The sequence below is a fragment of the Rhyacophila brunnea genome, unplaced genomic scaffold, assembly GCF_057557595.1.
Source record: "Rhyacophila brunnea isolate RB1 unplaced genomic scaffold, BYU_Rbru_1.0 scaffold_18, whole genome shotgun sequence".
Lineage (NCBI taxonomy): Eukaryota > Metazoa > Arthropoda > Insecta > Trichoptera > Rhyacophilidae > Rhyacophila > Rhyacophila brunnea.
Window position 1 is genome coordinate 7,782,576 of NW_028232837.1, and position 57,320 is coordinate 7,839,895.

A 57,320-nucleotide genomic window follows, 5' to 3' on the forward strand; every position below is an offset into this window, starting at 1 on the left:
CTTCTGTAAAAATCGTTTCCGAGTTTATAAATGGAAATTTCTCGGTGTACATAGTAAACAAACCTACGAATAAAAAAAGACAAAAAGGAACATACTGATTCATCGCAGTAAAATCTGGTAATCAAATTCGCCATTTTGAAAAGCGACGATTTTGCGTAAACAAATATCACGTGGTCTGTACGTGTGCGGCAAACTTCGAATGTGTTTGTAATTTTGTGCAAAGTGCGAATGTAATGTTTTCAAATAATTGATATGGATTAATTATACCATCGTATTATTTTCTCGAAATCATAAACATACTATAATAGTATTTGAGTATCAACCTATGTTCAATTTGAATTGGGTTATAATAATAATATACCCGTATATATATCAATAGTATGTTTGCTACAAAATCCTCCCAAGTTATCAGTACGTACTTGCACAGGTTTGATTAAAAACCATGATGAAATTAACATTTAAAAAATATGAATGCTTAATATTATTTTGACAGCCCTGTTTTCTGATCGGCTTCATCTCGCAGGTGTTCATAAAATAATAATAATTCTCCGCGCGGCAGAAATTATCAGTAATAATAATAATATTTCTTGAAATAAAATCTCCGATGATTAGTGATTTTTGCGAAAAGATCGATTTAAATTGACGTAGTTACGACGCCGAGGTCCTTTTTATACTGAATTATATTTGAACGGCGGGCTCTTCAGCGGGCCCTTAATATCGACAACTCTGCATTACGCTCTTACACTCCTAATTATGGTTATAAACTAAGTGTAACATAAGAGCCACTCGCGCGAGTTATAAACATAAACATACCACGGCGTAAAGCTCGATAGTTTTGTAGTGGTCAATGACTTTGGGCCTTGTCAGCATTATTTTGACATTGTAAGAATTAGCAAGTCATTTAAACTCTCGTAAATCGTCGCATCTACAGTCAGCATATTCTACACATGTGACATTATTCGATGGGATCGAAAACGTTCGAAGTGCAATTAATAATGCAGAAGCCAGCAAATTTGTCAATTGCAAACTTCATCAACAATGACTCGCAATTTATTGAATATTCATGCATATAATTAGCGGGTCATAGTTGTTGGGTTAGTCAATCTAAATACCTATTAGTATCAATCATAATCTCCGTCCGATCAGTAAAAGTTGAAACATACACAATGACGATCTGGCACATATATGCTAAGAGCGATTTAGTGTCTATGATCATATCTATGCCATTCCGACATATTATACATACATATTGTATGACAGCTATGACATCGTATTTACACTCTGTGACACCTTGTGACACAGGACGCCAACATAAGAAACGGGTTTTTCGGTATATATGTGCCAGATCATCATTGTGTATATTTCAACCATAAGCTTCGTATCAGTCGCCTCGCTTAGCATTCTATTCCATCATGTTCGGACCTCGGAACATTATCATAAGTATTGTAACGTAACGCTCTTGTAACATACTCTTGTACCAACTGTTTACGCTGCAAATAAAACTCGCTCCTCCAGCCATCGGAGCAACTACCACCAAATCTCGACTTCTCATCTTTCCTCCTGACAACTCTCCATCTACATCGTCATTCCCAATCCAAGCGGTCTCACCCCTTCAACAACGAGACTCCCAAAAGTTTTGACAGAACATAATATAACCATGATATAGTCTTCATATTGTAAGATCAGTCGGAAATAAAAACGGTAACAATAATTTAATTTACCCCATGTTATTCGTGCGCAGTAGAAGAAATCGTAATTTGCCCAATTTCGAAGATCAGTTGTTCAACTATAGGCGTGTGTGTAACCGGCTAAACAGGTAGCCAGTTTACATTTCGATTTTGTCAAAATGACACCTGCTGACAGACACCTGAGCTCATTGCATTTATAATAATCACATGTTACAATGAAAATAACAACTTTATCTGTCTTCCGTCAATTAGAAGCAATAAAACAACGTCAGTCAGAGCATACAATATTTATAATTGGGATAGTTTTATTGCCCTGAAAGTATACGACAGAGATAAACAACTAGCATTTTTATTAAATCATAATACCATGTAAAATATAACCATAAGTTTAAATAAATCATATTCAGTCTACACAGATGCAACTGATTGTTATGTCCCTCAGGGAGGAAGATAAAGGAAACGGGTAGTTTGGGTTGACAGGAACCTGACGTGGTTTGATGGTGTTACCTTTTCTTCGTCTCCTTACCAAAGACTGAACTTCTGAGTAGTATTCACAGGTGTTACGTTTAAAGACCGTCGTTCAAGGATGTATTTAGACTAGATGACAAGAAGATGGCCGGGAAACAATAAACTTTCAGGAAAGTTAAAACATTAAAGTTTATTCAACGGAAATGCGAGTACATAATACAGCGGAGAAGATATACGCGTTACAAAGATTTAAAAATAATGGACGAAGTGCGTGTCCCTTTTATACAGTTTTAGTGAATCATTTTAGACGTCTTGTGTGTGATATCCGGCGTAGGTCCACAGTGCTGTGACCGCCTGACGCCCCACACTTATATTTATCAAGTTGGATAGTTCTGCAGGTATTGAATCACATAAAATTTTTGGTGTTATAAATTTAATTAGTTTATTAACGTCTTGTGTGTGATATACTGTGTAGGTCCATAGTGCTGTGACTGCTTGATACCCCACACTTATGTCTATCAAGTTAGAGTCATTATGTAGGTACCTATTGCATCATATTACATAGCTATTGTTTATCAACCCTTCTTAACTTGCAAACTTTGATAAGTACAACTTACTCTGAAACTTGGGAGGTTGTATAACAGGATGAAGATAAATCTTCTTTGTCTTTCACGATAAACTATTTACGATAGGATTATAGTTATTGTTTTAAATTTATCGACACTATAAGCATGTCTATTTAGTTTAGAAACTTTCAACTTTCTGATTTCTTGATCCTCATATGGTTAGTTTTTAAAAAACTAGTTTATATTTATTTAATTTTTATTCTTATATTATATATAACACCTCTGATGTCAACGTCTTCGAAATCTTTATTTTTCTTCGATAACAAAACGTTCACATTAAAATTATTTACATATTTATATGTGAAATTAGATAAAAGAGTATTATACTATTATAGGAAACATAAATCTGATAATAATATTATTATGTTCAACGTAAATAAGCGTTATTTATATTTATGTAGATCGAACTTTCGCTGTGAACAGGTTTATTAAATTAATATAATAATATATTATAATATAAATAAGGATATTAAAAATATCATATTATTAAAATGAATACAAATTTTTATTGTTTTAAAATACTTTTATGTTACTATTTTTATTTGTTTCGGCTACCTATGTCAACACTAGGACGTTGGGATTGTTGCCAAGTTTGTCATTTTTTTTTAATCTTATCGAAATAATGTTTAAATGTATGTAGTTTTGGGTATTTTCAACATTGCATCAGGCTTTTGGGTCAGTTAATCAGTTCATAATATTCCCAGGTCAGGATGTTTTTCGGCCTCCCTATCTATCGCAAAAGTTAAGGGAGTGTGATGTTTTATGCAGTGTTCACCAAATAATGGTACGCGAGGTAAAATTCTATGTATTTTTAGCGATTTTTTGTATTTTACCATGTTTTTATTAGCTCGTATTCTTGTTTGTCCCGTACAGATTTTTCTTGTTTATCCAAGATTGATTGACACATTAGAAACTTTTAGAACATATCACAACACGACGGGAATGCATTTTTATTACTTTTGGCCATCTTTAGGCAGAATTGAATTCATTTTCAGTTAATTCTGTTTTGGAAAAAAATCGTTAAAAGTAATATTTACCACCCACTATTATTGGTTGCTAAGTGGGTCCTAGCAACTAAATTATTAATATATACGTGCGTTACTATGGAAATCAATATGACATGTCAAAATGACATTTCAGTATTCTATATTTATTAATACATAGAATTGTCAAGTTTATATGATTCAACAGAAAATTTAAAAACGTGGTATCTACAAAGTTCTTTTTATCTTGTAATTATTTAAATATTGAGTTGTCGGCACTTGTCATCATATTATGAAGCACTGATCGCGACTCCCTTTTATGATACCCAAGTAACATGCGACCCTTCGCCATATTGGATAAATAGCAATTTTTATAGTGGGTATATATTATATTATATAATATTACATGTCAGCTTCAATCATGTGGTATTATAATTTATACTTGTAGATTATATTCTCTCAGATTCATTTAGATACATAAAAACGCTTTGATGTTTGGCTGAACTATACACATTTCAAGATTAAGTAATAATTGATAATTCTTAAATTTTCTAGTAGCCTTCGTCTAACCATCTCTCTTCTTGGTCGCGCACTCATGGCTGAAGATCGTGACCACATTTAAATTTTGCCATCCTCTGAGCGACCAAGACTTTCCATCCTTCTTGATCTTCGGCTTCTCTCAGGGCAGAATGGATGGTGCCCCCAGTCAGCTCTTTCACTTGGTCGCTCCATCGCGCAGACGCTCTTCCTCTGCTTTGCCTTCCCTGGAGGCTACCCAAAACTACCAGTATCTCCAGGTTGTCCGGTCCGCGACTGACAATATGTCCAAAAAACTGCAGAATTCTTCTCAGACATATCGTCGAGAGTCGTTCCTTTATCTTCAGTCTCTGGATGATTGACTGTTTCGTCCTGTGCTCCGTCCAAGAAATGCAAAGCATTCGGAACCACATCTCAAAAGCATCAATTGCCTTCCGTTCTCTCGCCTTCAGGGTACACGACTCGACTACGTATAGAAATATCGAGAACACTAATGTTTGCATAAGCATCATTTTTGTGGCATCATTTTTGTGGCAAAGCCTTACCATCATAAAGCGGATATTGCCAACCAATGTGATTAATATCTTCATTGTCATTACCGCATTGACATTAATTATCTACATAAATAATAATAACATAAATAAATTATTTTGAATCCGTTAATAATTTTCTTCTATTTGAAATATTTGAGGCGTTGGACTGGAAAGGAATGTCTACCTCTCTGATCCGTAGCATAATACTGGTTTAAAAAGCGCTTTATAATATATAGGCAAATCGCGAGCCTAATACTACAAGGTTCTAAATATTCGTCCTTGAGAAAACAAACCCAACAATGAAGTAGTATTCTAAGCTGCCTCATTGTTACTTTTGTTTCTTCAAGGACAAACACTTAGAACCTTGTAGTTCTCCACTCGCGAAATTTTAATGTTTTTTGATATTCTGGGAGACATGGTGCCTATGCATCTTAGTACTTATGATAATCCTTTTATTTTTCGTAGTTATTTTTTATAATGGTTGGCAATATCTGCAAAATGTATTGATCGCATTAGATATCGTAACAAGCTACATCTCAATTCAAATAACTTTTATTCAATTGACAGTGAAAGTAACTCAGCCAAAAAAATGGCAATAGTTAAAATTCAATAAAGATAACACTTCCGAAGAACTTGATCTTGCTGTTTTTTTTTATTTAAAAAAATCAGTTGTTTTAAATAATAATATATAAAGAATTAATATAAATTAGTCATACGCTACTCTCACTTTTCACCTATTTATAAACCTTAAAAACAGATTACTAGAGCCACATTTACAAAATAATAAACCTTGAGTTAAAATGTATTGGAGGACCTACAACCCAGCGTTATATTTTTTTTTACATATCACAAGGTATTCATCAAGCTACAATCTTCTCGACTTACGAAATTTCACACTTAGCCGGCACTCACATCAAAACTCGTCTCGCCTACAACGTGTCGAATACGTCGATGTGACGTCATCGTTATTCACCAAACTTACGTTGCCAAATGGTGGTCCGTAGATTGGTCGAATGCGATTGTTTCGTTTGAAAAAAAACATCTGCTGTTGCAATCGACAAGTTGCATGCTGCAAGACGCCAGGTCGCAGACAAACACCTACGAATTGGTCAATCCTATACCGGCTCGCCGATCGCCGCATTCAAATATCTATACGTTTCGAAGGCTACGCGCGACTGTCGCTGGGTAGATGTGCGCGGTCTTCACAAGCAACACTGGATCACCGTTCTCGGAAGGGTTGATTTATGGCTGTGCGGCACACGGGCGAGTTTAGATATGAGAGCCGATATAGACAGCTGCTGCCGTATTTTTTACTGTTTACAACGCACACAGGCCTAAAACCAGAGCGTTGGAGCCATTGATATACTACTGGATGAATCATATGCTTCTTAAAATGACGCCCGATTTTCAGCGACTCGGCCAGTGTTGAAACTTACTGTTTTAATATCAGCGGACTTAACCCGATATAAGCTCACTTAATATTTGTCTCGAAAACGACCTGGCAATAATTATGAGTAAGCCCGATCTAGCTTGCATCTTACTCTAACTAATAGTCAGCGCATGACGACTTGCTCTGTCCACTCAGACATGAATTTTTGGTAGCTTGCAAGCTTTGGGTTGCAGACACCCTTAGGGTCACTATTCCAAGAACGCAAATTTAATTTTAGAGCCAGGGCAATACGGGTGAAATTCGGGAATCCATGTAAACGGTCTTAACGCATTATACCTACAAGGAAATATTAATAGACGATATTCGTAATATCTTCTTTTGTGGTACATTTTTAAAATGACACTTGTATGAGAACTCCTCATCTAGTAGTATATCAATAGTTGGAGCAGACCCTTTTTTGAGTTGCTCCGCTCCGGGACCTAATACTTGCTCCGGCTCCGCTCCTGGGTCTGGTCCGCTCCGGGTCAAAAGTATACAAATTTTAAAAAATTAAAAAAAATAAGCATGTAATTTTAAAATAACTAACTAAATTCTTTATTAATTCTATTAAAGAAACCGACAGCAAATCGTCTCTCATTATTTGCCTCTTCTGTCAAAAAGTGAGGTTATTTAACACTCGGCAGTGTTGCCATATTTCAAATAAATTAATAATTCCAGTGTTGCAACGTGTCAAAATATACTATTTTCATTGGATTTTTGGACGAAAAATTAATAATAAAAAACAACAGGAGCAGTGGTGCACTATACATTTTCGATGCTCCGGCTTCGCTCCTGCTCCGGGTAAAATCTCATTGCTCCGGTGCTCCGTGCTCCTGCTCCGAGCTCCGCTCCAACGCTCTGCCTAAAACAATACATTTTTGCACGCACTTTGACAATAATTGAGATGACGCAATCGGAAACAGTATTTAAAACCGTATAGCATATGTACATTGTAACTGAAAATAAATGCTGATTTGTTTAAATAATTGAGTAATTTATTTTAATGCTTCGATAGTACTAATATCTTCTATGTCTGTGGTCGGCAAACTCATTAGTTAACAGAGCCAAATATCAACAGTACAACGATTGAGATTTTTTTGAGAGCCAAATTAATTAAACTTACTATGTAGGTAGGTACACTGTTAACGTGATATCATTCTCAATACATAATGATCTTATTTATTGATAAAAATTAAATTGTAGGTAAGGTATCTATAAAATTAAATCATGAAAATGACTAACAAAAACTTAATGGGAACAATGGCCTTGCATCTCCTTGTAAAGTTTGGATAAGTCAGGTTTGTATGTTGTTGTCTTTAATTTTAGGTACGATTCCAGGTTCTCATCAATAAAACGACTTTTCAATGTACTTTTGATAAGGTTCATGCATGAAAAAGATTGTTCGCATGAGTATGTAGAACCGGAAAGGGAAAGAACAGCAAACGCTATTTTTTTCAACTGATAATATGAGTCAGGAATACTATTCCAGGTATTAAAAATCATCATGTCTTCCTTCTCCAGGTCTTTCAAAGCGGACCACTCAACTTGTGCTGTGAAACATGTTTACGTTTGTTTTTCTCCAACATGTCCATATCAGCACAGCGATGTTCAAATGTATAATTCTTTATCCATAAGCTTTATCTATAATAGAGTTGATAATCTTAATCACCAATTCCATAACTTTGCAAATTTCTGCACACAAAGCTCTTCTTGATAAATGGTGAAATGGTAAGCAAGCATCTTGTGATTTTTTTTCTTTCAAAATAGCAACAACCCCTTTTCTTACGCCGGCCATACTGTTGAAATTTACACAGTTTTATCGAGTGGAATATGATGTTTTTCCATACACAAAATTACAGCATTTGCAATATCCTCTCCACGTGTTTGAGTGGCAATAATCATACAAGTTTTTCTTTAGGACCTGTGGATGAAATAAATCGTACAAAACGTGAAACTTGTGCTGTATCATTTATGTCACAAGATTCGTTAACTGCTATTGATAAAGCTGAAACCAATTTAAGATCTCCGACTTGCTGGTTGGTTATATTCGAAGACATTTTGACTGTTATATCTTTCACTGCTTTAGCCCGTACGTCGTCCTTTGTGGCAGAGCCATATCCAAGGGGGCAAAGAGCCACATGAGGCTCGCGAGCCGTGGTTTGCCGACCACTGTTCTATGTGAAAATCTTTTGCACTCGAATTTGCTCCAGAATGACAGATCGTATAACATATTGCCAAGTTGGCAAGACGTTGTATCTATTACTATGATTATAACCTACATAGATTGTAAGATATATATTTTTGGAGGGTCATTGACCATTTGACCTAAAGAGCCAGCCACCATTGTTGCTAACGCATTTATTATTTGAAGGTTATAAAGATGTCGATAAATTTGTTTTTCCCAATGTTATGAGTGATAATTATTACACCACAAACTCAATACAGTATGCCAATTACGGAGTTTCCGCATAGTCCGGATAGAATGAGTTCCTATGCTGAAAATTTACCAAAAAAAGGTCAGTTGCAATGATAATGTCGGAAATCTGTGACTGGATACAAATTTAAAAATTAATTCATTAAAGCTACCGACCCGTCTCGTGGAAAAAATGCGTTCCGGTTCGTGAATTATCAAGAACATAAATATTTAAATTATTTTACTTTGCATAGATATATATAAAAAATATGAATAAATAAAAACTTGATATACACATAATAATTCCTAATAATGCGATTTTGTATTATATTGATGAAATGATTGTTTTCGGGGATTAAAATTACCAATTGACAGGCTTTGTTTTATTGGCCGGAATCAAATGGATGCGGGTTCGAGTTCCGTCTAGTACAATATATTTTTTTTACAGATTTTTCTTTTAGGTATGTTATTCATGTTTTTATACAGTGGAAGAAGAATGTTACATTCACAAATCATGGGATTTTTTCGTTAAAATAGTTTATTATTATCTATTTGGCTAGTATACATATTATATCATTTTGTTCTAAGATGTGTCACACTGACAGATAACCTAATATATTATTATATATGTTACGCCGAATGTGCGAAATTGACTTTTACATGAAATGGGCAAAATTTTGTCTAAGTCATGTAATAGTCAAGCCCGTTGCCTTATTCATGAATTAGGTAAATTTTCTGCCGAGTGTGTGAATTCGCCAGGGTATGGAATTCTTAAACTGTCAACATGACAGTAGAAAAAGTAAATTTATTACCGATGGTTTTATTAGTTATAATTGGACATAATATAATATTATTATTATTAGGTTAGGTTAGGTTTTGTAATTCTGAATTCAACTGAATGTCCATTTTGAGGCTAGCTAACAAGTATCAACAAACTATCAAATCATACTATCACAAACAAACAATCGACCATTGCACGATTGATACCCAAGCACGAATCAAATCGCGAAAATACTTTTTAATAAAATTCTTCCGTTATCATATTATAGTTCTAGATTTTTTTGAGCATAGTACATGGATATGAACGTCATTGTAGTTATTGATTGGTATATTTTTATATAGGTAATCAATGACATTCGACACATTTGGTTAGTTTGATTAGTTGCAAAAAACACCACCGGAGCGCGACCATCTATTTTGACCAATGCATGAGCATTATTTGACACATTTGGTTTAGTTGCAAAAAACACCACCGTAGCGCTACTACCTAATTTGGCCAATGCATGAACTAGGCAGAAAAATTACCGCCGATTTCACGCACTTGGCAGATATTTTGCCTAATTCATGAATAAGGCAACGGGCTTGCATTTTTCATGATTTAGGAAAAATTTTGCCCATTTAATGTAATAATCAATTTCGCACATTCGGCGTAACATATACATAAAAATTGTTATGAAACAGTAAGATTACTACGGTGTGTTGAGTATATGGTTCATAGCTTTGCATTTGTTTACACTTTTTACTACACTGGTACGCCTCTTTGCCTGATTCACTCGCATAAAATTAGATCAAATAATTATATTCACTTGTATTAATATAATATGTAGTATATTTTTCTATAATCTAAGATGTAGTAATAAGAAAACAAATCTATATACCATAAGTTAAAAATATGTTCATCCTAGAGCTGGAGTGCAAAGTTATGATGCAGCAACTCTATGTATACAACCTTCTCAAGGACGTATCTGTTTACTTACGGTATAAATGTTTCATATTGTCTTTGAAAGTGAAAATCGTTCGAATTTCAAATAAATATAAAACCGGTGTAACAATATAACAATTCCGTACACTCTGTGACCACAATTATTTGAGGTATTTTTTGTTGTTTTTATAATATTGTTTAAATCTGATAGAAAACTTGAAATTGACCGTGAAAGTATTCCGAACGGCATTGAAAATGAAAGCCGATTTTTTATAGCGATTATTGTCATAAAATGTTATTCAACTTTGGTTCAGATTGTCGCTGGAATGTGCGTTTTGTGAAATGTGTTTATATAAAATTTTATTATTGTTTTATTTCAAGTACATACCTATGTATATCCGCGTGTCGGCGTGTATAAGGCGATAGCAGGTAACCGGCTCGAGTAAGGAAGAATCCGGGTTAAACTTACACACGTGTCTAGAATACGTTTTACGTCGAATACTGAAAACTGCTCTCGGTTTATGCATTTACGCTCATTTAATGTTGGTGTATTACAAACACTATTGCACGTGCATAATGCGTGCTTCATTTTCGTAGGACACTCACACATTCAAAACCCTGCATCAAGATGCGTATTGAATATAGCCTAACGGTATTCTATTTATTATCTGTTCTGTGGTTTGTACGTATGGAGTACGCTGCATGACACTTCACCATGAAATGTTGTATCGGAAATATGAGGGGCGTATTTTCTTCCGCGGGCGTGCTGCACGTCTATAGTTATTCTACGTCTATTTTTCTTAACGCTTTTGCGTCGGAGATCATGAGTAAAATATGTCCCATGCAGTGACGTCCCTAGATAAAATGCCGCCCCTAGGCAGCGCCAGAATGCCGCCTCATTTTTTATGTAGTATTTTTATCATCCTTACATGAGTCCAATATCTAATAAAAGTGTTGTATGGATACATTACTAACAAAATATCAGACTAATTATTCGCAAATCTGCACGTGTCGTTTCTGGTCACCAAGAACGTCGAAAGGCAACGGAAGTAACTTAGATATCGCGAACCCGACAAAACCAGAGAGCTGAATTTTTAATGGAAATATATTTTCGTTATTACTAAGTTTATGTAGCTATTTCTATGCATTCCAAACGATTCTCCTCGATTTGTCGCCCTTCGAGTAACTGCCGCCACCAAGCGACGCTCAATCTGCCTACACCTTCCACCCGGAAGTTCTGGCTTCAATTTCCGGTCAGGACACAATATTTATGTGTATTTATCAAACCCTGGGTGTTTGTGATTGTTCAAAATTACTGACAACCACTTTGTACGAAAAAGCAAGGACATGGTTATTAATAATTCTAAAAAAAAATCTCCCTACACCCACGGGACGTCACTGGTCCCATGTTAAAAAGTGGTAACGTTTTTTAAATTTGCTTATTGCAATAATATGATATTTTAATTACAGAATGTGGGATTCCCATCCGCCGCCATTACAGACACCCGAGAGACGTCATGGCAGCGACTGTTCGTATTATAAAAGGACGAGAATCAAGACGTGGAGCCTGGCCCTGGCAGGTAATTTATTCAAAAATCAAGCTGATGCTTGATGAGTGAATTCAATATTATGATGCAGGATCAGTTTTAACACTAGTAGGATCAATGACATTAATATGGACGAAACATCTGGAAAAAAATGACACTCACTTTTTTGTCGGGTCTGCCGAATGGCATTATCTGTTCTAACACCATTACAATAAAGGTGATATTGCTATAAATTCCCGATGCTGTTTGTCGGGTCTGCCGAATGGTTCGGTTCGAACGGGTTCGCTCAAATGAACATTAACACTAGAAACACTGTTCTAACGCCATTAGAATAAAGGTGATATTGCTATAAATTCCCGATGCGTGATATCGCATAATGGCAATTGCGTGACGTCTACCTATACAAGTGCGAATGCCGTTATGCGTGAATTTACTTGCTAGCTACTGTATTGAGTGAGTTGTCCATTAATAATGTCATTGAGTAGGATAGATTGAACATTTAAACTAATTGTTCACTTTTGCATTAAGAGGGATGCTTCTACCTACCAGAGGCACCTAGCGAAAAAATATGAAGCTTGCAATTTGAGACATTTTTTTGATAATTTACAATTTCAACTGTATTAATTAATAAATATGTATCTAAAAACATTTAAAAGAAAAATTTTTTTTTTTTAAGTCGAAGATAAACTTACAATTGTAAAAAAAATCAGAATTTGTAATATATTTATGTCCCCAGTTACGTTATTATTACGTAATATTTTATCGTTATATTTATTATTAAAATTTAGTTTATTAAGTTTTCTATTTTTTCTCGTACAGATTTTTGACTAATTCAAAGTTTTAATATTTTTAATATTTATTTAAAAAATCATCGATTTTTCTAAAAATATAAATGTGCATAACTTGAAATCCTTTTTATATAAGTATATCAAATTGAGCTTAAATATTGGGACCATACCATTACTCAAAATTTAATCATTAGGTAGATACTCATTACTAATTACTCAATCTAGTCTTAAGTGGAGTTTCCACGACTTTAAATTTTAAGAGTGCCTAAAGCGAACGTTGGGTTTGAAAAATAAATATAAATGTTCATAAGAGAATAGATTAGAAACGGCAAATAATTTTCAACAGTAGATGAAACGAAATTTCGCACTCGTCGCACAATCGGAGACCGACAGTCGAGGTGTGAGCACGTCAATTTGTTTTGTGATGGCGTTGGAGGAATATATTCTTAAATCGTGTAAAGATAACTAAAAAACGTTACGCATCTACTTGAAAAAGAATGTCAATGAATATACTATTATTAATTATTATTAATATAATAATAAACACAAAATAAAATGGACGCATGTTGAATTTTTATGACAGATTATATTTAGTTCGGATCGCGTCATTTGCACAATCCGCACATCGCCTAGTCACAATATTTTTAGACCATGCCTCAGCTGAAGTATAGCCTTAACGAATGAATTAGGATGTAGGCTTTAAAGAAATTAACGTGAAGAGGGTCACAATTTTTGGACTATCTTGCGAGGAGTTGATGCTGAATTATGTTCAATAGTTTGGGGCAGTTGAAGAAAAAATATACTTTTTTAAATATAACCAAAATGTTAGCTGTTTGTCGCCTTGAATTAGTGTGGATATGTTACTGTAAACAATATATTCAGATAGAATCATAATCATCAACCGAGGTCGATCCACTGCTGGATGAAGGCCTCCCATATATTCCTACAATCTCTCTTGGTCCCTAGTTCTTCGCTGCCTTGTACATTCACTGAACTTTATGAGTCTGTCAATCCAGCGGGTTTAAGGGTATACCTATTATTCAATATAATATAAATATATGTTTTCGTGAAAGCAATGTTATTTTTAATACTTTTTAATTCTGTTAATCAACTTATTTTCTAACCCTATCTGGCATATTTTTGCCAATATAGTTGGCAGCACTGTATCTGTTTGTGTGGAAATATCTACATAATTAAATATTTAAATAATCTACTGCCTGTGATGTTTTATATATTTTTAAGGTATCCCTGCAACTTTTACACCCAAAATATGGATTCATAGGACACTGGTGTGGAGGGGTTTTGATACATCCCTTATGGTTGCTGACAGCTGCCCATTGCATACATAAGTATACACAAGAATTTATATTTTAATTTAATCAATGTTGCAGTTACATAATTATTAAAAATTCATAAAAAGTTTTTATTTGATTCTAATAGATGTCACTGCCAACGCAAAAGAAATTAGTTAGTACTAATAATAATATTATGGATTTGGTTTGCGTCAAGAATATCAGAGATATACTCCAAAGGTTAACACCACGAAAACTCATATTTCCAGTTTTATTTTTATTACATTTTGTTAATAATTTTATTGTTTTGTATCCTTCCACTATATTTTGTAAATTCATTATTAATTATCACTCGAATTTAATTAGAAATTCGACATAATACTATTATGATAATCTCAATATAATGTATTAGTAACGTTACTAGAGACATCTGTCGACATAATTGTGAAACATTGACTTAATCAATGCGTAGGTATCAAAATATATTAAAAAGGTAAATATTTTTTTTATTTAAAGATTAAATTATGATTTTAAAAAGCTGTTTGTTGAACGGTTTCAGCTAATAAAATATTATTACTTAGGTATGTATTTTTTTATAACATTAATCATAGTTAGAGAGATTTTGAATAATTCATACAATTTGTATTTTTATTTAATTTATCAGTAATAAAAACGTGAAATGTTTTGTATTTATATCTGATGAAGCGTCTGTATTGTGACAATATCACACCAAAGTTTTCTTTGGGTGGATTTAATCTTGAGTTGTCAACAGTGAGCTGTTCAATCTTCCCGTGGCGGCGCTGTGGACGGCAGTCCTCGGAGAATGGGACAGGTCTGAGCAGAGTGGCTCCTATGTGCCTGTTGAGAAGATAATTCTTCACACCAGATATCACCATTATCAGAATGATATAGGTATTCCAAAAATTAATTATATTTTACATGTATATTATTATATAATATGTACCTCAGTACCAGTGTGTCTTATATTATATATTATTATGTCACCTTGCTTGATCCTAAGAGGACCATAATATATTATAGGCCTCCATAGAGTAGAGGTTGTATTAACAGATTTTTTAGTTTTTACCGAAATGGTTGTTAGCTATTTTCTCAACCTATTAAGTCCAAAACACAAATTGACAAATATCATGTAGATTTTACCAGACCCGCAACCGATTCTTATCTGGGACCCACGAGATGAATAGTCGATACTTTACCGCTCGGCCATGATATACGTCAGGTCCTTGTGTACCTTAAGTCATATTGTACCTAAAATATGTTAAGATGGTAGAAATTGTGTACTTTAATAATCATATTATAAAATATTGATTCAATTTTTGTTTTGAGTCTGTTAGGTACTAAATTATTAAAACCAAGTAAAAAAAGTACATTCATTTTAAGAGCATATTTTTAAATTGCATATTTCCATGTGTTTCTTTTGGACTTAAGATTCACTGGCTCCGAGATGTAGATATTTTTTTTATGTATATATTTTGTATTTTACCGATATAGCCAGAAAGAACAACACAATTTGGAAAGACATACCACCAAATGAAAAATCAAAGGAGAGGAAGAATGGTAGCGGTTTATTGACATCTTAGAGATCGCTGGAGATACATAACTATGGCATTTAAAAAGACTCATGATCCTCATTATTGAGGAGCACCAAAAATAATAACATATTCCTTCCTTGTGCATGTACTACGCTCAGCGCTCGAAATGGAAAAGTTTACGAATCGGAGCGGTCGACCGTTTTCTGAAGATATTTATATATTTATCAAATTTTATGTGTATTTCATAAAAATAAGTGTGTATTTTCTATTTAATGGTCTACTAGCTCAGATGGTCAATTATTTTTTTCCACGAGACGGAGCGATAATTTTACCGATATCACGAACAGGAACGGCGCTCCGGTGCGCTCTGGTCCATTTCGAGCCCTGACTACGCTACTTAAGTGAAGCATATATATGCTGTGCGATATCAGTCTCAAATTCCCATTGGAAAGTAAAGGTCTTCATAGATTCCCATTAATTGATTTTCTTTTGTGATACTAAGGCCTCGAGTGCACATTGTTCACCTCAAGCAGGCTTCCATATTCTGCTCGATTTGCCACTGTCTTTCTCCAATTGGTGATTCGGAAGTCTTATTGATGGTATATCATGTACAACGCATGAGGTTATTGGCATATTCCTCAGCACATGCTATTGTAATGCATGCATGAGTTAAGTTTGCAGATTTAAATGTGTATTCACGTTCTCTTAATGCTAAAAATTTGGGAGTCTAATGTCACATGATTTTCAAAATACTTATTTGTAAAATGACGGCAGTCCCATTATTATTCTTTAGAGCTGAAAGAGTGGATGTCCAATTTAAGTAATTTTTTCTTTAAGCTATAGCAAAAAGATTAATTGCAAAGTCCAACAGACAGAATTTTAGTCCGAGGGCGAGTGAGTATTTTAACTAGATTATATTAACTAAGCCGCGCTATCACGCCGGGTTCGAATCCTGAGTCTGGCAAGTACACATATTGTTTTTCAATTTCCGTGTGAGTCAGGGTATGGACCAAATAGGTTGAGCAAGTGCCTGACATCCATTTCTCGTAAAAAACAAAATCTGTTAATACAAACCTCTACTCTGTGGAGGCCCATATCGGACATGGTCGGAAAAAAAGATTAACTTTGTTAACACTGCTCTCCTGCAAAATATTGAATATGTGACTTACTACTAGACTGTCAGCTCTAAGTTACCTACAGAATTGTATATGGCCAGGAACACCCTTATTAATGTCTTCATTTAAAATAAATCCAACATCTTTTTTTGTCTGGAGCTTGGCATCTCCTGTAATCCGGCTTCTCGGAGGTTTAGGTTGGTGGACGCAATGTTTATCTATTGGGCTAGTTTTTATGGGCTAACGTCTCCCATCACTTAAGGGTTGTCGCCGCGGTTTCGGCTGCCGTGTCAATCTGTATTGGCGACTCGGTACCACTTAAGGGAACCCCTTCCACAACTGCTCGATCGTTGTGGGACGTGAACCCTATGCCTTCTGGTAGATAACACGCTCTGATGTAGAATTATATGTTTATGATATAATATAACGTTTTAAACTGTTTTCAGCACTGATGAAGTTGTCAAAGCCAGCTGATGTAAGCTCTGGAAGCAAAATCAAGATTATCTGTCTTCCAGAAACCAGAAAATCTCCAGGTTATCACGACGTAATTCTTAAAACTTCACAATATTACTCAAAACCCAAACACACGATGAAAACACATACAAAACAACCCATTAAACAAAGACCAAACACAAATTCACCGTATAAGTACCTAGAAAGAATAAGCAATCTCACAAGGACTGTTTTAAACAATATGCTAAATAATAAACAGAAAAATATGAAATATAATATTCGTGTAGCGGTGAATACTACGGAGCATCCACATAGAGAGTATTCCAGTTTTCAAATACCGAAAAGAGAAAAGATACCAAGTAATTCATATGAAAGACGAAAAGATTCTTATGAAAGAAGTAGTGATGCCAGACCAAGATTAGTTTGGACAAACAAATATACAACAGCACCTCCAGTAGAAGAAGATACTGCAGAAGAATCAAAAGAAGCAAGAAGCAATGCTAAGAAACTACACTTTGGCAATGATGATATTTACGATTTAGATTCTTCGAATTATAATAACAATCATTTGGGGGAATCTAGTGAGTGCTACGTGACGGGTTGGGGACGATCTCAGACTAATGGGTCTTTGACGGATACTCTTCTTGAGGCATCTGTGCCGCCGTTGCCGATGGAGGCATGTCTTGGGAAGTATCCGGAGAATCTTCCTCTGAGGGCTGGTCATCTTTGTGCAGGCAATGCGGATGGTAGCAGTGGAACTTGTGTGGTGAGTAAACCAAGTTCATATAACCGATTTTGGCCTAGAGCTGTCATATTGGTATAAGTATGCAACCGATATAGCGGCTTTTGTCATGCCAATAATAAAATATGTAAAATGCTCCTCTTGCAGCGAAAGATTATGTGTAAAATCTCAAAAGTATCCCAATTAATCGTCGTATCAGAGATAAAATTCATTAAGTGCACTTAATGGGTTTCTATACCAACAACGCCCACGGTGGCCGCGCGGCATAAGCGTTGGACTATCATGCCGTGGGTCCCAGGTTCGAATCCTGGGTCTGCCAAGTACACATATTGTTTTTCAATATGTGTGTGAGTCAGGGTATGGACCTAATAGGTTGAGCAAGTGGCTGACATCCATATCTCGTAAAAACAAAATCTGTTAATACAAACCTCTACTCTGTGGAGGCCCATATGATCCTATTAGGATTGGACATGGTCGAAGAAGATACCAACTTAATGAGTTTTACATCTGATGCAATTGAGACAGTAAAAATACGTAATGATAATATTATTTATGTTGCAGGGTGACTCAGGAGGACCTTTGCAGTGCTTCGGTGACAATGGGAGATGGGTACTGAAAGGGATTACTTCTTTTGGTTCAGGCTGTGCCAAGCCAGGTGTACCTGACGTTTATACTTACGTTCCACATTATTTATCTTGGATAAGAAACGTTATTAACAGTGAATAAAACTATCCTGCTAAAGAGTTTGGTATATACGAATTTTTTGGATTATGAAATTAATTGATAACAGCAATTCAAGAATGATTTTAACATTGGTAGAAGAATTTAAATTCACCGTGATGGCAACTTTTTGTAAATAATACCGGAATGGTGGCTTGCTATTGACATTTTTCTGTGATTATTTAATTATGTACCTAAGTGTGTTTGTTAATATTGATTCGGGAAATGAGACCACACGCGGAACAACAGACATTAAAAAAGGTTAAGTATGGTGTGTTATTCATTTGATACTGGAGTTATATATAAAAAAAAATACGTTCTTGAATGAAACCGAGTAAAGCTATATTGCAATAAACATACAATTTATATTGTTATATTAATCAGTGTGCATTTTACCATTAGTTATTTAAGTAACAAACATTTTAATGGTGATATACCTAGGTGTAATAGACATGCGCAGACGTGTGCAACGCATTTATCACGGGATAGATTTTAGTCTTTCGAATCATACGCACATATTATGTTGTAATGTAATATGATATTATTGTGATTTTGAAGGGACTATGAAGAAACCCGCCTGACCATTTCTTATCATTTAATTGGTATTGCACCATGCACCGCCTGCAACAGGAGTGAGAGGAAGAGAAAATGTCAAAACAATCATTTAGTAAGTTCTTTGCGGTGAACAGTTTGATGATGAGTGTAATGAGTGCCCAAAAGAAGACAAAAACTTATTATTTGAAATAGAAATTGAATATTTTTTGGAGTGGTGAAAGACGAATGTTTAATACTTCAGTGTTTTCAGTCAAATATAATACGTTTGTTTAAGTTCAATAATGGTGTTTGGGCGATTTTGTTAAATCACTGCCAGTTTTGATATTGGATAGTAATTCACAGCCTACTTGATGTTGCGCATGTCTGTTCTTCATAATATATTTAAAATTTCCCTTTATGTTATATAAATTCTTATTTTTTCATTGATGGCAATGCACTGTGGTAATATTTAAAAAATATACACAACACAAAAAATGAGTTACCTACTTTAGTTTACTATCGACATCTACGATGTTTATTGTATAACATAATTTATTGGCATTAATAGAGCTTTTTACTCAAAACTCATTAAGTACCTACCTATCCTATTTATTTTTAGTACTTATACTGTTATTATGAATGATGTTTTTATTTATAAGGCCACACTATATTGATGTTTTTATACGATAGCACCCAGCAGAGGCGAAGGGTGGAAGTAGGCTGTAAAGATCCAACATAAATAGTCCACAATAAACTTTGTCAGTCATACGTATTTGTTTTCATTGAACTAAGTCTACAGTTAACAGATGGTAATGGTTATTTTTTTAAACTCAATTAAACACTGCGAAAACCAATCCATTATAATTGTTGTCAACAAATAATTGTCTATCTATAAAATATCTAAAATTATGCAGTTAAATCATACATAACTTTGGATAGTTTATAGATAGAATAATATATTTTATCTATTATAGTTTTGTTCAGGCAGGGATTAATGAATTTAAAAAAAACTTACCAACAACATGACTGTGCAATATGTATATATTCTGAATTCAACGAAAACAAATAAGTATAAATGAAAAGGTATGCACTATTTTGTCGAATCACCCTAATATTCCAAAACTATTATGGTTTGGCTTGGGAAAGGTTTAATTAATATTTAAAAACTAACCAACACCTTCTGTAAACTGTAGTATTAGTTTAATAAAAACAAATACGAATGACTGACGAGTTTAAGGAGAATGTATGTAGAATATTAACAGCCTACCTATTATTTTCTCAACTTATCGGTAAACCTCATTAAGTGACATTTAAATTTAAAAAAAATGGACTGTGATTAATGTTTGCTGTATAAACTGACACTATTTATAATTTCTGATATTGTAATAATTTATTAAATTCGGGTAAAACTGAAATCAAAATGTACTAAATGAGTTTTACCAATGAATTTATAAATCTAATGTTATATAAATAGAAACAATTTTACCACATTTATTGTAAAGAAGAAAAACATCCTTTTTTCTAAATAATAGAAGTAACCAGGAAACGTATCAATAAAAAATCAAATAAAATATGTTAGCTACGTGGCTCGAAATGGACCGGAGCGTACCGGAGCGCCGTTCCTGTTCGTGAAATTGGTAAAATTATCGCTCTGTCTCGTGGAAAAAGTAATTTGACCATCTGAGCTAGACAAAACATATAATAGAAAATCGAACACACTTATTTTTATGAAATTCACGTAAAATTTGTTAACTATGTAAATATCTTCATAAAACTGTCGAGCGCTCAGGTTCGTAAACTTTTCCATTTCGATCGTTGGTTACCTACAATGACTATTTTAATTTATAATATTTGATGGAATTCTGTGTGTAAATAATGTTTATTTTTATCATTTTATTTAGCGTAGAACAATGTTCAACTTAAAGGTCCATGTACAAACAATAAAACGACCATATTATGTTTTCATTTTAAAATTATATGTATACAAAAATAAATATTGTACCTATCTATAACTTGTATAAGCTAACGTGTAAATATAGTGGAATATAAAGAAAATGTACAAAATAACAAATTATAGATATAAAAAATAATGTTAACAATATTTAAGTACTTAAGTACATAATAAAAGTTAAAAATAATAATTTAGCTTGACTTACTTTATTTATATCTTTATTAGGTACAACTTTAATGGTTATTCTAATAATTAATAATTTATTTATCTTATGAGTATTTTTTTTTATTAAAAACTTATTCAAGGATAACCTTAATTATTTTTCCATTACATCGAATTGAAACACAATTTAATTTATTAATTGCAATTAAAGGTTTTTTGCTAACGTTATTGGGATCTTACCACAGAACAGATTATTAAATATAATTCAGATAGGCTATACCGCAATACACAAAAATTTGAAGCAGGGATTTGAATGTGTAAGTATCATACGAAAATGACACACACATATAGACGTGTAATAGTGTGTGTTGCAACTTTAAAATACATCGGTATTGAATGAGTGTCAGTGCATAAACCAAAAGCAGTTGTCAGAACGGAAGGCAAGTTTATAATGACGTATTCTTGACACGTCGTGTTTAAGTTTATCCCATATTCTTCCACACTCAAGATCGGTTGCCTGTTACTCCACACTCGTTAGGTATTTCAGTTCCCATTAATTCAGTGTTCCCTGCTCTAAATAAAATGTGTGTGCATCAAATCTATGTGAATTAAGCTAAAGGCCTATCCTATACAGTGATACCAACCGTACTATAATTATAGTACAATACTATAATTTCAATTCCGCGAAAAATGTAAAATACAATTTTACACCAAACTAAAATACTATAATTTTAAAGGATTCAAGACGAAAAATGTTCCTGTACTTTATATTTTTTAGAAATACTATAACTTTTACGCCTTCGTACTATAATCGGCATAGAAAAATATGGCAACACTGATCCCATATCATAAATAAATGGCTATCACTATTTTGATATATCACATATTATATTCAAATGCAATCTTAAACATCTCAGTATAATAAAAGCATATTTTAGTTTTAAAATTTCAATGGGGATAACTAAAATGTTATCAAATAAGAGATATATGTACATTTTTAATTTGCCCAAAAATGAGTTTCATCGCTGAAGATGATTTTTTCATGAAATAATGGCTGTGTTTCAAGTTTTATAAAGCTCCATCAGCAAAAGTTCAGCATATGGTGTTATTGTGAGAATTGTATTTTATACGCCTTCAAATGCAAATCTTTATGAAGAATATTACGTGTAGTGCCATAAGAAAGTCCAAGTTCTTGAGAACGATGTGTAATATTGATTGTTGTGAATTTTAATCAACAGTTTGATACATAACATCGATTTTGACGGGTCGGATATCACACAAATTATCATTTGAAATTTCCAATTAAACTATAAATTGTTTCGATTATTTTGACCATAAATTTCACGTGGTGCCAGAAACGTAGCTCGAATTGATTCATTATTAGTGTACTTAATAAATTTTAACAATTTGTTTATGCTATATAACAGTGAATCTTTTCATGATGATGTGCAAAACCATACTGAATACAAATGTATATTTTGAATGGGAATCAGAAAAAATGACTGCTATGAAAAAATTCATAGTAGGTACTAATTTGATAACCTCTTTTTTATTACAACACGCTGAAGATTTTCAAAATCCATTTTCCATTTCTTTGTTTTTCTCATGTTCCTTTCTCATAAGAGACAAATATCGAAAGGTTTCTTCGTCATACACAGTCTTTCTTTTCCTACAAAAGCTGAAGTATGATACAAAAATACAAAACAAGACTAACACAAAGCCAAAGGCGACCGCTAGCCAACTCGCGGTTATGAATACAATTGGAAAATATTTGTACATAACAAATACATCTTTCACGAAGTAATCTGGTAAGTCCTCAGTGCTCTGGAAATGAAAGAAAAATATTAACGTATATATCTAAAAAAAATGGCTACATGTAAGTTGTACGTATGCAGTTCATCGTGGGACATTTATTCGTGCGCCGCAGTACGTGAAACATGAGTTCGTATAACAATTTATCAAATGACGAGTTCTTCGTTGAACATTTCACCGTGGAATACATTTGTACGTATCGTACAAAATGCGGCGATAGTTTGCAAATAGTACTGTTCCAATAAGATTAACCCTAACTTAACCTAGTAAAGACATCTCATAAAATTCGCCACATGTTGTAGCATACGTACAAATATAATCCATGGTGAAATGTTCAGCGAAGACCTCGTCATTTGATTAAATGTTACACAAACTCGTGTTTCACGTACCGCCGCGAACGAATAAGTGTCCTGCGGTGAACTCTTTTTGTACAAATTTCCGTATACGCAAAAAAATAAGACTACATACTTTCATAGACAGACTTGAAATTACAAGAAAATTGTTCAACCACTACAAAATATTCTACTTGTCACCAATATCCACACATACCAAACACAGTATAAATTATTTGATTTAGATCTTGGATCTTGTTCATGATCTAAAGAAGAAGCTGTCAGTGGTAAAGGGTGGAGGCAGGCTGTTAAGATCCGACATAAATAGTGCACACTGAACTTTGTCAGTATAGGTATTTCTTTTTTTACAACATTTTTATTAGCTCGTATTCTTGTTTTTCCGGTGGTTATTTGTCCAGGATTTTTAACTAACTTCCCGACTAGCTAGACATTTGAAACTTTTAGAATATACCAAAACACGATGCCAATGCATTATTTAAATTTTTAGCCGTCTTTAAGCAGAAGCAGAAAGCAGCGTTTTTATTAGCTCGTATTCTTATTTGTCCAGTACAAATTTTTCTTGTTTGTCCAAGATTTGTATTGGTCGATTGAAATTTTTAACTAACTTCCCGACTAGCTAGATATTTGAAATTTTTAGAATATATCAAAACACGACGACAATGCATTCTTTTAATACTTTTGGCCATTTTTAAGCAGAATTGAATTCATTTTCAGTTAATTCTGTTTTGTATGGAAAGTTATTTCAGAAAAGTAAAAGGTTATTATTGGTCGCTAAGGAGGTGGTCCTAGCAACTGCATTATTAATATATACGTGCGTTACTATGGAAATCAAAATGAAATGTCAAAATGACATTTCAGTACTCTATATTTGTTTTTTGTTTGTTTTTTATTTACTTCATATCAAGTAAAAGTTGAGCATATTGAGCATAATAATTCAACAGAAAATTTAAAAACGTTGTATATAAAATGTTCTTTTTATCTTGTAATTATTCTATAATATGTTTTCACGACTACCGGTATTAATACCGGTATTCAATAAAAAGACCGAAATACTGGTATTGATATATTCATTCGGTATTGCAATCCCTAGTCAGGGGGTGCGGGTTTGAATCCTGCTGGGTATCGGTTATTTTTCAAAAAGTTTTTTTCTAGTGGTTATGTTATATTTATCACAGCCGGTGTTTTAAAATTATCTACGTATATTTATGGTTATGATGTATTCATCTTACATTGAATCAATAAAATGGAATAGAAAATTTTAAATACTTTGATAGAAACAAACTTAACAGTGCGTAGTAGGCGATGATGTTCATTACTGTCAACTGCATTCCTCGATGTTTCTAAACATACACATACTTAATTGCTTAGAAATATGTTACTTAATAATGTTAAATCTATTTTTATGTACTACTAGCTGAAGTACCCGGCTTCGCACAGGGTCGCTTCGTGGTTATATTTATCTTAGATATTTAAAAAATAATAAGAGGTAATTATTTTTTTAATATCAAAATATCTGTGTAATACAATATGACAATAGACAATAATTCTAATAAGAGTAAAGGTCAAACAAAAGAACACTAATAATTTAAAATCGAATCCAAAATATGCAAACGATATTAATGTTATTAATATGTAGTAAAAAAAACCAAAATTGGATGGAACAAACAAACAATAAACTTTGTATTTTGTATAATACTAATTTAGAAACCTTCGCAGGTGTGCGCACAACAACTGACAAAAGTTTCATCACAATCGGATGAATGGTATAGGGACCATACGAATAGAAGACGAAGATGATTTTCTAATTCAGAAATCTTCGTGGGCATGCGCACGACAACTCACCAAAGTTTCATTGCAATCGTATGAATGGTATAGGAACGCATACGAATAGAAGAAGAAAAAGATGGTTGTACTAATTCAGAAACCTTTGCAGGTGTGTGCACAACAAATGACAAAAGTTTCATCGCAATCGGATGAATGGTGTAGGGACGCATACGAATAGAAGAAGGAGATGATTTTTTAATTCAGAAATCTTTGTGGGCATGCGGACGACAACTCACCAAAGTTTCATTGCAATCGGATGAACGGTATAGGAACGCATACGAATAGAAGAATAAGAAAATGGTTGTATTAATTCATAAACCTTTGCGGGCGTGCGCACAACAATTCGTCAAAATTTCAATCGGATGAATGGTATAGGAACGCATACGAATAGAAGAAGATAGAATAGAAGAAAAAGAAGAAGAAAATAGTCGTACCATTTCAGAAACCTTTGCGGGCGTGAGCACAACACTTGATCAAAATTTCATTGCAATCGGATGAATGTTAGAGGAACGCATACGAATAGAAGAGGATAGAATAGAAGAATAAGAAGAAGAAGATGGTTGTACTAATTCAGAAACCTTCGCGGGTGTTGGGACAAATACTGACGAAAGTTTAATTGCAATCAGATGAATGGAATAGGAACGCATACGAATAGAAAAATATAGAATAGAAGAAGAAGAAGATAGTTGTACTAATTCAGAAACCTTCGCGGATGTTGGCACAACCACTGACGAAAGTTTCATCGCAATCGGATGAATAGTATAGGGACCATACGAATAAAAGAAGATATAATGATGAAGAAGAAGAAGATAGTTTTACTAATTCAGAAACCTTTGCGGGTGTTACCATAACAACTGACGAAGGTTTCATCGCAATCGGATGAATGGTATAGGATAGGAACCACACGAATAAAATAAGATATAATGAGGAAGAAGAAGAAAAAGATGGTTTTTCTAATTTAGAAACCTTTTCGGGTGTGCGTACAACAACTGACGAAAGCTTTGTGGCAATCGGATGAATGGTATAGGAACTATACGAATAAAAGAAAATAGAATGAATAAGAAGAAGAAGATGATGATTTTTCTAATTCAGAAACCTTTGCAGGTGTGCATACAACCACTTACCAAAATTTCATCGCAATCGGATGAATGGTATAGGAACGCATACGGAACAGACAGGCAGACATTCATTTTTATATATAAGATATAGCTTATACTCTTCGCGAAAGTGCAAGCAATAAGTTCACAAAGTTTTATTGCAATCGGATGAACGGTATGGCAGCGCATAAAATACGGACAAACAAACAAACAAATATTGATTTTTATATATTAGATATTTAAAAAAAATGTCAGCTTTTACGGATTCCCTTTTAACCCTGACTCGTCTATGATACGGTGCTCAAAAAATAATATAAAATAAGGTAAATGACTTACTCTGTCGACCCAAAAAATTGGTACGTTCATCTCGCTGAATAGTTTCGCCTTTTTAATATATCTTATCCTTCTCACCATGAGATTGTATTGAATCTTGGACGTAACTTTTATTGACATGCCAATATCCTGTAAATTAAAAAGTAATGGTAAGTATTGGTAGAATATTCCATCCAGAGAACAACCTTATGGAAACACTAATTGCGTTACCATATGGATGTGATAGTAAGAAGCTACGAGCTTAGAGAAATTTAGGATGAACTTAAATTATTGTTAAGGAATATGTTATATTCAATATTAAAAAAATATAATTTTGAACACACAGACACAAGCCAGAAAAAACATAGAAAAATGTTGAAACTAGTGGTACGTCAGTATAATCGTGTACGGAAACTTATATTAAAGACCGTCAAACCTCTTTGGGTCGTATAGTACCGTGGCTTCTAGCGTGTCCGGAAACTTGTACATATGCAGTTCGCCGTATCACACTTCACCGTGAAATGTATTGGAAATATAAATGGCCGGATAATAAAGAGCGTCCAACCTCTTTGGGTCGTATAATTGTACTGACATAAAATTCATGTCTAAATAAAACACGGTACTTGTCGGTTTATACTTTACAGGAAGCCAGCAGCAAACAAATTTAGAAAATAGCCGATATACTGGATTATTTGTTAGGTTAGGTTAGGTTTTCATTCTTGAATTCATGAATTTTGCCAAAATCAGCTATGAAAATTGATTAATGTTCATGTTGAATCTATTAAAATTGGAGACCGTATAGTATACGGTCAACTCTTTTCCGATAGAAAACTCACGGCGAACTGTGCCACAGTGAAATGTTTTACGTACAATTTACATGTAACCATTCACTCAACCCATTAGGTCATTGTGCTGGATCAAAATACACATTGCCAACACAACATGATTTTTTTTTATTCACTTATGGAGACGGTCACTCTACCAACGAGGTCAACGTGGATTTTTAAATTAGGGTGAAAAAAATCAAACTGTATTAAAAATGCATACCTACACAATAATAATATATTAGTATTATTACTCACTGGTTGTAGGACATAGAAACCAGAATGGCTTTCTTCATTTGGATTCAGTCCTTCGAATTCTTCCAGTAGAGATATATCGCCATTATAAAAATGAGGCAAGGATAATCCTATAGACATGTCTGAAAACAATGAAATTCGAAATTAAAAACAAAAATATAGATATTAAAATTGTGTAATGTGTTGATAACAGTGGCAATTTTCTTTGGAGCAGATGACTAGAAAAACATTATAAACAGTAAATAGGTAGACAAATTATAAAATAGAACAACAACATTATCGCTCCCCCCTACGGATTCAAGTGGCGAAGGGTGAAGGTATGCTGTTAAGATCCGCCATACATAATGCACACCAACCTTTGTTAGTCATACGTATTTGTTTTGGTTTCATGTAAGTTGTATTGTATTGTATTGATAATCTCTGTGATCCCAAGTTTGACAAGAATTAGGCATTTTATTATTCAAAAAATGGGCAAGATTTACCAGTGGCGAGGACTCCATAGTAGGCGATTATTTAAAGCCTACCTTCTTAAGAAAAATATTTTTTAATTGCATATTGACATATTTATATACTTAATCACTTCATTATTTTATGTTATATAAAAATAATTTATTTTGCCAACGAGAGATGTCGTATATGTAGGAATGTATTACAGTATTACAGAGTTTACAAAACAATCTGCAAAGTATTAAAAAATATACCACAGCGCGCCGCGCCGTAAATAAATAATAAGCGCCGCGACGTCTCGACGTAAATAAATTTCCGATTATGTGTGAAATAATTCTGATTTTTTTTCGTATGGACTTTACGTCTCGTAACATCGGCAAGTCTGCTGATTTGTACGAAATAAGGTAAGCTCCTATCGCAGAGCCTAAAACATTCGCGCATAATATTGTTGTCACGACTGCGCACTTTGTCCAAAATCATTAATAATTAGATAATTAAAAAAATAATTTCAACGACGTTTAATCGAATATTAATAAATAAGTAAGTTTAGATTGTTTTTATAAATACAAATAAATTTTATCTAATGATTTTTGATGGGTATACATCTTTTGAAAAATACATAATTTAAACACATCGCTCATTTTTATGTCGTCAATGAGTTTTTGAAGTTTCATTGAATTAGTGTGTCGTTGTCATTTATTAGTGTGTACCTATTCATTAGTAGTACTATTCTCGTAAGTATACCTGACAAGTGTGCTCTTTTTATCAGATCTCCACAGCTTACCTCTTTCCAAAAGTCACCCTTCGCCACTGAGATTTACACATTTAAAAGGATAATTTTAAAGATACTGATTATAAGCTATGTCTTTGAACATTTAAATGTGATAAACATTCTACGAATAATGTTTGCTTTATAATAATTATTGACCTAAGAATAAGGTAGTATTTTTTTGAAATACGCCATTTAAACGCCTTAAAAAAAGAACACTAGAAGTTTGTTTTAAATTTCCAGCGAAAAATAAAACAGATTCAGCCGTTTGTTTATCATAAAATTCTAAATTAATAATTAATATAATAATAAAATATTACAATTATTATCCTTGTCTCGAAAACCGGACGCAGTGCGAATCCCCTTACTCATCTTGCAGTTATCAGAAATTTAATAATGTCAAAAAGAACACTGGAATAATTTAATTATAATCACGAACCACATTATGATATTTACCATATATGTCATAATACATAATTGATAAGAATATAAAAAATAACATAATGATGTTAATGCTATAGGTATATTATAATACATACATGGATATAATATATGTTTCAAAGTATGTCAGATGATTACACATTGAATAATTATTAGTAATGGTTGAAAAAGTTCCCCGTTTCGGTAAATTTATTTATTTTTATTTCTATAGAAAGCAGTATTATAAACTTATCACATAATGACATAGTTAAAGCGACGACGAGACAGAGAAAACGATGTAAAACGCTTCAGCGCATCTCTTCTATACACAAGGCAGCTATCGGCGGCTATTGATGGTAGTTTGTCATATTTTATTACAACGTTTTTATTATGTCGTATTCTTATTTTTCCGGTGGTTGTTTGTCCAGTAAAAATCTTGCAATCGATTTTTTACTAACTTCCCGACTAGCTAGACATTTTAAACTTTTTGAATATATCAGAACACGGTGCCAATGCATTTTTTTAATACTTTTAGTCATTTTTAAGTAGAATTAAATTTATTTTCAGTTAATTCCGTTTTGTATGAAAAGTTATTTTGGAAGAAATCCGTAATCCAATCCACTATTATTGGTTCCTAGGATGTCATTAATATATACGTGCGTTACTATGGAAATCAATATGAGTGTCAAAATGACATTTCAGTATTATTTCTATCAAATACAATTTTTTTTTTGATCGTTTAGATCGCAAGTACACATATTGTTTTTCAATTTGTGTGTGGCAGGGTATGACCTAATTAATAGGTTGAACAAGTGGCTGACATCCATTACTCGTAAAAAGAAAATCTGTTAATACAAACTTCTATTCTGTGGAGGCCCATATGATCCTATTAGGATCGGGCATGGTCGGAAAAAAACAATAATTTAATTTACTGCGCAATTTCAAGGTTAATTTGTTCCAGTATATAAGTATGATATAACAGTCAACTAATACACATTGAAGTTAATGAACCCATTAAGCCACACCCGGTCTTAATCGGGTGTACCACGGGAACCCACATTTGCTTGTGAAGCATATTTTTTATGACTGGGAATGTCTTAGGAGCAGTTACCCAACACTAAAATCACCATGCACTCAAATTTGCTTTGATGATGGGTTAAGGTTAAAAAAAGTCATGGCTTCCCGCACTGTCTGAGCAATATTTGCTCTTAGCCAATCGGCTTCCTTTTGGCATTCTTAGAGCGAGTTTTGCATTCATACACCTGCACTACATTTCATCATAACACATATCTCTTGACGTAGAAACTTGCCAGCATAAACAAATTGTAAATGAACCCTCAAAGAGTTGGAAAGAAATGTTTTTATTTTGATGGAGGTCGTCTTGAAAGTATTATACCCACTATTAAAGCATGTTGACACGTCCGTGATTCCTGACGGCAGGTCTCTGCCAGTATTGTTGCAATGGCAAGCGTTATCAGGGTTGTTGCACGAAAGAGCTCTTTGTGGCAGCTCGTAAATGTTTCCCTCGAGACCTGACTCCAGCAACATGGTCCCTGAGTAGTCGAATACCAAGGGGCGGCAGTACGACTTGTGGTAGATGCTGATCGTATGGCCGAGGTCTGTCTTTGGATGATATATATCACCTTGATATGACCCGTTTATTGTATCACATGGTAATCTGGAAAAATTAAAATAATAAATTGTTTAAATGGATGGATTTATGTGGAAAATTAAAATAAGACTGTTGATTTTATTATCGTAGAGGCGTCGTACCTCTACGTCACCAAACGTGCCAATGTCCGATCTTAACCCATAGGCATCCAAACACGAGAAATTCTCGTGTTTGAACATGTACATCTAAGTGTTTTTTTTTACAGTATATTAGGGCATTTATTGAAGATTTCTGGTATTAAATGTGTTAAGAAATAAGTTCGCTACAGAGTGAATATATAAGATAGCAGGGATTCTTACCAACTGGTATAAATATTGGATTTTAAAAATGTCATATAAAAAAAACAGTACAACATTTTAAATATTTTTTTAAATTTTCTGTTTGTGACATCTGTTGATTGAATCTTTAGTTCAATATTTCGTCAAACAGTTCCCTGCCCAGAATAAAATTACGTATTCATGTGTCTGAAATAAAAATCAGCTCAAAAATAAAAATATCAAAGATATTGACCTTTTTTTTATCGGCGTCAATAATTAGCATCTGTGAAAATATTTACAAACCTTGGAAGTGATTTTGGATACAGGATAATACACGGAATAGCTTTGTTACACATTATCAATTGTATTATGAAGATCGGGACAAAAAATCATAACTTTTGAAATTTCAGAATAAGTTTGCGAAATTTCACTTATTGCTAGAAATGCGAAAAGTACGGCATTTGTCAATAATTTTCAGATATTTTATGAGTAATCATAAGAAAATATATTACCTTATATAATACAAGCAGTTTTTTAAATCATTATGACGTAATTGGTTTTTTATTTAGCACTAAACTTAAAATTCTGAAGAAAAATAAATGAAAGTTTTTTTTTTATTGAACTTTGAACCTCCCTATCTCGCTTTAAATATATTTTTTTTCTTTTATGTCTTTCAAATCATATTAGAGCATCCTTTTTTTATTTATATTAAAAAAATCAAATGATTCCAACACATACTTTTTGAGTTATTAATATTTGATTGATGGAAGTCAATTTTGTATTCTATGTACAAAAATAAACTCGGTCTCCAATGGGGAAGATCATAATATTATGCGCCTCCACAGAGTGGAGGTTTTCTATTAACAGATTTTTTTAACGAGAAGCGGGGCTTGTTCAACTTATTAGGTCCATTTTATGACTCCTGCGACTTCTATTTGACGTTGGTCCCAGGATCGAATCCTGGGTCTGGCAAGTACACATATTGTTTTTCAATTTGTGTACGAGTCAAAGTATGGACCTATTAGTTTGAGCAAGTGGCTGACATCCATTTATCGTAAAAACATGATCTGTAGATATGATCTTATTAGGATCGGACATGGTCGGAAATATTCTGACTCCAAACACAAATTGAAAAACAGTATAAGTATTTGCTAGACTCAGGATTCGAACCTGGGACCCACGATATTATAAGCCGATATATACACTGATACAGCCGATATAAATCAAACGGGTATGGAGAAAGAAACCAGAGAGGCTAGAAATTAACACTTTGGAGGAGGCCTTCACCCGAAGAGGGGTTCTTACAAACCAAACAAACTAATTACATACTATTGTCCAATTTATATACATTATCTAATAGTATTATATACAAAAATAAATATATAATATGTACTCGTATTATCCAAAAATATAAAAAATAATAATAATTAATATTATATAAACTAGAAAATAAGTAGATAATACAACCATAGATAGATATATATATACATAATAGATACATTCATAGGTTATATATATATTCATTAGATGTCATTTAACTGTCATTTACTTTTGTTTGTAAGAAATAAAAAGGCTTTTAATTTTATTTATTATTTTATATATACACTGTCACTGTCCCGGCATGGCCTCAAGTCCCTCAGTCAAGAAGATTTTCAATGTGCGACTGGGCTTATATTGGTCCCGGATACATGAGCAGCGTAAGTACTCTTTCATACTTGAATATAATTATAATTTTTGTAAATACCTAGTGTCGTTCCATTCTGTGCCATCGGCTTTAACTTGTGGAATTTTTTCCCAATCTTCAATTGTATATTGCTCTACAGTTGGTTCATTTATATTAATTGTAATTATTTCGTCTCCAGTATTATAAAGCTGTAACAAACATAACGGAAAAATATTTAAAAAAAAAAATAACTCGTTTACTGATACCTCGTTTACACGTGCATGGATTTACTGCTGACAGTAAGTATTATCGGGGCCATAACAAGAAAATGTTCGTTTAAACATGTATTATTGAATCAAAAAAGTTCGGAAGCTTTTGAATTTTCATGCGACAGATTTTTTCGATCTGCGCCTGCGCAGTAGAACGATACTGGTGAACCTGCCAGCAAAAAAACGAAATACACCGCGGAGAGACTCATTTTGATGTTAACCGATTTTTACGACCTGTCAAATAGTACCATAAAATGACAACATCGCGTCTCGCTTACTTTTGAAGAATGAGATTGGAGAGACAGTCAGCACTTTTACATATAAACAGCAGTGACGTCCCTAGATAAAATGCCGCCCCTAGGCACCGCCTCATTTTTTATACATTATTTTTATCATCCCTTATGAGTCCAATATCTAAGAAATTTGTTGTATGGATGTATTATTACGATATATAAATATCAGACTAATTATTCGCAAATCTGCATGTGTCGTTTCTGGTCACCAAGGACGTCGAAAGTCAACGGAAGTAAACTAGATATCGCGAACCCGACAAAACCAGTGAACTGAATTTTTTAATGGAAATATATTTTCGTTATTACTAAGTTTAGGCACCCGCGATGGCCTCGCGGCTTAAGCGTCGTGGGTCCCAGGTTCGAATCCTGGGTCTGGCAAGTACACATATTTTTTACAATTTGTCTATGAGTCAGAGTATGGACCTAATAGGTTGAGCAAATCGCTGACATCCATTTCTCGTAAAAACAAAATTTTGTTAATACAAACTTCCACTCTGTGGTGGTCAATATGATCTTATTAGGATCAGACATGGTCGGAAACTAACTAACGGAGGTAAACTTCTATATACTATAATATATTCTATATATTTAGGTAAACGCTATTTCTAAATAAATGTATTCTAAATGATTCTCCTCGATTTGCCGCCCTTCGAGTAACTGCCGTCCCCAAGCGACGCTCAATCTGCCTACCCCCATGAGACGTCACTGATAAACAGTTACTGTCACGATAGTTTAAAATACACACTATTGCTGCCAGTAAATCCATGCACGTGTACAGGTGCTATAACGTTAATTTATGGGCTGTTAGAAACATCCTTCGACGGGTGGTGTCCATTTTGTCAAATTGTTCAATCTGTTTCACACTCTTACAGTAAAATATTTTTACATTGTTTATATCAGTGGTAATAATTTTTTTTTCATGTCACTGAACTCTAAAATCCAACATTGTTGGGATGGGTGATCATGTCGTTCAGTAGGTACGCAGTTTGGCCAAACTTTTAAGCAAACTAGACACATCTTGGCTAGGCAGAGTGACCTACCAACAGTGTTTCTCAATATGACAATGGTCTACTATTAATAATTCTACTTTAAGGGGGATCCTTATACCAACAGAGGCACCTAGCGGAAAAATATGAAGCTTGCTATTTGAGACATTTTTTTGATAATTTACAATTTCAACTGTATTAACTAATAAATATATATCTGAAAACATTAAAATGATTTTTTTTAAAGACAAATATAAATTTACAATTGTAAAAACAATGTGAATTTGTTACATATTTATGTCTCGAATAACGTTATTATTATATTATATTTATGGTCATATTTATTATTAAAATTTGGTTTATTAAGTTTTCAATTTTTGAACGTTTAGATTTTTGACTAATTCATCGTTTTAATATTTTTTATATTTATTTTAAAATATATCGATTTTCATAAAAATATAAATGTGTATAACTTGAAATCCTTTTTATTTATATCAAATTTTATTTTAGGTATGGTCCCAATATTGAAGCTTGAATAATTGTAAATTATCAAAAAAATATCTCAAGCTGCAAGCTTCGTATTTTTTCGCTAGGTGCCTCTGCTGGCATGCCTCTCCCCCTTAATACAAATAAATTTGAGACTATATCATTTTATTTAGTGGCGAAGAGTAGAAGAAGGCTATGGAGATGCAAAAAAAATGACACCCAGCAGGATTCGAACCCATGCTCCCAGGATTCACGCCCATGTGCACTGAGCATTATGCTATGTATGTCTTATCTATGATGTTTACTAGTAGTTACATATTTCTCAGTGCTTTAAAATTATATATGTTCAATAAAAGAATGTTAGATTCTTAAATCATGTGAATTATTCGTTGAATAAAAAAAAATGTTTCTTAAATTATAAGCAAGTGCAAGTACGTAACATAACAGAAATTTGGAGTGATCCTGACACACCGATTATAATTAAGGTAATTTTAAATCATTGATTTAAAATACAAAAGCCGATTGCCAATAAGTAACGCAATTTAGAAAGCGCTTCATTGAGTATTGCAAAAATCATTGTTACAATTAGATAAGACATGCGTAGCATAGTAGTCAGTGGACATTGGTGCGAATCCCGAGAGCTGTAGATTAGAATTCTGCTGAGTGTAAGGCATAAAGCCCACCAAAAGCGTCGGATCGGGGCGATCACTGCGAAGTAGGCCCGTGAAGCGTAAATACAACCGAAATGACACTCCTCCCACCCGCGCAATATCCTTCACCAATGTAATAAGTGGCACGAGAAGCACAAAATAATAATTATTTTCAGCGCCTCTCATAACAAAGCAATAAAATTATTATTTTATTTCTCGGCGGCTTGTAATTCATATTCACGATGACATAATTCTACTAGCAATATATCGCATACCCAGCAACTAAATAATAACTTCTTTGTTATTAAAATAATGGAGGCGCCCGTCTATCGACAACGCATCCGGATAAAATAAAATAGGGCGCGCCCCTTTTGCTTCCGTGTTCAATGGGCTTTGACACATTTAACAACGTAGTATTTTCGTTAATTCATCCCGCCGAGAAGCCAAACAACGCGTGAATCGTGGGGCATGCGAGCACAGCGCTTTGTGAAAACCGGTGTGCTCTGCCATATTTGAATACGTTGTATTTTCGATGATTCACATTTAATATGCGCGAGCGCCCCGCACGCCCGATTGTATGTGCCCGCCGCCTAGGTTATATATTTATTTTACATACCTTTTCTAAAAGTCCAAATTTGTAATTCAACAGTGTGGCGTTAGAGTATTTGAAATAGTTGCTGAAGTCACTCTCGTGTCCGGTAATTAGCAATTCTTTTACTGTCATGTTCTGAATGAACTTTTGTCCTGACGCAGTAATGATGCTTTCCAAGCCTATGGTAGCTAAGAAATTTGTGGACAATGATGCAACCATCTGTAAAACATAAAAAATATAATAATGCTCAAATAATTATATTGGCAAATTGCGTCTGGCCCGATCGTCTACCACGATTGCCAAAATCTATTATCTATGGTTTTCCGGGATCGTGAACGATCGTGAGAAAATTGGAACCAATCATATTTTCGTCTGCCACGATCAATGACATTAATATGGACGAATCATCTGGAAAAAAAATGACACTCACTTTATTGTCGGGTCTGCCGAATGGCATAATCTGTTCTAACGCCATTACAATAAAGGTGATATTGCTATAAATTCCTGATGCTTTTTGTTGGGTATGCCGAATGTTTCGATTCGAACGGGTTCGCTCAAATGAACATTGACATGAGAAACACTGCTCTAACGCCATTACAATAAAGGTCATATTGCTATAAATTCCCGATGCGTGATATCGCATAATGGAAATTGCGTGACGTCTACCTATACATGCGAATGCGCGAATTTACTTGCTAGCTACTGTATTGAGTGCGTCGTCCATTAATAATGTCATTGGCCACGATTCACAAAGATTCAAGCGAATATTGCCGAAAACGTACGAAAATATCCGAAGCTACCGCCCGCTTGCGAGGTTAGGTTTGACAACTGAAGTTTGACGTAAAATTGCGAGGGAAAACTGTTCAGTGTAGCCACCAATCTAACGAAGAAATAGTTTTAGGTCAATCTATATTTTTAATAATAACAACACTGCGTTTATTTTAAACCAATCTAAAGCAAGGACCAACAGGATCGAATCGTTGCGTGTAATTGCTTATAGTGTAAAGACGTGGGTCACGACGGTCGGCGTAGATCGTAGGATCTGGTTGGATTTGCGCGTCTGCCAAGCCTTACAACATTTTTACCGATAACATAAAGAGCGCTAAGCCAAAGATGTCACGGAGACTTGAAGCTTTTGAGATATGACTATATAGACGCATCCTAAAAATTCCTTAGACTGACCGGGTGACAAAATGTTGAAGTTCTCAATCGAATAGGAAAGGACCGAGAAGTTCTGCGTACCTCGGCCATATTATGAGAAAACATTACATTATTTTTTCTATGAGTCAACCTAATGGTGGTAACGGGCTCATTGGGGTTCTAAGGATTTAGATCAATAAGTAGGGAGAGGTAAGTACATATATAATTAATCAGTGGCGAAGGGTGGAGGTAAGCTGTTAAGATCCGCCATCAGTGGTGCACACTAAACTTTGTCAGTCAAACGTATTTGTTTTTGTTTTCATTGAAAGAAGACTAAAATTTACAGTTGGTGCCGATTAGTTTTTAAAATTCAATTAAACCGTGCAAAAACCAAGCCATAACAGCAAATACTCGTCTATCTATAAAAATCTAAAATTATGCGTTTAACTCACACGTAACTTTGAATATTTTATAGATAGAATAATATTTTTTATCTATTATAGTTCAGTTCAGGCAGGGCTTAATGAATTTAAAAAATGAACCAACAATAATAATGTGTAATTTGTTTTCTTAATCTAACGAAAACAAATAAATATGAATGCAAAAGTGTGCACAATTTTGTTGTATCACCCAAAATATATCAAAATTATTATATTATACTTAAGGAAAAGTTTAATTGATTTTTAAAAACTAACATACATTATCTATAAATAAAATTGTAGTCTTAGTTCAATACAGACAAATACATATGACTCTCTTCTTCTTGGTCGTACACTGCTGAGGATCGTGACCACATTTGAATTTCGCCATCCTTTGAGCGACAAAGACTTTCCATCCTTCTCGATCTTCCGCTTCTCTCAGGGCAGAATGGATGGTGCCCCCAGTCATCTCTTTCACTTGGTCGCTCCAGCGCGCAGACGCTCTTCCTCTGCTTTGCCTTCTCTGGAGGCCACCCAAAACTACCAGTCTCTCCAAGTTGTCTGGTCCGCGCCTAACAATACGTCCAAAAAACTGCAGAATTCTTCTCAGACACATTGTCGAGAGCCGTTCCTTAATCTTCAGTCTCTGGATGATTGACTGATTCGTCCTGTGCTCCGTCCAAGAAATACGAAGAATTCGGCGCCAACACCACATCTTAAAGGCATCAATTACCTTCCGTTCCCTTGCTTTCAGGATCCACGACTCGACTCCGTATAAAAATATCGAGAACACTAATGTTTGCACAAGCATCATTTTTGTGGCAATCCAAATTCCCCGATCCTTCCATATAGTGGTAAGGCGTGTCATCGCATTTTTTGCAATATGTGTGCGCCTTCTTATTTCCGCTTCGCATCCGCCCTTTCCACTGATGGTCGATCCCAGATATACAATCTCTGTTTCGAGGTTTTGGACTATGACTAACAATGTTTATGACTAACAAAGTTTAATGTGCACTATTTATGGTGGATCTTAATAGCCTACCTCCACTCTTCGATATTGGAGTGAATTAAGTGTACATTAACTAAAATAATCTTACCAATACGACCATATTGGGTATTAAAATTGTGTCATTCATGCTGCCAATAGATAGTTCTGGAGCAAATTCAACTGTCGAGTTGGGGATGAAGGTTATAGTGCCATCTGTATTATATGTAATGTTAAAATTTCTTCTAGTCTCTCTAAAAATAAAATAATAATATTAAATAGATAATCAATTAAATATCAAGGCTGTCCTTACACGTTATTCCTAGCGTGCACGTTTCTATAACCATGTACAGCGGTGATTTACACGTGCAATCGATTAATCGGAAGTTTTAAAAGGGGGTCTCAAAGGAATTATTATTCAAATCAGTCATACAATTATTACATTATTATTGCGAGTATAAAAGTTCATTTAGACATGTGACGAAATGGTTTAGCTATGTAATTATAGTGTGATTTTTTTTTTGATTTAGAGGTTTTACCTGAACACGTATGGGCCGATCTCCTGGAGTGCCAATTTATCATCAACTCCATCCAGAAATTTGTCGCCATTGGTGATATTAAATATATAGACTTTTAGAAGGTTTTTGACGGGCCACTCCTTCCACATATTGTCCATGTAGCTACCTTCAGTCATAATTAACCTCTGTTAAAAAAACAATAAAAAAAAATATAATTAAAATCTATAAAATAAAGTCGACACAGTCGCGTATTGCCAACCTATGTTTGTGCAGAATTGTTGGTTCTAAATGCGCACATAGTTTGGCGTACATGTTATTTGAACGGTATTGACATGCCAAATTATGTATGAGTAAAACTAAATCCCGCATATTCGACGTTCGTATTCTGCCGGTGCTGCTTGAGGATAGCGAGTCATGTCACCTTATGAAAGCTCAGTACAACCATATACGGAGCTTCGAGAATCATGTATGCTGTGGATACTGATTGGTAATTTGAACATTTTAATGACTGTGATTTTCAAAAATGGAGAGAAGCTTAAACTATAGATACATCTAGACGCCACCCATTGCATTGCTAAATGAAGCTGCGTGGCGTGCGTTTGGTTTGTGGGCGAGCGAACGCATTCGTATACAAATGTTTAAGACCATAGACCATTTCGCAAGTGTTCGCCCAAAGTGCTCGCACTAGACGATCAGAATTGAAATATAATTTTCAATTTTTTACGTTATATAGTATTTTTAAGCGGTCAAAATGCAACCATTAGGTAAAGATATCCATAATTTAAGTTATTTTAAAGAAACACTAGGTCACTTGATATTAAAAAATATAATAATATACAAATAAATTATCACAAACATGTATCGACTTACCTATGAAACGTAATACCATCTTATTGCTTATCAGTACGGCTCCCACATTTTAATACAACACACAGAACCTTCTTTTATACTTAATTAACTAAAAATATTTACTACTGACTTTATGTTTAAGACCAAAAATATCAATTTTAGCAACACGCGCTCGCAGGTTATCGACACTTAGCTATGCAACAAACTAAGATTTAGCAGCGACACCATAGCAAAACATCTCACACATCTGAAACCTTTTATCTTACTCTAGCGCGTGTGGCAGAGATTATAAGGGTGCCAAATACTTTCTCACTCGCACTTATGCATCGTTTTTGTTCAGGCCTTGGAGAGAAGCCATTTTAATTTTAACTTAATAGTAGTTTTGTACTCAATTAATATATTATGAAGAATTGACTTTTTAACTGTATAATATTCATATATCTAATGCAATATTCTGACGTCTACATACAGCAGAAGAAGATAACAACAGGTAGATTTCATTTTTCAACCATATTAAAATGTATCCATAGTATGTTTGGGAAATAATGAAATTATTATGTCAGACTTCAGTGATTCTATTCCATTAAATATTCTTCTGATACAGTGTTCATTTGTTAGTCCAGGGTTCCCAAACTTTTTTCTACAATGGAACACTTCGCAAACCCGGAAATTTTAACGGAACACTTAGTTTATTTTTTAGGTTATTTATTAGCGCGGCTAACCATTCTGTCAATTTTGGCAACTGTCGTTAAACTGACAAGACTTGTCAGCCGGTCAGGTAAAAACAATATACCCCATTTTTTTCATGTGGACGATGTGAGAAAAGATGGTCCTCCGCCTGTACCTAGATCATGGCCCCCATATCCCGAAGCGGGCCCCAGGCTAGAATCTTCGGTGAGTCCCCTACTTATCGCTCAGGTTAAAGGCAATGTGACGATCTACAGTTGTATATTCCAAATGGTGTTCGACGTAAAATTAAGGGCACTTTTAGCGACTTTTTGTATTTTTAATACACCCACTTTTATATTGATATGCGCAATTATGGACATGTCAAATATCGACAATAATCAAAAATTGTATGGCAAGATCATATATTATTAAATGTTAGTATGCTTGAAGTGAAATTAGTTCATGTTTGTAATGTGTGTTTATCTCACTTGGCTGGTTGATCTCTCACGCCGGGCTCAGTGGAGATTGATCATCACTCGCCTTTCAATATGAAGAAGATTCTTTAATTATTTTAGTCCTACTTATTTTACTTCTACTTAGTAGAAGATCTTTAAATGTGTTGCAGTGTATAAAACCTTTCCAAATGGTCGCGGAACACCTATTCAGGTTCGGCGGAACACTGGTGTTCGTGGAACATAGTTTGGGAAACCCTGTGTTAGTAAATACCTGTATATTGATGATTGGTTACCTACCTGATGGTAGATCTTGAAAAGAATGCCATATCTGCGTCCTGTCTAAGCCTTAGCTAATTAAAAAATGTTGACAATATGAATTATTATTAATTAAATTGTACTCACTTTTCTCAATATAATGCTAACAGGATCTATCACGAGCGACGAAAGTCCTAGAGCAAATAAAACTATTCCAACACAGCCCCATAGGATACACCCTGAAATAAAACAATACTATATGAAACTTAACAATAATACCCGTTTACACGTGCATGGATTTACTGCTGACAGTAGTTATTATCGCGCCCATAACAAGAAAATGCACGCATAAACACGAATTATCGTGCAAGTTGAAAGATTAAATGCATGGATCAAATAAGTTCAGCAGGTTCTGAATTTTCACGCGACAACCGGAAAAAAAAGAATTATACTGCGCAAAGCATTTTGACGTTTACCAATTTTCACATCTAGTGAAATAGCACAGTTTGTTGAGTGAATTCATAGTGAATATTTTAGTGAGCATCACGGCCTGGGTAATTCTTTATTTAGTACCTAATAATGTTTTTACGATATTCTAATGTATTAATTTTAAAATATAAACGCTAATTAACTTTATTCTATGTCAGTTGTGCAGATGGCATTGGTGAGTGTGAATTGTACCAAAAAATGGCGCCAAAAACCGAAACTTGTGTCGAAAAAAATGATTCAAATGGAAAAGTACAAAACATAAATTAATTGTTATTTATAAAATAAAATAAAAACAATATTTTTCTTCTGGAAATCTTTTGGTTGGTTTTAAATTTTGATAACCAAAAAGGGTACCTACATTAAAATATATATTATTTAATTTAATGTTATCTGTGGTGAAAGAAAGTGGTCAACACACACTCATTGTAATGTCATCAGCTATCTGAGGTCAACCACCATCAGGGCGATCTGAACTTTAAGGCATGCAACTTAGCGCAGTTTAGTGAAGCTGCAGTAGTTCTAAATAAAAAAGATAATATATAATTTTCTTCAATATTTTAGAATTTCAGGGAACCCTTACCTAATTGGCACCTATTTTGAAACCTTGATTTAGGTTTTATGCTATTTTATTTGGGCCATTTTTGACCCTTAAAGCATTTGTAAAACTTTGGGGAACCCCTACTTAATTGACACATATTTTTAAACCCTGACTTAACTTTTGTATTTCTATTCGCCTTTTTTGCACCTTCAGACACTCTGCACACTCACCCAAAGTAAAACGCAAACAAATATATGCTGAACCGGGAATAGAACTTGCGCTAAAAAACCTACGGCATTATTAGTTGGCCCTTTTATCCAGTAGGCTACCCGAACTGAGATCACTGTACGTAAAATAACAAAGTCGTTACAAGTAGATATCCGTTGTCTTTGGAACCATTTATATTGTTTTATATAATGAAGCAGACAGAGATCTCAAGGACAAATATCATTAAACTACATAATAAAAGACTTTGAATTATCCAAATTCTTTGTTTGCATGCGTTAGTAGAAGATTTGATAGACTTGGAAACAATATTTTTATGTGTATGTGAATGTTAAATCCAATTCCTACTTAGAGACATAATCGCACCGTGAGTGTAAAACCAAGGCATCTGCAAAAGACATATTTAGGATATATTAGGGTTTGAAGTCTTCGTTTTGTTAGGAGAAATAGTTTAAATTTAGTTTAATTTATTTTAGTTTAAAGTTGTATAAATAAATTTCACTTTCACATCAAGACTTTTGACTACTTTTGCAGTTGTTTTGCATTTAATCTTTTCATTATTTTTTTTAATCATTGAAATGTTAAGAAGGTAAGCTAAGTATGAAATCTTCGTCACTGCTGTGTTAATATTATGAGAACTGCTCATAACTCATTATTCATTTATCTGTTACTTGTATTCCTTTAATCCTCGGGACATTTATTTGTTTTAAATTGATTTTTTGAGAGATTAATTTTCACCCTTAAATATTAAATACCTGTTAAGCTGCATGGTGTTTTTTTCACTTTTCTGTTCACTTTAACAATACTCGTGGAACTGTATCTCAAGTCAATATCTGTCATCATCATTTTTAGAGGTTTTCACTTCACAACGTTATATAATTATAATATATTATAAATTATACAGACGCATTAATTAACTGTTTTTCTAATTATATCTTCATCACAATATATTTATACATGTGCCAGTAACATCAGAAAAACTTGAAGCGATATCACAAATGTCAAATATAAATATATAAACAAGGAAAGGGATTCTAAAGATGTATGTTGAAACATAATGAAATAGAATGTATATGACTCAGCCAAAAAGTAGAATTATATTATAAGATTTTAAATTATATAAACAAATAACTTTTTTTAGAAAAACTTTGTAAGAGATGTTAATACAGCTGACCACTTAGTTGCAATAAATATTAATTATCAGTTTTGGCATAACTGCGTAAAGCCAGTGGCAAACTGGGAGCAAGTAAGAAAATTGAATTTAAAAATCCTCTGTCATACAAGAGAATTTTCTCGAGCAAGAGATAAGTAAAACGGCAAATAATTTTCAACACTATGTGGAACGGAATTTCAGCCGCGTTGAGGCGCGTTGCCATTTGGAGAGGGATAGTCGACCTGTTCGCACGTCAATTTATTTTGTAATAGAGTCGAATGAATATATTCTTAAATCGTGTAAAGATGACTTAAAAACGTTCCGCATGTACTTGAAAAAGAAAACATGTCAATGAATATACTATTATTATTACGAATATAATAATAAACATAACATAAAAAGGACGCATGTTGATTTTTTATGACAAATTATATTTCGTTCGGTTCGCGTCATTTGCACCTGCGACTCGCAATCTGCGCATCGCCTAGTCACGATCTTTTTAGACCATGCGTCATATCAATTGGTATACTCTGCCCCAGCCGGCTCTCATATCTAAACTCGCCTCGTCTACCGCACATACATAAATCAACCCATCTAGGAACGTCGATCCGATGTTGCATATTATGAAGACCGTGCACATGTACCTAGCAACAGTAGCACGTAACCTCTCGAAACGTATAGATATTTGGATGAGGCGATCGGCGAGCCGGTATAGGAATAACCAATTCGTAAGTTAGGCGTCTTCGACTCGCACCCCGAAAACCATGCGATTTATTTATGTTAACTAAAAAGTCGCATTCGACCAATCTGCTGAGCTCCATTTGGCAACGTGTGTTTTGTGAATAACGATTGCGTCAAATCGACGTATTCGACACGTTGTAGACGAGGTGAATTTGGATGTGAGAGCCGGCTAAAAGTTAACACAGCTAAGAGAGGTGCTGTTAAAACAAAGCACTTTTTGATAGTTCAGACGGTTAACTTATTGTAACAATTAACCACCTCAATACATAAATATGATAAACTGCCCTCGATAACCTCTGATAGCAGCCAAATGTATATAATATATGCGCTGAAACTGTGTTTGACGAGCGCTATCTATTCCACCGGCGATATGTCCGAACCATTGCTATTTCATTAGAAATTTAAAAAGAAAAACCATTTACGGTACGAAGCATATATCTAATCAGAGTGTAGGTTATATCAACAAAACTTTCTGCACTAGAAGTGGTTGATGGTTGTTAGCCATTTTCCTAACCCATTAGCATTAGACCCTTATATTGGGTCAAGCATACATTTGAAAAATAACATGTATTTATTGGCTATGCGAGGAATCAAATCTACGACCTATTGGTGTTTAATTTAAGATTTAAAAAAGCGTGATAAAAAAGGGTTTAAAATAAGATTGTTAAGTAGGTTATCTCCATTAATTATGTAATCTCTGGAATTTCTCAATGTATTTACTTATATTATGGGTTAAAACAGTTATAAGAAAGGTCTATTATTTATGTTCAAACAGCGCTTCAAATGGACCGGAATGCACAAGCTCCTGTTCGTAAAATTATCGAGACTACCGTTCCGTCTCGTGGAAAAATTAAAAATGGCGCTCTGGATAGACGGCGTCACTACTAATTTAGCAATCGTGAGCGCTAACCACCAGGACTAGAATAATCATAATATAGTACTGTTACTGCCAAAAGTTGGTAAGTCTCGAAATCATGTTATAAAGTAATTGCAATTAGAAGTTTGACATACTCTCTAAAATCAGGCAAAATACTAATTTATTTGTGATTTATGTGCATGTTCTATACTGCCCCCATAAGGAAAAATGCAGCTTTTCGAGAAAAATCACAAATTGAGTTAGTGTAGGTACGTATGCTCTACGTGAAATTCTGAACCCTTTGACATTCAGTCAAAAGCAGTATAAAATTTATTTCAGACATAAGTAGAAACTGTTTTTCATTTTTTTTTTTTGCGAAAACGGTAGTTATTCTAAACAAGAAGACAGCATAACGAGATTCATAAGAAAAAACACAGTATCGATTGAAAATATACTGGTTTTTGCTTATATGATAAATCAAAAGATTCGTCCACATTATTGAAAAATTTCTTAAGAAAACATTGAAAAAACGTGAATGTCTCATTATCTCAAATTGTGGCTTTGGCAAATAGCTGCCGTTTTACTTATAAGGGCACTGTATTTGCCATATCGGATGACCTTACATTTTTTTTCGAGCATACATATTTATATATATATATACACATAATCCATTGTCAATTCTAAATACTTAAATTATCGACTTAATTACCGACTTTTGGCAGCAATCCTACGATATGAATAAAATTTAACTAATTGGGTGTGAAATTATAGTGGAATATCATTACAACGTAGAAGTGTAGAGTTTTCTTTAAAAAAAATCTCCAATACAAAGTTACCAATTGTAGTTAATTTATTCAGAAGACCAGAGATCAATTTTTTGCTTCAATTTCTCACCTATATCTATAAAAGAAGGTGTTTTTCAATATTATTGTCTTGCACAAACAAAATATAAGTACTTTGAGAAATGGTATATTATAATCAATTTAATAATTACATTAAAACCAAATACGGAACTGGCTGTACACTCATTCATGATATTAAAAAATAATACAATTCATATTTGTACTTGATAGTAATAATATGACGAGCATGACGACATACAAAAACTTATTTTTACATAAAAATGGGTTTCAACATATCAAACCACAATACTGATTCATTAAAAGTATGGACAGCTGATACACCAAAGTTAAGAATACTAAAGAGATGGCATATAGTTTGGATATACGCAGTCGAAATCTATGCATTCTAATTATGATTTAATTACTACGAACAAGATGTGATTTATTATTTTTTATCTAGTTTTTATTAGCTCGTATTCTTGTTTGTCCAGTATAAATTTTCTTGTTTGTCCAAGATTTGTATTGGTCGATTGAAGATTTTTAACTAACTTTCCGACTAGCTGGACATTTAAAACTTTTAGAATATATCAGAACACGACGACAATGCATTATTTTAATACTTTTGGCCATTTTTAAGCAGAATTGAATTCATTTTCAGTTAATTCTGTTTTGTATGTTTCGGAAAAAAATCGTTGAAAGTAAAACACTATTATTGGTTGCTAAGGGGGTCCAAGTAACTAAATTATTAATATATACTTGCGTTACTATGAAAATCAATATGAAATGTCAAAATGACATTTCAGTATTCTATATTTATTCAGTATTTCTATCAAGTACAAAAAAAAGTATATATTAATACATAGAATTGTCAAGTTTATATGATTCAACAGAAAATTAAAAAACGTGGTATATAAAAAGTTCTTTTTATTTGTAATTATTAGTTTTTAATGGCGCGAACTTGTATATGGTTTGCGTTCTAAGACTAGAGCATAACAATAAAATCTGTTTATAATTCGACTGTAGAAATGAAAAGGAGTTAACCCTCAGTTTTTTCAAAATATGTTGTAATATTGAATAATAACAATACATACGACTAAATACACGCTGTGTCCAAAGGATGTTAGCTGCAAATGCCGAAGTATTATCTTTTAAAAGAAGGCAGTGAAGTAGAAAAAAGACTTAACCATAATTTTAATCAGTTTTTATTTAATTACCTCAATAATTAATATGAAATTGGGAACATAAAACACAAAAATGATTATTTTCATGCACTTCATGTGTACTGATACCAAATATCATAATGCCTAAATCCCCCATCAAAAATCCTCCAATCGACAGAGTGGTTCCCAAGTACTTAACAACAACGGTGTTCTCGAATATCAAGTTACCCTCCAAAACTATTCCACGTTTCTATTCTTTCTCGACACTATATTAACTAAGTAAAAATTGTATCAACTATTTTATAATTATTCAGTTGATATTGTAAATAAAATATAAAATAATCTATGAATAATAGGAATTTAAAAAATGCCAGCACAACGGTCATCAAAATAGGCGTTGCCATGCTGTTTTACAACGTTTTTATTAGCTCGTATTCTTATTTGTCCGGTGGTTGTTTGTCCGGTACAAATCTTGTAATCGATTTTTAGCTAACTTCCCAACTAGCTAGACATTTGAAACTTTTAGAATATATCAGAACACGATGCCAATGCATTTTTTTAATACTTTTAGCCATCTTTAAGTAGAATTGAATTCATTTTCAGTTAAATCTGTTTTGTATGAAAAGTTATTTCGGAAGAAATCCGTAATCCAATCCACTATTATTGGTTGCTAGGGGCTGGGGTCCTAGCAACTAAATTATTAATATACCTATACGTGCGTTACTATGGAAATCATAATGACATTGCAATATTATTTCTATTAGTACAAAAAGTTTCATCGTTTAAGCTAGCAAGTCAAGTTTATATGATTCAACAGAAAATTTAAAAACGTATATAAAAAGTTCTTTTTATTTTGTAATTATATTATTTGAACATACATAATTTAAAAACATCTCATGCATAGTCTCGCCGGGTATTGCATTTTATAAAAAGATTTTTTCTAGTGTGTCTACATGAGATGTTTTCAAATTATGTATGTTCAATATATATAATGTTACATTCTCAAATCTCGTGTCTTATTCGTTGAATAAAATAAATAATTTATTAAATTATTAGCAAGTCTAAGTACGTTATAAAAAATAAATAATGGAGTGATCCGCGACGTCGGTTAGTAATTAACGAATCAATTGATACCTACCTTACTTAATAATAAACTTAAACCGATAGCCAACATTATAACCAATTCGATAAGCATTTCATGTAACATTACTAGTTAAAATCGTCGTAACTAAGTAGGATGCCCGTAGCTTAATTAGAAAAGAACTGGCACGAATTCAGCGGATATAAGTTCAAGTCCTGTCGGATCTTGTATTTTTTTTCTACAAAAAGTTTTTTTCTAATGTATATATGCATGAGATGTTTTCAAATTAAGTATGTTCAATATATAATGTTATATTCTCAAATCTCGTGTCTTATTCGTTCAATAAAAGAAATAGCATATTATTTATTATTTGATAAACAGCTGTCAACTATAATACATAGGGTTTATAAATATATAGCTTAAAATAAAGCAGACATCTTTGCATTTCGCCCTATATTGCGTTTGCTAGAATCTATTATTATGACCATGCATCAGCTTATTGAATTAGGAATGTTTGTTATTTTTATATTTTGACAGCTCGCAGTGCTTTCGAAAGTTGGTAATAGCGCTCCAAGTTCTCATCGATTTTGTTAAAAATAAAAAAGGCATAGCCAAAAGGTTTAAAAGCTATTACTGGAAAAGTTACGCGAAAAGACAGAAAGAGGAATGAGTGGATAAGGAAGCAAACAAGGGTTTGCGATGTAATAAAGTCTAATAAAAGCCTTAAATGGAGATGGGCTGGACACATAGCTCGAAGAAAAGACAATCGTTGGACAAATCTAGACATCCAGTGGTATCCAAGAAGTACAAAACATCCGCAAGGTATACCTAGAGGCCGCTGGATCGATGAAATGATAAAGTTCTGCGGAAGTACGTGGCAACGCAATGCACAGGACCGAGAGAAGTGGAAGCAGCTTGAAGAGGCCTTCATCCAGCAGTGGATAGATTCAGGCTGATGATGATGATGATGATGACTGGAAGTATTAAGGTCTTCAGCAGTGGATCGATACCACTGTTGATAAATTATATTTTTTTAACCGTGTTTGCTTCTAAGAAGATTATAATATATATATGGACCTCCACAGAGAGGAGGCAGTATTAATATTTTTTTTGTATTTTACAAGAAATGGATGCCAACCACTAGCTCAATTTTTTTTCAGTACAAACATGTGAATTTGCAAGACCCAGGATTCGAGCCTGGGACCTACGACATTATAAGCCGTCACAAAGTATGACGCATTAATTTCTTTTTTACATTTATTATCGACGTTACGCGGTTACATGAGTCATGCGGAATACCCTATTAAAAATAATAAATAGTATCACTTATCAGTATATTTAATTAACTGAAACGCATATATCCTGTTATGTTTATATACATACATACCTACTGTAATATACATGCTGTGTATATGCATCACGGTTCCATGACAAAACAGGACAGTGAAAAAACAGAACATGACAAAACAGAACAGTGACAAAACAGAACAACGACAAATATAACAATGACATTGAATGATTTTCAATACGCCATAATAAATCAAATTAATATATACTTAATTTCTGCACTCCTAATCGCTAGAAAGCCTCAAATAAACGGGACTTAACTCGGTGTTGCCGGCAAGCTTAGGATATATCATCTTATTGAATATAATATGTTAAAAATGATTGGGACAATGAAATAATGACCTAACCTAACCTAACCTAAATAGATTCCGCAAAAATTAATGTTTCATTTTTCCCCATGGTGTTCTGTTTTGTCATTTTTTGTTTTGTCATGTTCTGTTTTGTCACTGTTCTGTTTTATCATGTTCTGTTTTGTCCGGTTACCATGCATCTCACATCGGCTGGTCACAATCGCTGAAAGAAGTTCGATCCTAATTTAGTATGTGCGTTCAACGCTTTTCTTTGACGCAGATGACGTATAGTAATATCTATCAACATAAAATAGAACTAACGATCTCAGACAATAATTAAGTAGGTACTTGTCACTCGTTCTTATCATATTAGATTGTATTAGATATAACGATTAATCGATATCAAACCTTTCAATCAAGCAGTTCACAATTAATAATCTCTCAATTGAATAGTCGTTCTTCGCATACTGTGGTTGTCCGAGAATGACGTAAAACTATTAAATACTAAATTCACATAGATAACTAAATAAATATTAACTAAGTTTTACTACTTCAAAGCAACAGTGAAATACAATATTGAAATAAAAGTCGATATTGAGATAATTATGCCAATCGATTGCTGAATACTTACACATAATTATAATGATTCACTGAGATTTAAAAAAAAATCGGTGTGTGTACTTATGTACGCGCGTTAGAAGTTATACTTCTTTCGCGTAGCAAAACAAAAACAAAACTTGTGATAACCAAGCTTCTTAAACTAGCTCTTAATTATCTTGTTAAATTACACACTCAAGAAAAAGGACCGCTTATTGGAACGCCGTTGGTTTATTTCTATACACTTTAACTTATATTACTAAATTATATAATTATTTATCGTTGTTTTTATTTTTAAAGTAACAACTACCGCTATGACGTTTAATAGTTTGTTTACGTAAGGAATTGCAAATGGCCGACCTTAATAAATCCTAGGCAACGGAACAATTCTAAACTATAATATTATGCTGTATAATCGTCACGATTGCAGTATCATTATGTGGTGTAATGGTTATGCGTTCGGCTGATAACCGAACAATCGTTGGTTCGAATCCAATCGAGTGTGTTTTTTTGTGTAAAAAAAATAAATTATGTGTTATACACTCTCATCTGATTTTCCAAACGCGACTAAAGAAGTATAACTTCAAAAATGTAATACCCTATTTAAAACAAAAAATGCCGCTGTTGCATTTATTAAAATTGGCCTGTAACATAAAAGCAACAGTGGGATAACTCAAATAACTCATTGTTGATAACGGTATCCATAAAATCCTACAATTATCATAAATTATAGACCGCAGAAAAAATCAAAATAAACATGTAGTTTTCATTGTGAATGATAGAAACATTAAAGTTAAATTATCTCAAAACTACTATTTTTGACTTATCTTACTGTTGCTTTCAAGTAACGAAATATATCTTCTTTTGACCATGTCCAATCCTGATAGGATCATATTATGGACCTCCGCGGAGTAGAGGTTTGTATTAACAGATTTTTGTTTTGATGAGAAATGAATGTTAACCACGTGCTCAACCTATTAGAAACATATTATTCTGGTACGAACAGACATTGAAAAACAACATGAGAATTTTCCAGATTCGGGACCCACGTCAAGGCTATTGTGGGCCATTATTTTGTTAGGGCCATATGTATGAGATTACCAAATTCTTTATAAGCTATTTAACCGATTTTCCGCTATATAGCGTATAGCACTGTTTGTGACGTAAGCAATCTGACGTCACACGTCATTCAAAATAGCTGGTTCATCTGTCACTATCAAATGTCTTTTAATAATGCATTCATTAAAACAAACGTTTGCTTGAGGCCCTCGTTCATTTTGTAGACTCTGTAAAACATTTGCGAACTTTAAAAACAGTTCATAGTCGTGCTGTTTACAAAATACGTATAATTTTGATCCATAGTCCATAATCTAGATAGTAGGTAACTGATAGTATATAGCCTATAAAGTATTTGGGAATCTCATGCATACGACCCTTAGTGTTATATTGTCGAACAAGCTTGTTGCATCGTTTTTTCTCGATCTGCGCCCCTCTGACTATACCTATCTTCTGTCGTGTCAAAATAATAAAACCTTACGATTATATGGGATGTTTATAAGATGAAATAACTAGGTTTATTATATTTAATTTTTTTATTACAGATTTTCAATACTGTTACATAGAAAAAATAAGTATTATGTAAACGTAATTTCATTTAATAATAATTAAGTTAATGATTAACTCAATAATACATTTTCGTAAGTATTAATAACTATAAAATACAATAATACGTAATATATTACCTATTTATTCATAATAATAATAATATTTCCTTTCGTATACTGTAATTTGTACGAAAGCACATGTTCCAAAGATTATTGTCCAAAACTATCAGGTCAATTCACAAATGCTCCTAAAACAAAATTTTAATTCTAGTAGCGTTTTTATTTGACGCAACCGATTCGTCAGAAGATTTTAAAGGATACCTCAAAACAGTTCAAACCAGTCATAAATTGTTAAATTATATCAATGTCGTTAAAAGATGTAAAGTAGGTACCTACATACAATATTAGCCAAAGTATAACAAAATTCATTTCAAAGGGGCATGTTATATCTATTATATCCACTCAAACACATACATAGTAGGTAATTATAAACAAAATAATACACTAATAAGCTACAACGTGTCACCAGTGTTTATCTTCAATAATATATATTTTTTAGTTACAGAATGTGATTCTAGACATGAGAAACATTGCTATTTTTACTAGACAAGTACGTTGGAATCTGAAATTTATGTTAATTATAACAATTGTTTTACTATCGTAAAATCAGTCAGTGTCTCTTGCCTCCACGTTCTTAAACCTGGCATTGGTTGCTTCGTAATAAATATCGTATATTAAATAAATGACACTTAATTAAATAGAGGCTTACATATATACAACTTACTAGAAAAAATCATATTTAAAAAAAATACGACCCATGACACAATAACCTACTTGTTAAAATATCGTAATTAAGTAAGAGGCTCGTAGTTTAATTGGTTAAAGCATATAGGCGCGATACCAGTGGATATACGGGCTTAAATCCCGTCTGTCGTCGTATTTTTTTCAAATGTGATTTTTTCTGGTAGGTACAAGTTATGTAATTCGTCTCTGTTCTGGCAGAACACACCAGTGGCGCACCCAGGATTTAATATTGGGGGGGGGCCAAGGAGGAGAATGTAAATTAGTCCTATAGGCTCTTCACAGCCTAATTTCTCGTTAATCGGTTTTTTGTCTATTGCATTCGGTGTACCTACAACATGGTCCCCACATCCTGAAGCGGGCCCTCAGGCTAGGATGTTTGGGGGGGGGAGCTACCTACCGCTAAGATTAAAGACAGTGTGAAACACTACATTAACTTTTTTCAAATTGTGTTTTAGTTCAAATTAAGGGTACTTATACAGTGAATTATTGGCGATTTTTAATACATCTACTTTAATAATGGAGCTGTCGGGTATTGACACATAATAATCAAAAAATATGTTGCACGATTATATAAGGAATTGAAAATGTTCATGGCCATGAAGTACTTTTTTTACTATTAAAGCTAATTTATGATGTGTGTTTATCTCACTTATCTGGTCATCCCGACACGCCGGGTCCCCCACAGCCCGGGCCCCCAGACAAGAGCCCTGTCAGCCCTCCCCAGCCATGACCTACACCACTCCGGAATGCGGGTGGACACCGAGAATTTTTTGACAGTTCCATTAGGGATTGGGTTTATAAAAAACCTGACAACAGTGTTTCGAAATTTTTGTGTTAGAAATTAAAATCTAAGAAATTTTTCTAAAAAGAGTGCTGGAGAATTATTACAAATCATTTTTTTGCCGTGTTTTTATTTGTCTAAGCCCAAAGGTATAGTTTATTGGCTTTCAATTTCAATGTTTAAAATCATTCTGATAATTTTCATTTTTGGGGGGTGCCAGGGCCCCTTGCGCCCCTAGGTGCGCCACTGGAACACACTAACTGGAGAATACAAGTTTTGAGTAATTTGACTTTGAAGTTGTTAAAATGTTTGAAATGGTCTATCATGTGAGTTTATTAAGTAATCGTAAAAAGGATGACTTTAAAATATAGACTGTTTATTTATTAGGAAGGTTTCCAGACGGTAAAGTTTGAAATAAGGAATATTTTGGTATAACTAACTCAATATCTCATTTTTTCGTATTAGTGTCTTCTGCCAGAACAGTAACGGTGTGTTCAATATAATACATAATGTTACATTCTCAAATCCTGTGAATTGTTCGTTGAATAAAAGAAATGGTTATTAAAGGCTTAAATGGTTTTCTATCATTTTCGAATCGGCTTGAAGGTAATGCTTGAAGGTTTCGGACAATTTTATTTCGTATAAATGACATGTGATCATTGATTGTCTTTAGGTGAGTATTAAGTATAATATTATATATAAAATACCATCATATATGAAGATACCAGCTTTATAAATTTTGAATTTACAACATTTCTAAGTGCTTAAAATATCTATAAATATACATATATAAACATATATTTAATTATTCTATATTGGAGTATTTGGGAGAGGTTTACATAAGTAAAATTATTATTATATTGATACCTTAATAATTTTATGCCTAAATTGTAAATGATCAAAAATATATAATTAAATTTAAGTATGTATGCATTACATTTAAGACATATAATAATATATATATTGTGTAGTATATTAGATTATTTATTATTTTATTGGATACTTACATTTTATTCACGTATAAATAGGTGTGTGATGATGTGAAGAATGTACTAAAATCATAGTGTACTACAGTTATTACTTGTATTGTTTGGGTCCTCAGCCTCTCAATTGATTTATTTATTAAAATATAATATGCACACATCAAATAATGAATCATTAGACGAATTATTATTAATTAAAAATATTAAAATGAACGAAAAATTTAACAATCTTAAAATTTGAATATTAATTTCATTTTAATACAAAAGTTATTATAAAAAATTGTAAAAATACACTTTAATTTCTACGTACATAATTGATTTAAAGAAAATTGACCGCTGTATAGAAATGAACAATATCTTGTAAATTTTTAATTTAAAGCATTTTAAAAAAATTAATTTGAAAGCTATTAGTTTCAAAGTCGGTTAGCTTCACATTAAGCCATTTTAAGATAATTATTTTAAAAAAACCCCCGCCATGCACATTTAGGAATGAAAATATTTATTTTTATTTTTGAAACTTAGTCAACTTTTATTACGATATTAGTATAAATATAAAAAAAAACGTATTTAAAGATAGTTGTAAAATATGAAAATTGGCTGGTTTAATATTATTTTATTAACAAACGGAGTTGAATTTCATACTTAGAAAATCAGAATTAAATTATATTAAAACATGTAAGTAACCGACTTTGAAACCAATGGCTAGGTACTTATGGTTGTTGCTTTCGTTAAAAATGGATATTTTCAAGAAAAAAATCACAATAAAAGTAATATTGAATTGGTTTTAAACTCGATTAAAAATAAGTCTATAAGGAGACCGTCTAATCTTAAATTATTATCAACTGTTATTTATTTTATTCAGCACAAACAACAACACAAATTGATAAATATAATTAAATAATTGAGTCGTCTAGTTGCAAAAGCCGCTATGGAGAAATTGTTTACCTAAGAAAAACGGTTCTTACTTAATATTTACTACGTCAATATATTATAATATTATTTTATTTTTCCATCGTATTTACTGACATAAAATGATGATGATGGTGAGTACGCCAATTTGCAAGGATCAAAGATTTGAACAAAATCCAGAGCGATTTTTGCAACTAGACTACTCAATTTATTATTTGGAATGTCTTATTGTTTACAAATTTCCTTTTAAATAAATCTTATGAATCCGTAGCGGTCAATAGTTTCGGTATTGCAAAATTGGACCAAAATATTCATACTTTACTTAATAATATAAATTATTCGACTTTAACTTAGTCACAAATTGACAATAATATTCGATTATTAATTAATAGCATCTAATATTTTCAGTCTATTGAATTTTCCCTTAATATAGTTAATTAAGTATAGTTAATGTCTATTTATCACATACACTTATATTATAACAATTAAATACATTAAGATATTATAATAATTTGATCATCCACTTCAATACTACAACGAGATAACTCGATTTATACAGTTTTCATAAATATTAAGTATATAAAAAAAAAGTAGACATTTTCATAAACATTATTCTTTAAATTCTATGTATTCTGGGAATATTAATACGGTAAGAAAAAAAGATGCCATAGTCGGTCCAACAAGCTCTTGGGCCCATCAAGCCACCCGACTTGGTCGCCACAAAGGCCAATTCTGTTGCATTTAGAAAATTTACGGCGTCATAATGTCAACGTGAAGACCCCTTCACTTAGATTGTTCGGCAATTTTATATTAGCTATTGTTATTAATTAGTACAATTTAAAATTTTGCTTTTATGTGGTACTTTCTTCCACGGGCACTTTTAACTTACATGTTATGTAAATTCAGTTGAAGCACACTTGAGTACATGGCGACTTTAATATATAACTGAAATTAATATATAACTGCTTCCGAGATATTCTTAGCTGTTGAAAACTTTTGATACGCTCAATTAAAATCGAGCGTGGTGCCGGGCGGATTGGTTTGGAGGTTAAATGTTTGTGTGTACATTTATTATAATGGTTAAGTACTAAATTTAAAAATCAATACAAAAATCGATGCTCTCTTGTTGTAGTATTGACGTGATTTGACAAAATATCATGATGATATGGGTTAAATTAATATTAGTCACAAAGCTGTCAATATAAATAGAATAATGATGTCTGACCAGTGCCCACACGGAAAGTATTTTGCGGTCAATCCAAGACACTGTGATAAATGATAATACACGCGGATTGTGGTCAACATACATACAATCGCTCTATATCAGCGACGAGTTGACCGAAATTTATCTGCAAAATGCAGTAATATATTTAATATAATCAGTGAATATTTAACATCCGTTTAGAATAGACA

General features: G+C 33.2%; 2 protein-coding genes across 2 annotated transcripts; one reads left to right on the forward strand and one right to left on the reverse strand.

Annotated features, from left to right (window-relative positions):
• Nucleotides 1-8,710: 8,710 nt before the first annotated feature.
• On the forward strand, nucleotides 8,711-18,595 carry LOC147073165 (chymotrypsin-like elastase family member 2A). The gene is made up of 7 exons (XM_085945612.1): nucleotides 8,711-8,780; nucleotides 11,850-11,959; nucleotides 13,957-14,063; nucleotides 14,779-14,918; nucleotides 17,121-17,528; nucleotides 17,586-17,893; nucleotides 18,431-18,595. Exons 1-7 carry the CDS (start codon nucleotides 8,711-8,713, stop codon nucleotides 18,593-18,595), a joined length of 1,308 nt encoding a protein of 435 aa, XP_085801738.1.
• A 3,144-nt stretch (nucleotides 18,596-21,739) lies between these two features.
• On the reverse strand, nucleotides 21,740-43,713 carry LOC147073166 (scavenger receptor class B member 1-like). The gene is made up of 10 exons (XM_085945265.1): nucleotides 43,515-43,713; nucleotides 41,655-41,746; nucleotides 39,301-39,464; nucleotides 38,874-39,015; nucleotides 36,242-36,436; nucleotides 33,023-33,150; nucleotides 30,750-31,027; nucleotides 27,717-27,835; nucleotides 26,659-26,784; nucleotides 21,740-23,060 (listed from the first exon to the last, which is right to left on the reverse strand). Exons 1-10 carry the CDS (start codon nucleotides 43,603-43,605, stop codon nucleotides 22,809-22,811), a joined length of 1,587 nt encoding a protein of 528 aa, XP_085801391.1. The 5' UTR covers nucleotides 43,606-43,713; the 3' UTR covers nucleotides 21,740-22,808.
• Nucleotides 43,714-57,320: the final 13,607 nt, after the last annotated feature.

Excerpts from the sequence above, each read along its gene's own strand:
- LOC147073165 (XM_085945612.1), top strand. The coding sequence starts at position 8,711 with ATGCCAATTACGGAGTTTCCGCATAGTCCGGATAGAATGAGTTCCTAT. Across the intron at positions 14,064-14,778 it reads GCTGCCCATTGCATACATAA|TGAGCTGTTCAATCTTCCCG; the intron begins GTATACACAAGA and ends AGTTGTCAACAG. Across the intron at positions 14,919-17,120 it reads CCATTATCAGAATGATATAG|CACTGATGAAGTTGTCAAAG; the intron begins GTATTCCAAAAA and ends AACTGTTTTCAG.
- LOC147073166 (XM_085945265.1), bottom strand. The coding sequence starts at position 43,605 with ATGATGATGACAGATATTGACTTGAGATACAGTTCCACGAGTATTGTT. Across the intron at positions 36,437-38,873 it reads TACCCAATATGGTCGTATTG|ATGGTTGCATCATTGTCCAC; the intron begins GTAAGATTATTT and ends TATGTTTTACAG. Across the intron at positions 26,785-27,716 it reads GTTTCTATGTCCTACAACCA|GATATTGGCATGTCAATAAA; the intron begins GTGAGTAATAAT and ends TTTAATTTACAG.